The 72,089-nt window shown below is 41.0% G+C and overlaps 1 protein-coding gene across 1 annotated transcript; it reads left to right on the top strand.

The window, feature by feature from the left end:
* Positions 1-31,822: 31,822 nt before the first annotated feature.
* Positions 31,823-49,283, top strand: LOC147883129 (glutamate dehydrogenase B-like). Its single transcript, XM_087399272.1, has 9 exons — positions 31,823-32,474; positions 33,327-33,440; positions 33,960-34,181; positions 47,338-47,412; positions 47,994-48,110; positions 48,195-48,445; positions 48,588-48,663; positions 48,750-48,836; positions 48,934-49,283. Exons 1-9 carry the CDS (start codon positions 32,367-32,369, stop codon positions 49,117-49,119), a joined length of 1,236 nt encoding a protein of 411 aa, XP_087255398.1. The 5' UTR covers positions 31,823-32,366; the 3' UTR covers positions 49,120-49,283.
* Positions 49,284-72,089: the final 22,806 nt, after the last annotated feature.

Here is a 72,089-nt window from a genome sequence, read left to right as displayed (position 1 = left end):
TTCATCACCCATCAATATTCAAACATAGAATCATGAACTATGATGCTTGGAAACATCATATCTTCCCTTGCCGCACTTTTTGGTTCTAGTTGTGGGCCCTTTGCACCATCACCCCACTCTACACCTTCATCTCCCACGGCCTCACATATGTTCATAAATAGTTCACAGCTTGTCACAAAAACTACACAAATGCAAAACATGGCTAATGAGTACATTATCTACAATATAACAACTATGAGCATAGATGGAACAAATTGGCATGTACTTTACTCACTTGAAATGGGGCTTTCCATGTTGGTGGTGTTAGAAATGACCCAACAGAGGGTACGCATAGCAGAAGACTTATAGTAATGCCCAAGAGCTCACACAGTGTGCGGTGTGGGTGTAAAATCACAAACTTCTTTACTTATGTGCATCCAATAGATGTGCAGACTCATCAATAGACAATGAACCAGCTAGATAGAGAAACCACCAAAATATATATTTCCATCCAAAACTATGGACACAATACAAGAGAGATAGATCCAGAGTCCCACCAATGGTGTGGTCCTCTGATCTTACCACAAGGTCCTTCTCCTATGTGCTAGTTATCTCTAGACTCGAGTCCATGTGCTCCACCTCAAGCGTCTGTAGACTTTCCGTACAGTGTGTTCTTCTCCACCTTACTGCATGTGAATCAGCCTAGGTGGGCAGCCTCTGCCAAGCTTTGTCTGTAGCACACAGGTCCCTATTCCACTGCTCCAACCTGCTTGTGAATGGCTGCTCCAGAAGGTATGATGATCACAACACCTTGCTGCCCTAGAAGATAGCCAAGGTCCCAGCCCTTAGGGAACTTAGTCTATAGCAATCCTTCAACTCTCCTTTACCTCCAAGATGAGGCCAAAGGGAATGCCTTCAGGCTACTCTTGTCTGCTCCACTTTCTGTTGGATGTTGGATGAATAATGGGGCATGAAGACCCTCCTTTTATAGGCCTAGGGGCCTGTCAAAAACCCAACCAGTCTGTCCCAATCTGGGCCGACTGGACAGACTAGGTTGGCTAGCCCAACTGACCTAGTTGGCTCAGCCCAACCAGCCCTTTAAGGGCTCACAAAACTAAGGCCCTTTGGCCCACACTTCTAGGGCTTTTGGCCCTCTAATCAAGGCAAGGGCCTAGCCTATATAAGGCATGCCACTACCCACTGGTAGCCCCATTTGCTGCTCTACCAGGCCCCATGCAGCCCTGTACACCTCCATTCCTGACCTACCATGTCAGCACCTATTTGTCCTACTGGTTCTGCCCTCTGCCAGGCTCTTCTCTAGCGTCGTGCTCTTCTCCAGTGTCGTACAATTCCGTACACTGCTCATGTCAGTGCCATGCGGATCCATCCTAGCTCCAGGTACCTTCCACGTTCTTTGATGTGAGGTGCTACCCATGTGGCAGCCCCCTCTCTTCTTTTCCTCTTGGGCACATCCTACCCTAGGTCTCCCTCCCCCATGCTCTCCTCATTTGGGGACTTACAGATGGGGAGGTGACCATTCCAACAGGTGGGTGGTGATGCAACCATAAGGATAACGGTGGTGATGACTATCCTTGGTTGCAATGGCCATCACGTGCATGTCCGAGGAAAGGAGGCAAAGTCTACATGCACGTCGAGTATGAACTTTGCATATAACATCTTTGCAAAGTATAGTGGCATGGCCCAACTATGAGGCTTCTCTGATTTGATCATGCAATGAATATAATATGAATTCTCCCTCATAGCTTAGAGGTGATACTTTTTGATGGGCCACCGTCCATGTGAGGCATTGTTGCAATTCCAAACTGCTACTACATTATCATTTGAGACCATGGTATTGATGTGGTCATACGTCCAATCGTTCAGATCATAAAAAAGGCTTGTGTTAGCAATTGTGTGAGCCTCAAGTTTTTTTGTTGGTAGGAGGGTAGCATCATCCACATTTATTACATGTTTCATTGCTATCTTCACCCTCATCTTTTGGTCTTAGGATTCATATGCAACTTGCGTTGACCATTGCAATGGATGCAGAGTGAGTGAATATCTAATAACCATGCCAATAACGAATAAGTGACATGTTGTTGAAACATTTATTTGTAACATACTTATTCAAATTACAAGATGTGAGAATTTATAAAACTATTTTAATTGTGGATTGACCATGATCGATTAAATTGAACAAATAAAACAAGCAAACTCTTGCAAATTGTTACAATCGAGTTGAAGATACATGTTATAGGAACATTTTTAAATCTATATGTACAATTCAAGGACACTACAAATTTGGCAATTAAAATTGCATTCATATGGGTCAAGCTCAAAAAAGATACAACCTATGTTCAACAACATGTCTTCATATCCTCAATGGGTTGCATTACCACATCCTCATTTACATTGAAACTATGAAAATTTGTCAAAATTTCTTCAATGGTAGTGCACTCCTTTGGATCAATCCTAGCGAGTTCTCATTATCAACCAAGAGTTTGATTGCAATGTCTCCCTTCACTAAGTTGTCACCAAGAGCTCTTGCAACATCTATGGAAAAGTTGGCAATTTCTCTAAATAGCCAACCAACAACAAAACCATCTAACTTTGGTGCCCATGCGCCCCTGGGATTTATATGTGTATTTGTACTAGCATACAATTCTTGCGCTTACCATGGAAATGCCATTGGAGGAGCATAAGCTGGGTCTTACGGATACTTGATTTTGGTCCAATGGTAGAGTCTTCTTCCTCAATTAATAATCCCTACTCAGACAGACTCATCATCCCCTATGAAGTCCAACATATATTTGGTTGCTTTTAGATCGGTGTGCACTATCTCTATTTGTGGACTTTCTCAAACCACGGGCAATAGGAGCAGCAATGGACAAAGCATGGTGATAGAATAACCTTGCTTGCAACCTAGTGAGTGGAGAGTTTCAATCAAAGTGAGGTTCTGCTCTTGGATGTATGGTCTTAACCCATCTCACATATGATCCACAACATTGTGGGAGACACATGAGCATATTGTGCACACTTCCACCATTGAAAAATGGAGTGACAAACCAAAGCTCTTGGTGTGTGAGTACCCTAATACTTGATAAATAGCTCTATGGATGGATATCATCGCTAGCTCATTATTTAGTGCTAGATGAGTGTGGGCATCACCTCTAATACTCCTCTTGCTAGTGTACCACGATGTTGGTCTAAGACCTGGGACACCCATAACCTGTATTTGGAATATCTTTCCTTCTCCTCCCTAACCACTGGTTCATGCAAGGTTAGCACTTACAATGGAAAGTGGATTGTGTGAGAGCACATGTCGGCAAATGCTATACATAGTTCTATCTGTGCTCTCCCTTAAGCTTCGGTTGGATCAACATTTGAATCTAGCCCACCAGCCATTTTGGTCATATGGACCAGGGCACTGGCTGTTGCCTTTCCAGAAGCCCCTTTCTCCTTCATGTTTTTTCTTCTAGTAGAAATTTGCGACGCCTTCCATTCAGACATCTAGGGTGCAAGATTCTCCTCTCCATTGACAGGAGAGGCAGCATTGTTAGCCTTTGTATATATTTCCCATTGACCTATAGAATCTCGCAACACTCGAGGGAAATATTGATCAACTATTAATTTAACATCTGACCGTGACATTCAGCCATGTCTGGGCCAGCTCATGTATAGAAGATCAAATACTCAGGTTAGCATTTGATTGCATAAATATTTTGAGGTCGCATTGCCCTGGATTTCTTCATCACTCATTTCTATCAAGTGTTTGATCATTAACTCACACGAAAAAGGATCAAAACCTCAGTCTTCAACTGTTCTTGTGTTGCCATCAAGGATGGGTGTGTAGTGATCTAGTGCATGCAATAATCATTTTGTAAGCACTCACACTACTTCAAAATAAAGAACACATGGATTACACATGCAAATTTGCAATGCTAATGTAAATTAAACAACTCACAAGCGACATGCAACACAACTAATTGTTTGTTCCAAAATAACTTTCATAGAAGATTCGATCCTTAGAATAATAAACTACTGAATATGTTTTGCTTTCTAAGGCAATGGAATATTATGGTAAGTAATTTGTAGCTCACTATATAATCCACTACTATAGTAGCTCACTACATAATCCACTATTATAGAGAAAAATTTGTAAAGTCACTATCGAGTGTCAACCTGTTAGCTGGTGGAGGCTAGAACAGGAAACATATAACAACATCACATAACCAAGATATTCTAGATTAGCTTTGCCAATCACACATCTGGTTGGGAAGGGTTGTTATCGAGATGAGCTGACTAACAAAGAAGGCCATCATCTGGATAAAACTTGGCTCTACTAACACCTATGTATATAAATAATACATAAATAGATATGATATACAAGAAGATCAAAGTAGAGGGAACTGACTGGTAGATGCAAGCCATCACCTGGCTTCAATCTTTACTATGCTATTACAAACATCAATTAAGGCAAGGCAATTTTGAAGCGGGTCATCTCTTGGCCTGACTTATACACAGACATGCATCTCTCTCTCTCTCTCTCTCTCTCTCTCACACACACACACACACACACACACACACACACACACACACACACGCATGCATGCACACGCACACGCACATGCACACGCACATGCACACACACGCGCACACACACACACACACACACACACACACACACACACACACACACACACACACACACACACACCCTCTCTCCCTCTTTCTATTTTAAAAAATCATACTTTTTAAATCCGTGGATGGAATCTAACTATTACACCGTCTCTAGGAATGACCTAGACCTAAACTACATCAAAGGCACCTGCAGCATGTCATGGGAGAGTTCTTGAGGCAGTAATGAGAAGATATAGAGTACTCCTCTACAAAAAGACAAGATTTTGAGTGATCCAACAAGTTTTCCCATGAGTCGAGCCACAAGCCGCGAGCCACGAGTGTGGATGTTGACATGAAAGGTGTGCATCAAGCCCAAATGTAGGGCATGCCTTAGGGCGCAATCAAAGAAGAAGACCCACCTATGCAATGGAGGCAATGCTAGAACAAAGCAAGGAAAGAAAGAAATATGGGTGAGGTTTGGTGACAAGGTTGGCTCCTATCAGTAGAAGGTGTGTCCAAATGGTGGACATACTAGACCCTAAGCAACCACCTAGTTCTATTCAACAACCAGTGCACATGGATGTCCATGGTGATAGTTTCCGACATGGAGCAATCGAGAGAATAGAAAATCCAATCAGTATGCAAGAACCTGAGCTTGCAATCTTGACCAAGTCAAGAGGGAAAGATCCCATCCATGGAGTCTTGTGCCGGTAAACACCAAGTCAAACATTACATAGATCCTCAAGGCAAAGTTCCAAGACTTTTAGGATACTAAGGAGGAACATATTCACAACTACTTGTAGAGCTTTCTATGGGTCTACCATATTAATGGAACTATGACCAAGGAGGAGTATATGAATCACTTCCCTTATACTCTAGTGAAGACTACTAAATGATTGCTCAATTAATTTCCACTTGGTTGCTTCATAGATTGGCAGCACATGTCTGAAGCCTTCCTTAGATGGTTTAGATAGGAGATTAACAAGGAGATGTTTGCAAATTAAGTTGAGTAAAAAATAATATAAGAAAAATGGGTCCAGGATTTCATCCTGTGGATGCAAGCCCTCATCAACTAGGCAAGCACACCACTGATGACAAGTCATTACGTGCTTGGTTGGTCACTAATTGCACACAAGAGGATTTTCATTTGCCAAACATTTTGAACCAAATAAAGAACTATACAGACTTGTTGAACCAAGTAGTAGCCTATTAGGGGAGAATTGGGGTCTCCAAAAGGCCCTCAATTAGTGTTTCCTAATTTCAAGGGATTAGTGTGGGATTTGAGGTGTACCAATGGGAGTGCTCCTTTTTGCAGGTCAATGCCATGTTGAGGTTGATAAAAGCATTTAACGGTGGGGAGACCTCTAACCCAGAGTTTGGATCCATGGTCTTTACTCCTAGCCCTTGATCTAATCTCTAATCCAAGGGATACATTCAAATTTGAGGTAGAGCACTCCTAGCCATTATATCAAGGGGTAGATCTAAGGGATAGCATCTAAGGATAGGGGGACCAAATATCAACCCTTGATCAAGACCAAGATCGAATGGATGAGATCAAAAGAGAAGACAAGTCAATATAAGCCCTTGATCAAGATAGAGATCCAAGGGAGGAGATGAGTGCAAATGCGCTCCAATCCCAAACAAGTGCAATGTGGCCTAAAATGCTTCAAAACACAAATAGGCCAAAGGGCATGCTATTGGGTTTGATGCTGTGTATTATAAAATGCAATCACCTTTGCAATGCTTATGAGCCATATAGCAAGCAAGTGCATGGACAAAGAAACAATTCAAAATTGTAAATAGTGTTAAATTTATTGAAAGATCTTTTCACTTGCACAAATTGCACTTTTCCAACTTCCATTTTTGGGTGAATCTAGATACCAATACTAACAACTATCAATGCTTTAAAACCACCATGCAGTAGTACCACTAGTTTGGATTCCAAATTTTCAATCCGGTTTGCTTTTCAAGAAATCAAAAAAAATTATGGAGCATGCACTCAAATGGGTATGCGTCACTTAAGCACAACATTGGAGGCCCATTAACCCATGCCTAATGTTCTCATTTAGGTGTGTCCTTGGGTTGAGGAGAAGCTCACGTAGTGTAATTTTGAATGATTACTTGGTATCATGTATGTATAGAACAAAATTTTTATGTTTTTGAATAAATTGCTATATCTTATAGTCTTCAGGATGCATGCTTCACATGCAATATAGCACTTGTAATGCTGTAACGGGCTCATTCCAAATCCTTATTCCATAATTTTTTGCTCTCATGTTCAAGTTTGGAATGTGTACTACAACTTGAAGACAAAGTTTGCCGAATTCCATTGAGCAATGCATAAGTTATGGATCATGCAAGATACCTATATATAGAAAAATCCCTGAGCCTCACCAAAATGGCTACACCCAAGCAAACAATGACCAACAATTGCAATTTTACAGTGAAGAGAAATCAAAGTGTCAAAAAATAATTTTTCAAAAGGAATTATTTTTCCCCTTTTCTTATTATTGAACTAAGGTTAGGAAATCATTCATAAATGTTTAGACCTTAAGAGGACACAAAATTTGCATCCCCCCTACAAGTTCTTCGCTAAACCTTATCAATTCCTATAGATGAGGGAAAGCAATAGGGAAGTACAAAAGATAATAGACTCTTTGACATGAAGAGAATGCATCACAAGGGCAAGTCAAGATATATAACCTCAAACTATAATAGAGGTCATCTCTAGAACTATAAAATCATATATGTTCCTCCTTTATGTGCTCATACATAGCTTGGCTCGTGCTTCTGGCAGCTCGATTTTTTGCTTGGCTTGCTTTTGGCAGCTCGGCTTTCTAACTACCTCCCCTTGAACTAGATTTGGTGTATTATCTGCTGTGTAGATGACATTCTTTTGACCTTCTAATGGTTTCAGCTCTGTGAACCATTCCTGATGATTTGTCATGTGAGATGATGCACGCTATTGATATACCAAGGATCATGTTCTTCCTGGTTGACTTGATAGCTGAAATCCTTTTTTGGATTGCAATCAGTCTCTCTAGGTACACTTTATCAGTATTATGCATTTCCTCTTTGCCAGAAACATATTCCCATGTTCATTTGCAAAATGACTATGATTAGAATGTCCACCACGATGATTTCCTCTTCCGTGGAAATTCCCTTGATTTTTGCTGGATTGACCGCCTTGGTCGTATTGCTTCTTGCAGCAATCTCTTTCATAGTGTCCAAACTTATGACACTAGTTGCACTGGATGTTTGACATGGTGGATGCATTCCCTCATCCTCGAAATCTTCCTCGATTGGAATGATTTCCTCTTTGTTGATTTTGATGTTGCTGAGGATGATGCTGATGCTGATGCTGACTTTGTTGATAATGACCACTTCTCTGGAATGATCTACCTCTGCTTTTGTCTGAAGCTGTGAATGCCTGATCATTAGAATGACCTTTGCGTGCATGAATGGCTTGCGTCCTGAGTTCTTCACCAAGTAAGACTAACTAAAGTTCTTCCAGTGTCAGAATTTTCTATTGGATGGCAATACTCTAGACTAGATTCTCGTACCCCTCTCCTAATCCATTCAGGATGACTTGAACCATAGTCTCTCCTACTGGATTCATAGTCTTTGCTGCTACTGTGAGTTGATTGTTGTAGTCTTTGATTATGAGTACATAAGCATGACCAGTTTTGCTATTGTTGCAGAAACTCTGGTTGATTTGGTTTCTCAGTGTGAGAATCCTAGATGTATTCTTGGACTCGTAGAGAGCTGCGAACATATCCCATGCTTCTTTCGATGTCTTGACGGTGTTGAGTTGTCCTAGCATGACATCTTGCACATTCTGCTTGATCAGATGATATGCATACTTATCTTTCTTATCCCATTCTGCCTTTGCTTGTGCAATGGCAGGATCTGCTACAGGTGCGGAAACTATTTGTGTAGTTGGAGATCCCACTGTTGGTGTTCTGACAATAGGTGGAGTAGAGCTACTGCTAGCTGGATCGTCCAATGGTATAGGTGTAGATCCATCGACATCCTCCCATTTGTCATGAAGTATAAGAATGGTCTCCATTCGGTATTTCCATGTGCTTTAATTAGAGTTGTCTAGCTTAGTAGATGCCTCCAGATTGAGGTTGCTAGTCATAGACATGGTGCAAGAAATGTACTCAAAGTGTCGCGAAAATCACTATCTAAATTAACTGCAAAATAGTGACTGTGGCAAGTGAAATCTGATTTGTCGGTGAAGGTAGAACTGTAATATTTAATCTAATTAGAATTACAAGGCTTGTGGCAAATGATGCCGGGAATACCCAAGAGGCTTTACAAGGAAAAAATGATGTCCACGCTACCATGAAGTAGCCCAATAGGCTTTACAATGATGGCATGATGGTGCTATGCACACATGATCACATGATGTTGAGCGTGATCTCTCAACAAGGTGGGCATGGATGATGTGGCTACTGTGGATGAGGTTGCTGCTCCTAGTGTTGCTTTGACCTCTGCTCCTGACGTTGCTGGATCATCCCTTTGCTTTGTTTTTTTGTCTTCATGTCTGTGTCCAAGTCCTCCCTTCTTCACGCCTCTCTGGCTTTCACATTGGAAGCTTCTCAAGTTGGGATTGTTGTCCTGAGGGGGGTGAGTCATTGAAGGCTCTCTCCTGCTCTTGCCTCACTAGTGTTCCTAGCTTCTTCGCCTTCTGCTTTTTCTTGGCCATGGGGCATGGAGAGAGAGGGAGAGAGGGTGCAAGAGGAGAGACACGGATGAACACTGAGTCATAAAAATGACAACAAAATCATGCAAATGACAAGTCAACTCTATTTTTGGAAAAATGCCCAAAAAATGTGCATTTTTTCAAAATTAGAGGGACGAAATATACACTTCATGTCAAACATTTTAAAAAAGTAGTACTTTTATGAAAAAATAATGCATAAAATATTACTTACATTTTACTCCAGAACCCAAAAATGTCTAGTATTATCAATTGAAAAAAGTGTTCACTTCTTTAATTTGAAAAACATGACAAATTACAAAGAAGAAGAAACTCCTTCATTCAACTAAGAGAGTCGTTAGAGCTTTTGCTTTAAAATACCAATTGTTTTTCGTGCAAGTGCCCATGTATTTTTAACTCAAATCCATATACAAGGATTTCTACATCCTATAAATCAAGCATGTCCACACATCGATGAATTCCATTTTTATTTTTTTAATCATGTTATTTAAGCACGTCTAGATGATATGTTCCATGAAGTCCATTGGTTGAAAGAATTTCTTATGAATTGACTTCCACATAAGTAACAACATTGCCCTCATAGATAAGTATACATTTCTAGAATTCTTGTTGTACATAGAATGCAATCACAAATTGATAATTCGTAAAATGATGTTACTTTAAGATCTAATACAATTTGATGAAACACTTTTAGTGCATTGACTTAACAAGACAACTTTTCTTTTTTATACATAGTTGATCAAATGGTTGAATTTTAATATATTTTGACATTAAGATGGGTAGCTATATATGGAGTCCACGACCATAGAAGAGGTCTATTCAAAGAAAGCATGTCTCTAGATTTAAATAGAAGCCCAATGGCTCAAATGGTCAAGTTTTAAAGGGTCTTGATTAGTACAATTTATCATTTACTATGTTTCGGTCAATTGGTTCATTTGAGAGCTCTAGCCTTTGCAAAAATATAGCGTTTAGTTTTAGAAGGCTAGATTTGGAAGCATGAGTATGCTAGCAATTGAATTTTTGAAAAATTCATAAAGTTTTGGATTCTGGAATCCACTACGTTGACAAGAGTGAACATAATGATTTTTTTCTATGAAAAAAATAAAAGTTAAGTCAATAGAACATCAATTTCATATGTAAAAAGATGAATTTCGATTTATGAATGAACAAAAATGTCATTAAAAAAACTTCGTTACATAGAACTTTCGTCGACGAAAAATTTCTATCGATGGAATTTTTTTCTGTCAATGAATTTTGGGATTCTAGAATCCAGTGGGATTTTGGAATCCTTAATTCATTCTGTCGACGGAAAAAAATTTTCATCGAGAGATAATTTTTTCCTGTCGACTTTCCCCGTCGATCAAATTTGGGATTCCAGAATCCCCCTGGATCCTAGAATCCCAAAATTCATCAACGAAAAAAATTCCATTGACGAAAAAAAAATTCCACCGATGGAAATTTTTACGTGATGAAATGTTTTTTCTTCTACTAGAATGACATTTGCATTCATTCATGTTAGAAATTTTCATTTTTCCGAATGAAAAGTTTGTTTCATTGACAAAAATTTTTATTCGTTCAACTTTATCACAATAAAGTGGATTCCAGAATCTAGATTTACATCATTTTTAAATAGGACAATTGTTTTCATCTTCATGATTCATATTTAGATCAAAATAAAGTAAATTGTATTGTTTGCAATCGTCTAAAATTTGATGGTTTGGATAATTGATTTTTTTTCTACATCTATCAAAATATTTTCTTTCAACAAGCCTCTTCTTTATCAATGGACGACATATACCTACTTATCTTAACACCACATATATTCTCTAATTCAATGACAAGGGTGAACTTCAATGATTGGGATGGAGTTTTCGTAGAAGAAAAAGCAAAATTTTGTAATTCTAAGTAAATAATGTATTATAGTTTACGTACACATGCATGAATTATTAGAAGTTTTAAAGAATATTAGATTGTATCATTGATCTTATTTTTTTCAATTTGTCATTTAATGTGAAAAGTAGAAACTTTTTCATCTTTCAATTAGCAATATGTACATTTTTGAAAAGAAGTTTGAAACTTTGCTTATTTTGTAAAAGTTATGAAAATAGTTCTCATTAATGTCTCCAAAAGATTGTAAAATTGATCCATATTTAAGACTAGTGAAAAATCATAATAGCCTGTTGCAAACAACAACTCATGACTTGTTGTCATTTTTCATGACTCTCTATTGATGGGGGGGTGTTGGAGTGTGGGAGTGGAGATATCTTAAAACAATGGAATGAAAAAGACCGCAAATTCCTTTATATAGGGCCCAAAACCCTAATTTTTAAAAATACGTGTTTTTGACATAAACTCCCAAATAGAAAACTTGGTACCACCTTGAGCTAAAAACTTATAATTAATATCCAACCACTCAAAATTTTCTTTCTTTATTGCAAATTCTTTGCTTTATATATGGCTCAAAACCCTAATTTTTAAAAATACATGTTTTCAACATAAACTCCAAAAGCATAGAATTGGTGCAGCCTAGAGCTCGAAACCTATAATTAACATCGAGCAACTCAAAATTTTTTCATACCTTGATACACTAACTTTACTGCATATTACATGACTGAAATTACAAAACAATTCTAAAATTTATGAATGGGCATCCATAAATTTCTTCTTACTCCACCCATATGCGCCCTTCTCTGTGATGGGTTGCATGCTACCTTGCATCATTTTGTCTTGCATTTGATGAATTGTATATTCTTCTCCTACATTCAGTGTTGACATCTTGCACTGCATGGGACATTAACATCTTTGAATCTTTTATTTTGTAGCAAAGGTATCAAGTGCATCAAGTATGTAGTAATAAAAAATAGATCTCTTATGATAAGAGATGTCCTTCAAGTAGCCACTGCACATGTGTGCACATCCCTGTGAGTCAATGGTAGTGTTGATGAAGCGCTAGGTAGGAATGCCCCAAAATATGTGTCAGTGAAGTCCATGGAGTAGCTACATGGAGCACTCACATGTTGACTCTCAAAATGCTGAAAGGAGAGTCACCAATGTCGAAGTAGAAGCCTTAGGTACCACGACCAATCAGGAAGTCAATCAATGCAAAGTACCTCAGGCACCGATCAAATAAGCAATGTTGAAGAAGTCACTTGTTGATGTAGAGTGGTCTACATCAAGCTCGATGTAATGCACTAATTAGAGAGATCACTGTACTGGAGTGTGTCGGAGTAGTATCAGAGAACTCACATCTAGCTCGAAAAGTCTTCACTAAAGTCTGGAGTAGTCACGTGAAGGAGTCACCGCAATGTAATGTCAAGAGCTCACAACAAGTGATGGGCAAAGAAGATCGAGGTGACATGGATAGCAAGTGTAACTATGGAAAGATCACCTTGATAAGTTCTTCATGAGCTAGAGCAAGTATGGAACTTCTTTATGGCAGACATAAGTAGAAGGATAGCAGCTCCAAGAGAATTAGGGGCAGAATACGAGCACCAACTTGCAGGCAGCAGCTCCAAGAGAATGTCTAGTGGAGGATGATCACCCTTCTTCGCATGGGCCAAGATCTTGAGCCTGTGTCTGAGACCCCACTTACCAAACATTATCCATGAGACTTAGACAAGTTTTGCCATGAAGCATAGCATCTTGGATAATATCATCACTTCTACGAGGCAGTGGATTGGTTCAGGGAGGAGTCATAGCCTCTCGCTATCCTTCTTTTGGATTTTGAGAACACATATGATAGAGGGGATGGTTTTTTTTGGAGGGTACCATGTAGAGACTTGGCTTCTCAAAGAGATGGATAAGAGGGGATTCATCTCTTTATGTGGTCACCTCCAATCAGGTGATTATTGGGGGGCACATAGGAGCGGCCTTTCCTATTTTTTGCTTACTAGTGAGACAAGACTCTCTTCTAGCCGCCTACATGTTCTTTTTTTTAGCAGAGGCCCTATGCTACTTTTTGCACTCTTAGGGACTTGGCCTTATGGGGATGAGGCTTCCAATATGGCAGGTAGGATGAGGAGATCCTAGACTCGAATTTTGTAGATGATACATCTCTTTATGTGGAAGGTCAGCATCTAGTCTAGAGGGGGTTAAAGGAGGCCTATCCATTTATTGCAAGGCTTCCAAAGCTTGCATAAATTAGACCAAATATTTTGGTTTATTCACAAGTCCAGATGAGATCTAGGAGGTTCACAAGACTAGGGATCTGATTTTGGATTCTAGTGGATCTCGAGAAGGGAGACGATGAGGTACTTGAGCTACTAGGTTGGCATTGACATTTCGATAGAGAGAGTTCAGCCTAGTCCTAAAGAGTGTTTGGCGTAAGCTCTTGTATTGGAGATTCACCCAACTTTCTCTTGTAGGTAAGTGTTGGTCGTTAAATAGGTTCTTTCCACGGCTTGGTATATTGCCTCCTATTGGTGTTTTCATGGGGCTACATGGGTTTTCATCAGGGCTACATGGGGTAGCTATGCTACTTGGTGTAAAACTTTCATGTTGGTATATTGCCTCTTGTTGGTGTTTTCATCAGAGCTACATGGGGTAGCTACACTGCTTAGTGTAAAACTTTCTATTGTTAGGATTGGATGGAACATGTAACACTAGAGCCAGGGTGGCTTGGTAGACAGTGACTATGCCATAGGCACAGGGTGGATTTGGGCTTTATTAATTTGGAGATGCAAAGCAAAGCCCTATTGGTGGGAAATGGTGGTGAGAGGCCTCAACCCAAGAGAAGAATCCTGGAAGCTCCTCCTCTAGTGAGAGCTTCCTGGGAACACTCCTTGCACTAGATGCCAGTGGTGACAGCCTTGTAGGTGGATCTTCTCTGAGGCTTTATTGACACAGAAGGGCTCTTTACTGATGAGGATTCTCTACAGAGTGTGGCAAAGAGGACTCATTCAGGCCAGGTTGTCATGCAGACAGGAGTTTGAGCAACAGCTGCTCATATGGCACATGGAGGTTAGAGACTCAGAGGGATGCATGCTAGGTCAATGGACTCATATTGGATGGGCATAGTGGGATAGTGGACCATCTAGATTCGTTGGGGCTTGGCACTGGCTTCCTAGAGAGGCAAAGGCACACAAGCAGCATGCCCTCTATCATCTTTGAGGGATAGGTACCAGGATGGTGGAGATCAAGGAAGTGATCCCTAATTCATGGTGGGATGGATTATGGAGTCCCTAGACCCCACACTACTAGTCAAGATAGTTCTCATGGTGGATAGGGGTACCTCTTAGTATACGTTTCTTTTGCATCTCTCTTGGTTCTTGCCATTCTCAATTTATAGGGTTGGTACTAGAGGCTTATTACAGGTAGAGATAGAGGTGGATGATGATTCAAAGGCAGCCCTGGAGGTTCTAGAGTGGCAAAGGATCAGGATAGTGGGCCACTTGGACAGGACTTAGTACATTGATCCCACCATAGTTTTATTGACGCCATAGGGAGATGTGGCACCTGTAGATTTGGCTGAGAAAGTCCTTATGCAACATTTAGTGGGATCCAAGAGTGGTTCTAGCCAAATGGAATAGGGCAATTGGATCGGTGGAGGGATCTCCTTATTTTCCTACACAACTCACATTGGTCGCCATCTGTAGCTTGAGGCAGTAGCATCGTTCCCCTCAAGGAAAGACAATTGGCTAGATTAGGACATCTTGAGAGAGGTTATTTCCCAGTTAGCCCATGGCTAGAGCAGATGCCAGTAGATGGCATATGCATCTCCTGCACGAAACGAGCTCTATAGGTGATCCCCCACATTGCCTATATGGGGATGCTCGGGTCCCCCACATTTCCGAAAGGAGTGGCACATTGACCCTCCCAGTATTTCAATGTAGGATGCTCCTAGATGGTGCCTTAGGCTGTGGGAGGGTAGACCCCTGAGGGAGGTCCAGTGGGATTTGGGAGAGTGGTTCTAGCCCTCTAGGGGCAGCTTAGCCAAGCAAGTGGATGAGGTGCCCTTCTCCTACACCACATGGATTGGCAGGAGGCTTCAGATGGGGACTCATTGAGGTGGACCCCTCGAGGGAGAGGCATTGGGTGACCCACAGAGTGCCTCAAGAGGTTCGCTCTAGGTTTTGGACACGGTTGTGGTCCAGTTTGTAGGCGAGGAAGATCTCATACTTCTTCTGGCTGACTGCCCACGAAGGTTTTCCCATCGGACCATGGTTGGAGCAGATGCGAGTGGAGGGGCTATGCCATTGTTGCCCCGATGGTGTCTTGGAGACTATCTCGCATTGCCTCTGGAGCTATCACAATGCAGTGAGGATTTGGATGGGAGCCCTCAAGATCATGACACGTATGCAGAGTCTTCAGAGAGACTACACTTGGGGGATGGTGGAGAGGGAGGACATGCATTTCAGATAGATGAGATCTCTCTAGCCTACTAGATACAGGGTCAGAGCATCCAGAGGATACCACTCCACGAGGCAATCCCTCCTGACAGTCTAGATCCTCCTAAGGAGGACAACATTTGGGAGGTGGTAGCCAGCATCACAGCATGGAACATTTGGGTGGCTCCTTGTAGTCTTGTGATGGGCGAGCACCCGGTTCCACCACCCTTAGCTACCCTAGTTGCCATCTAGCAGGACATCATTTACATAATACGGTCCACCTGGAAGCGTGGGACTTCGGGCTCTAGGGATGCTCGATTCCCTATATGGGGATGCTCGGATCACCCACATTGCCTATATGTGCAATTACATATCTCCTTCTTTTCCTACACAATTTTTAGCAACATGGTCCCCCTCAAGGGAATAACATTGGCTAGAGTAGGGCATCTTGAGAGAGGTTATTTCCCAATTCTAGCCTTGCCTTTGGATGAGCTTCCACCCATAAAAAATATCCTATTTCTTTTGGCTAATGGATCATGGGGATTTTCCCATTGGCCCATGGCTAGAACAGATCCGAGTAGATGGAAGAGGCATCTATTGTTGTAGGGAAGAAGTTCTAGAGACGATTCCCCACATTGCCTATATGGGGATGCTCAGATATGGTTGGCATCCCTTAGGGTTGTGGCTAGTACAGAGAGGATGATGAAAGACTACTATTAGGGATGGCAGCCTAGCTCACAAAGGGAGGACACACCTTCTTAAATGATCCTATCTCACTGACATACATGATACATGGACAATAGATAACCCAGAGAGAGATCCTGACACATCTCAACCCTTTTGATCATGCCCACAGCCTCTACCAGAGTATAGCATTTGGGAGACAGTATCTAGCATTATTATTTGGAACATCTAGGTCATTCAATGTAGTTGGGTGATGGGAGGCCAGCTAGTTTCCCTGATAGCTACCCTGGTGGCCATTTGGCATGACATCATATTACTTTGCATCCCGTTTGGAGCGTGGTACTCTTGGTTCGAGAGAAACTATTGAAAGGTAGGAGTGCTTCTACCAGGCTTGACCTGCAAGAATCTTCTACACCCTTCCATGAGGGTATTAAATGGATTTATAGACCACCACTTGAGCATCAATTTTTGCATTGGCATTCAAAATTTTCTCCTTTGATGCTTGACATTCTACTTGTCACAAGGTTGGATCTAGCAAGCATGTGTACAAATGACCAATTTGTTATTAGACAAAATGCTACATTAATAGATCTCTCTCTTTAAATATTGAATACAACCAAAAGTATTCTAAAAGAATAAATTCTAAAGTTGTAACTTTCAAAATAAATGAGCAAACAAACCCCAAAAGCAAATTCAAATTTCAATTTGTGTGGGTTTAAGCCTTGTTGGTGCAATGCATGTTGAGAGAAGAGCTGGCCAAATATTGGTGTCAGTAGTTGACTGCCTGGGGTGAAAAATAGAAAACGATTTTATGTTAACAAGCTTCAACTACGTGATCATTAAATATTTCTTTGGAATTGTTTTAAATGAAGAATTTGGGAGCCTAGAGTAGGAGTTGGAAGTGCGAAGGGTGAATTTTGTGTATCGTTACTCATAGTCTCGGAGTTGCATGATGTATTGGAGGTCACTAATGAGTCATGAGTTATGGGTGGGTAGTCGGGACTCTTGAGACTTTGGGAAGAAGGATCTTCTTCAGAAAAATTAGTTTGGGTTAGGCTGGATTCTCACATCTGCCCACAACTCAGGGGATGTGAGAAGAGCGAGTGAAATGCTAAAACTATCCTTGTTTGAAGCTTTTTGCATTCACAAACATCCAGATAAGAGCTTACTTGTCAGTACTTGTGGGGGGGCAGATGAGTCGTGCCCAAGCCACCCTGACTCTCGTTCGTTTGCATTTGGGGCTAGCACTCATCTCTTTTATGAGAGTTGTGTGTTGTAGTCTCCGCTTTGATTTTAATGTTTCTTTAAAACCTAAGGCTATCACTCATCTCTCTTAAGAGAGTTGTGTATTGCAGTATCAGTTTCAATATTCATGTTTACATGTTTGCATTTGGGGCTAGAACTCGTCCCTTTTATGAGAGTTGTGTGTTGTAGTGTTCACTTTGATTATAATGTTTGTTGTTTATTTAAAGCTGGCACTCATCTCTCTTGCGAGAGTTATGTCTTGCAGTTTCAATTTTTATAGATGCTTAGTCTGGCACTCATCTCTCTTATCAGTCTTGAGAGGTGTGTGTCGCAGTCTAAATTTAGAGATGTTTTCATAGACTCTTAGTCTGGCATGTTGGGATATCTCAAGGTGTATGCCTCAGGCACACCTTATGTTTCTATGTGTGAGTGCTAGAGGCACAGTTAGGTGCCCACAAGCACAGTTAGGTGGTGGAAAAGCCACATAGGATGATTGAGTGAATCTAGGAGCAGATTGAGGAGATGATTGTGGAGCTTTGAGGTCATCAGTGATGTCAGTGACCTTGTATGAGGTGCCTACTTAAGGACCTCTTTCTTCTTCATTCTATAAGCAAGTATTCTGAATTTGTGTCAACTCTACTCTTTCCTTTCAGTATTCCAACATGGTATCAGAGCCATTTGATCCCCCTTGAGCCCATTTCTGCCACATCATCATCTTCTTCTTCATCTTCTTCTTCTCCATTTTCCTCTTTCTTCCCAAAATCTTTGAGAGCTTGGTTCTCCATCTACAAACAGCCATTGCCCAAACCCTCTGAGCTGGAAACTCCTCTAGTATGGGCGAACTTCCACCTACAAGCAATTGAAGAAAAAACGTCTGTGGTGGCTGCCATTCTCCAAACAGCGAATTTCTTCTGTTGCTCAATACTCCCTGCATACTTCGCCATTGCCTGAGCCCTCTTAGGAGTAGATGGGCGACCTCAAGACGAAGATTTTGAGCCATTTTTCAGGTCATTTGGTTCAGTAACGAGGGAGAAATCGTCAAAACTCAGTTTCAGCCTGTAGCAACTCTCCCGGGCAAAAGTGCGCACCATTTCGTCCAACCTCTGTGCTGGAACTTCTCTGGTATATGAGCTTTCTTTTGCTTCAGAAAGCCCTCTTTTCCTTGCTTTGAAGAGTGTGATATGAGCCCTCCAAGTTCAGCTCTCTAGTTTTGACAGTTTTGACATACTCTTGAAAATGATGCTACATAAAATGCTACTCTAGCATTTCTGGTCATTTGAAGTTTTCAATAACTTCACTATAAGTGTTGCTTCAGTTTTGTTTTGACTTGCTAGACCTGGTTGTGATTGGAAAGAGTTTATTTCATCCACTCTTATGAAGCATGCAAAAGTAGCATCATTGTTTGAAAACTAGTCACTACTATTTGCTACATCAAGTGCCTATACTTTGGAAGTATTTCAGTTCTTTTTCACTTGTAAGAGAGAAGACACTACCCAATACTTGGGTTAGAACCTCTCATGGCTTGCTTATGCCAAATATGTGAAAAGCCAAAACATAAAGCAATGTCTTGTTATGCTACAAAGGATGAAAATGCCAAACTGACTTCCTTATTGAAGATTGCCAAAACAATGGTTGCCAAAAAGGAAGCAACTACAGAGATCTACCCTCTCATGGCACTTTTATTTGACTCCAAGTACAAGAAAAAGATGAAGGTCAGACACCTAAGATATGCTTCTCTACACAACTATGGAGATGACAAGATAATTGTTCTCATGAAGGATATGACTTTCAGATCCACTTGTTCTATCATAGCACCATCTTATAAGGCACTAGACACTGCCCATGTGGTAAGACCTTGCCTTGACATGGATATTTTGCCTCCACAAGATGAGGCATCCCATGAAGATTATGCATTTTAAATCATCTCTATGTATGCTCCAGATCTCTCTTTTATGTCAAGGTACTCAGCCTGGATAGTCCTCCAAAATGAATGAAATAAACTATTGTGTTTTTGTGTGTTTTGTAAACACCTCTGGTCACCTTATGATGTAGGCCATGTGTATGTTTTGTTCCATGGTACCTCTTGCAGACATTGTGTGCATGTACATGCAAGGGAGATAACCATTGGAAGGTCTGTTTGTATCCCTTTCTGTTTACCTTACACCCAAGGGAACCCTTGCTAGCATGAGAACCTAGCCATAGATTTATCCTTGACCACCATGAGATGGCATGAGAAACTATGAGACTAGATGTATCCTTGACATAGCCTGAGGCATTTCCTTGAGGGGGGGTTTGTTGGGATATCTCAAGGTGTATGCCTCAGGCACACCTTATGTTTCTATGTGTGAGTGCTAGAGGCACAGTTAGGTGCCCACAAGCACAGTTAGGTGGTGGAAAAGCCACATAGGATGATTGAGTGAATCTAGGAGCAGATTGAGGAGATGATTGTGGAGCTTTGAGGTCATCAGTGATGTCAGTGACCTTGTATGAGGTGCCTACTTAAGGACCTCTTTCTTCTTCATTCTATAAGCAAGTATTCTGAATTTGTGTCAACTCTACTCTTTCCTTTCAGTATTCCAACATGGCACTCATGTCTCTCTTGAGAGTTGTCTGCTATAGTCTAAGCTTGATATGATGCAATGTGTTCATAGACACTATAGGTATGGCACTCAATTGTCCCTTGTTGAGAGTTGTGTGTTGTAGTTAAAGCCTAGTATTAGATATCCATGAACGGTTAGTCACACATTCACAAGGTCTCATAAATAGATTTGTTGTGATTTGATTGTGTTTTTACATGAGTCAAAATGCCACTACATCCCCTACATCCACTCCATCCCTTGCATCCACAGCACAATCACTGCATCCATAGCCATAACCATTGCATCTCCCACATCCACAGCCACAACCATTGCATCCCCCACATCCGCAGCCACAACCATTGCTTTCCTTTTCTACACATGGTCCCCCACCCCCTATATCACCATATATCCACACCCGAATTACATTCTGGAATTTGTTGCACATTCCTCTAAGAAGCCATGTCATGATTTCACACCTTTTGCATATCCCCTACACATCTAGATAGGTTTCCCTCTCCTTCGTACTCACCCACATCTGCACCCATAGCCCCCTCACCTTCACCAGTAGCCACACCACCAAAACAAGATGCTAAACCCATTGAAGAAAGAAAGCCATAGTGACCATCACTCACACTTCTCCAATGACCGGATGATTGATTCACACTAGTAGTAGTTGTGGGCACCGACACATTTGGCAACGTTAGCATGTGCCACATTTCCATCAGCTCATTCGATCCCCATAAAGTTTATGCATGTAAGGTGTTGAAGCGCTCGAGGACAGTAGAGGATTTGCAAACAAAAGCATTAGCGGAAGCCACATGCTTGGGGGATGTCACACACCCTAGCATCATTCAAGTTATAGGTCTAGTATCTAATACTAATCCATTATTAATAATATTATCGTTTTGGAATGGAAATAATTTGATAGATGGATGACCTATCTCGCACGATGGAAAGAGGCCCTCTCCAACCAGACACAGAGATGATGCAGAAATTCCTGTTAGAGCTCCATGTGTCATCATCATGTTTTTTATTTTCTAAGTGCACTTGTGTGCACTGTTCATTACATGCACCAACATAATGTCCTACATAATTATTTGCATGCACAAAACATTATTCTTCATTTCTCAGAGTCATATGAAGAAGTGTATCTGCACATTTGTGATTGGGGAATGATGGGCACTAACGAGAACCAAAAAGCACTATCTGGCATTGAAGAGTAATAGTCCCACAACTGTTACATCTTTTGCTCAAAGATTTTTCCATGTAGCTCCAGAGTGCCTTTCTACTAATCCCCCACCTTTTAGTACTGCACAAGATGCATACGCAATGTCCCACCATATTCTTAAGATGATAGACATTTGTGTACCACTGACTTATACTAGTCCTGTACAAGCTTTAATCGCGTGGCTGCAATGACTTACAGTCCAAGGAAAGCACACAGACCTAGATAGCCGTCCACCAACATCAGAGTTTTGTAGTGTTTTTAATATTGTAGCAAGCTATGGTCTGCAACTTAGTCCCAACCAAGGACTTAGACTAGCAAATGTTTGATACAACCTTGCACATTTTGTTACATCATGGCTCATAACATGATCATTTTTGGTATATTGTTGAGTCCTCAGTCCATGATGATTACTTAAATATTTTTTGTATAATTTGAAATTAATTAAGTTGTTTAAGTAAGTGTCATGTTGGTATGATTAAAAAAAATAAGTACATTGAAATTAATTAATGTTGTTACCATGTTGCTACGATTTTAAAAAAATCAATCATTTAAAATTAAGGAATTTGTTTAAATAAGTGTCCTGCTGCTATGATTGAATGTGATAAGTGTTATCTTGCTATTCTTTGATATGGTTTAATGCAATAAGCATTATTTTATACACATCCTCACGTTCTTGATGCATTAATTGTGTCATTTTTTATACCTCTCATCAACAGAGTGTTACCACCAAGGACTTACGAGCACGTGTCCACACCCTAGAGACACAACTCCAGCGATACAGGACCAATTTTGGGGACTTAGATGCAAAATATGACATTGATATATTCGATATTGCGAACTTGACCAATCTGGATAGCCAAGGTGCAGGACCTAGCACACATGGTACTTTTGATGCACGAACCCTAGCACATTTGTCCATTGAGATGTTTTTCACACAAACCTATTCTATGAGACATTCTATTGTGAACATGTGTATCTAGATTCTAGAATGCAATTTTTTAAAGATGATCTTGAAATATATTTACTCTTTTTCAAGTTTCGTATGCAATGCAATTTTGTAAAGATGTTATAGTCCGTAACCTTTTAACTTTTAATGTTCTATTTTTTGTGCTCCTTTTTCCTCTCTTGCTTGCACAATAGAAAGAATTGGGAAATGGGGATTATAGAAACACATTATAGTAATGCTCACAAAGTGCATAAATTACCTTCAACACACAACGTCTTTCCAAGGAGACATGATAAGAACAAAATAAGGTGACCCAAGCATTATAAGAATACAACAAAGCATACATGCATCTTAATTAAACAACCATAATTTCCCACAAAAGAGTATCAATCAAGACAACATCATCGAGATGGATATGAGAATATGTGATCTTTCATCACTTACCATATTCTCATATGCATCACGTGACATTTGTGCACAACACCCTATATCACAGTCAACACTGGTACGATGTCATTAATCTCTTTGGCTCCACCATTTGTCACTGAATAGCCCTTAAGAAATGTGATCAAGAAACCAACCAATAGGAAGGCTTGGGCATTAAAAGAATGGATGATTCTTGTTTGGCCCCTCATTGGTGGAGAGAATGTCCTTGGTTCCCACTCTCTCTCACTAGCCCCCCTCTTGTCCCCCCCCCCCCCCCCCCACTTGGGGCATTTACTCACCCATTTGACTATTGGGGGGTGCCCCTACTCTGCCCCTCCCCCTCCTTGGTAGACATGTAGATTCGTGCAACTTTCCCCTCCAAAAAAATAAAAATTTTTCAAAAGTCTCCCCACATGCCCAAAAAACTCCCAAAAGTCCTCCCAAACTATCCCCATTCACCCAAGCCCTTTGCAAATGCAAAAATGGCTCTTGTTGTGGTGTAGAATCCCCAACAATCTCTTCCTCTTCTCAACCTTCCTTCTCCCAAGCTATCCCCTCCTCTCAACCTCTTCCTTCTCCCAAGCTATCCCCTCCCCTCAAACCTTACTCCTCCCAATCTCTTCTTTCTCCCAAGCTACCCCCACAAACCCTTTCCTCTTCTCAACCTCTCCCTCTTCTCAAGCTACCCCCCACAAATCTCTTCCTTCTCTTAATTTATCACCACGAACCTCTTCCTCCTCTCAACCATTTATTCTTATTTCCTTTCTCACACTCTCCATCCACCTCTCCCCTTGCCACATGCCCACCACAAATGAGAAACTTGCAAAGCATCGCTATTCTTGCCGTATGGCAAGATCTTGAACAACGAGGTAGATTGGGCATTCCTACTAGGAGCACACCTTGTTCCAAGCTTGCATGGTGTGGACATGGACCTCGAATACGAAGAAATGACTAATGAAGAGGTTCTAATAAAGGCAATTGAAGATATGGAGGAAATGATTAAAGGGGAGGGCCACATACTGATTCGTATACTGTCCACCCGTAGCTCCCTCAACAGCCCGATCCCAAGACTAGCTACATACCTTATCTTGCCACCCTCCTTGTTCTTGTGTAACCTTATCTCCCCAGTATGAAATACACAAGCTTTCTTTGAAAAATTCTCAACATTCAAATTTTTTCCGTCTTCTTTATGGGGTGAAATTTATTTATTTTATCAAATTCATGGCAAAGTACCTATCTCATTAGTATCTATGTTAACATAGACCAAACTTGGGTTTTTCATACTATATAGATATTAGGCATAAATTTTCAACATTGGGCTATAGAGAGGGAGGGAGAGAGAGAGAGAGAGAGAGAGAGAGAGAGAGAGAGAGATGTACTAAAATTGATCATTTAGGGACATGAGATTTGGGTCCACAATGCCCTTGGCCCATGGATATGCCATTTTGTTATCATATTTTCAAAGTAATTAACTTGGGTGAGAAATTGGGGAGGGAGCTCTCACTGGTGGAGTCATATGCCAAGCACTAGTACAATATCTACAGCTAGCTAATTTATGACCACAATGGGGCATCTCTTATAATGATTTTTATTTCCTATTTAGATCAAAAAGTTATTAGAAAAACACATGGATATGATAGCAGGTTTCATTGAATGGAAACACTAAGTATCCATGTACATTGACTAAACATGATTTGATTTAATATACCAAGCCTATGTTTTCTACAACAGTGGATATCTATAGTTGTTCTGTGAAACTTAGCTTGAATCTTCTCTCGATCCACTCGAATCCCTTGAGCACTAATGATGTATCCCAAAGACTGAATTACCAGCAACCCGAACTCACTTTTCTTTGCATTGAGGTAGAGCTAGTTATCGCACAACAACTGTGGGGCACATCGCACATCCTGAATATGTTGTTCCGATCGTAGCAGAAAAGATAAGGATATCATCAAGAAAGATGAATAGACACTTCCCAATATACTCTGCATACTCGAGACATCATCTTGTTGAACGTCGGTGGTGCATCCTTAAGACCAAATGGCATGACGATGAACTCACAATGAGCTTGCTCTGAGCAAAAAGTGGTCTTTGGGATATTAGCTTCAAAAATCCAGAATGGTGGTAGCCACTCTTAAGGTCAATTTTTGAGAATGTACCACTTTAGGATAATTGTTGTATTTAGTTAGCTAGGCTAACTTTTTCTTACAATGTGAGTCATTGATGAACTGTACTAGGTTGTAGTAGTTATAAGGTACTAGGTTGTCTATGGGATCTTGTAGATGAGGTATAGATGTAGGCGTTGAAATAGAATGATGGGGCATGGATTTTCCTTTAAAAAACAATCTTAAATAGAATGGATATGGAGGTATAGATGCCCATGGTAATATTCAATGTATTGAATAGGAATTTGAATTACATTTGAAAGCAATTATTCATGGTCTCAAATTGTCATTCCCATTATTTATTTACAATGAAAGAATTTTTTTTGTGGAGACCATTAGATAATGTTTCTTTAGAAACATTTAATTTTCTATAGTACGGTAAATGAATATAATGCATGTCTATTTTACATAAAGAATTTATTACATTTGTCCAAGACCATATAAAGAGATTGGGACTCTATCTAACCTTTATTACATTCATTGTCTAACGACACTTCTTTAGCCTTCATCTCCTACCACCTTTACACATCCCTTCAATGGCCATCCCTCGTGAAGCATACCACAAAATTGTGGCAGCATCTCCTTATGCGAGTAGAGAGGAGGAGCTATATGAGATTTTTGATCGTGAGATTAACATCATCAGCACAGTGCAAAATCATACATATATTTTCAGTGATGCCATAGAGTATGTTCATAGTTACATCCTCCAATTCATTGTCTAACTTTCAATTTTTATGTGGACTATCAAATTAAAGGTTTTAATGCGGATTATCAAATTAAATATTTTTGTGCTTATGCTCAAGTGGCCAATTACTGCATAAATGTTTTGGGGCAAATGCAAATTTGTTAATCAAATACATTTTCCTAGAGGGGAAAATATCAAATAAATATAATCTGCACCAAAAATTTTAGAATTTTTGACCCTATGCCAAAATGGCCAATTTTGGGAAAATTATTTGGGGAAAGCTGGAGCAAAATTGGGCCAAATGGTGAAATTGTAACTTTAGTGAAAATAATAATAGATGTAGTTGTAAAATGTATGGGTTAGTGTTTGGATTAACTCTAGACTACATTTAATTATCTAAAATATGGCTTGTGTGGAAGATTTCTTGCATCATTTGAATATCGTGTATTTGACATTATTCAAGGTTAGTGTTAGACCACATTTCGTTATTTGAAATATGGCTTCTATGTTCAAGATTGCCTACATCATTTGAATATAACTTTTGCTCTCAGCCCAAAATATCACTTATGAAGTACCATGTCATAATTCGTCTTGCTCCTATCACAATGGCATAAGAAACATAAAGTTATGGCTGGTTTAGTGTTTGGGACACTCACAGAGGGGACACTTGGGTGGGTAGAGTGTATTTGTGCATACAAATACATAGTAATCTAAATGTAGTCTAGAGTTAATCCAAATAGTAACCCATACATTTAATAACTACATTTATTATTATTTTCACTAAAATTACAAAATCAAACCTCAACAAAATAGCTTAGACATCCTATCCATGGTGCTAATAATCCATTACCCTTTAAAAATTTTAAGAAATTGTGATTTGATCCCTAGTGCTCTGCTAAATACAGCATAGATTATGATTTTACTTAAAATTATTAGAATGGTGCTTGTCCTCTCTCAAAAGAAACATCTCTATTGATTTTGTACTAAAGAAACAGAAATCTTCTTAAATAATAATGGTGACAAGTTTTCTTTTTGGAATGAAAGAAGACCAATTGCATTAGAAAGGGCAAGTATAAAAAATCTCCATCGGGGAGCAAAAAATTGTGTCTACAAAAGGGCACACTATAATACAATCAGGGATGTTTTTATCAAAGCTGTACTTATATATTAATATACACCACACAGATTGCAGTGATTAGTAGACCATAAATATGGCTATGGCTCCTGCCCCGATCATCAACTCAACACCCTACAGCTCGCTTCCCAACAACCATGGCACAATTGCGTAGCATGTGGGAATCGTCATCCATCGTCAACTTCTTCAATTAGATAGAAAGGTCCGTGAGGCTGGCAAACAAAGCTGGAATTTTTCCCGCAAGGGAACATGAGTCAATGGAAATGTAAAAACCTAAGCTAGCATGAGATATATCAATGGAAATGTAAAAACCTAAGCTAGCATGAGATCTGTCAATGGAAATGTAAAAACCAAGATTGGCAGACAAATCGCAACGAGCGAGCGAGTGAGAGAGAGAGAGAGCCTGGGCTATGTGGAGGCTGGACCCAGGCTTTCGGTAGAAATTGAGCTACAAGCCATCGCGGGGTAGCCTGAGTGGAGGGAGTGAGAGAAGGGGGGGCGAGGAGCGATGAGGCGAAGGCTGATAGGTAGGGTGGGCTAAGGATGATGGAGCAGCAACAATTGAAGCATGAAGAGTACCAATAATGGATTGAAAGACTTGTTTATTCATGAGTAGAAGTGGCCTTATATCGGCAATTGATACAATGCATGTGCCCAAGAGAGAGCATCTCCAGATCCACTAATTTCTCCAGTGATCTCTCAATCAAGTCCATAATCTCTCAATCACACCTACTAGAACCTTCTAGCACCTAATCTAGTCAAACTAACCACCATGTGATGATACACAAACTCACACTGATCTTGTACCCCTTGGTACACCATTACATCAATTTGTCCCAACATACCCCCCCATAAATTGATGACCTCACCCCAACAGTAGTACATGGGAAGCTTCATGGCTCGTTCACACCTAGTAACAACACTCATGACCCCATTTTATGACTCACTCTGGTTATGGCTCTTGGTTTACAAAACTGGAAGAATGGACAATGACTATGCATGGGAAGTTCCAACAGGTCATACAAAAAAACACTCACACATAAGACTAACAATCATTTAAGGGGGGCATCCCAGGGCAGAGAACCCTTATTGACTCAGCATAGAAAAGTCTAAGTTGAAGATATGGGGAAATTCCCCTCCTCGATGGCAATCTTTTTCTGGCATCGTTTCCAAGCCACCATTGTATCAGACTCATAAACTTGCTTATCAATGTGAAGCAAAGTATCCAATTCTAGCCAAGGTCTTACCACATGGGCATTGTCTAATGCCTTACAAGGTTTGACAAATAGACTCAAACAAGTGGAACTTGAGAACATATTCTTCGAGAGCACAATCATCATGTCATCCTCATATAGATGCAAAGAAGTTGCATGCCTCATAAGATATGCTGTATCCACTAAGTCATCTCCATAAATGCAAAGTACAATGACACCCATAGTTCCATAAGTGAGTTCTAATGCTCAAGAAGAGTCAATATATTGAAAACTTTTAGTCAAGGTCAAAAGCCCCAATTTAGTTGGCTTGGTCAACCATCAAGACCACCAAACTGTCAAAATCTGCAACCAGAGCAGACAAAACTTGGAGGCCAAAATTTGCACTGATGGAGTCGGCTTTCAGAGGGATTTTAGCATAGAGATGAATCTCTATTACCAGGAAGCATAGACAGAATGTTGCGTAGATTCGTCCGGGGGAGAAGCTTGAAAAACAATGTTGCGTAGATTCATCTGGGGGAGAAGCTTGAAAAACAATCAAAGAAATGCCAATTTCTCCCTCAATTCTGAACCAAATGATCTCAGCTTCGGATTGTGAGCAGCTCATGTCATTGGCCAAGCATACATATAAGCAATTTTGGAAGCTCGCCGATCACAAGAGGCAAATCTCCCTTCCGCTTTTACTCAGGCAGGTTTAGATTAAAGGGTTTAACTTAGGTAGGATTAACAAACGGTTTTATCAGTGAATCTCTCAAACCAATTAAGTTTTGCATATCAAACGCAAATTCTAAATGCATAGACAATTAAACCCCAAAATTACAAACCTTCTAGAACAAATCCCATGGAAATCCGATGCTTGAATGCGCAGATCATGAATTTTTTAGTTTATTAGACCACTACAGGGCACTATGGATAGAACAAATGTATGGAGTCTAAAAGTGACAACGAAGATGTGGGGGTCTTTACCAATGACAGCTTGAATGAAGTAAGTATTTGTAGCCTAATACAATAGGCAATGGTTAAAGTTATGTTGAAGAAGAAAACACTATCCCTCTCTCCCTCTCCTCATCTAAGACTTCCCTCTATCTCTCCTTGTTCCCTTGCCACTCCCCCCCCCCCCCCCTCTCTCTCTCTCTCTCTCTCTCTCTCTCATGTAATGGATAATCCTAAGTGGAAAATTTTAATTTTGTGATTAAAAATACAAGAAAAATATGAACAAATGGGTCGAATGATTCAATGATGGATAATAAAGGAAAAAATGGTATTGCCATGCCACTTTATTTGACAAATGAGTATTTTTATTAGCAAGAACTTAACCTTTCCTATATATGCTCAAATTCCATAACAGTTTGGTTATCTCATGCTTTTCTCTCTAACTAAGTGAAAGAAAGCAAAGAAGGAAGCAAACTTGAAGGTCTGAAATAAGATGGATACTTGTGTGTTTGTTTATTTGAGTTATGAGGGACTCTTGTGTGTTCTAAATATGAGTGTTTGTTTGTATTTTTTTACCCTTGAAAGAATCTTTGTTCTGTCAATGAATACTATATGAAATAGTGTTATTTAAAAAAAAAAGAAATTCAATTCTGTGTATCGATCCTCTGATCACTAAATTTGGGTCTTGGTTGTCTTTCCATAGGTCATCAATTTAGGTGGGCTAGCTGGCTTTGTCAAGAGTTGTAGTAAGTCTTCCACTTTGTTTTGCAGCCTATCTTTGTTGATGAATACCTTTCGAAAATCTTTGAGGTCTCATTTGTGAACTTCATTTAGACCTCCTTGAGCTTAGATCTGGAGATTGCAGCTGATTGGATGCTAGGATGCTTGATATCCAATACCTCCTCTCACACCTTTGGCTCTATGCTCTCCTTGCAAATTGTATACATCTTTCCTATTGTTGTTGTTTTGGCATGATGCTTCCCTCTCTTGCTTATGTATTTGGCTTTGGATAGCTTTGCTTTTAACAAATCATTTTCTTGAATTGTAGAAGAATTTGACAAGATTATTCATGTTTGCCTCCATCTCTCTCATGATGTAGCTTTGGCCTTGCAATCAACCTCTTTCAAGGAACAATGGTCATGACGAATCATCATCTTTCTTTGGGAGCTTGAATGCCATCATGACATTTGGGCGTAATCTTTAATCGCTCCTATGCACTTATCAATTAATTAATTTATCAAGCTTGTTTTATGTTCACGCATTAACCTAAGTTTGCGCCCCTCAATTTTTGCTTAATGGTTGATTAACCTAAGTTTGCTCCGTCCCTACTCCTCCTTCGTCGACACCTCTCAACCTCACTCCCTACTCACTCCGTCCTTCCCTCTCAGCCTCTACGCCTCTCCCTCTCAGCCCTGCTCTCTCCCTCCCCCCCTTCCAGCCTCTCCCTCTCCCTCTCGCCTCACTACACTCCCACCCCACTCACGAGTTACTCCCTCCTTTCCCCTCCAACATCTCCTCCACGCCTCTCCCTATCAGCCCCGCTCTCTCCCTCCACCCCTTCCAACCTCTCCCTCTCCCCCTCGCCTCACTTCCAACCTCTCCCTCCCCCCTTTCCAGCCTATCCCTCTCCCCCTTGCCTCACTGGCTCAGCTTCCCTCCGCCCTCCCTCTGCATGCAGCCTCTCTCCTCCACTCAGTCGTCTCTCTCCCTCTGTCCCTCCCCCTCCCTCAAGTTTGCCTCCCTATCCCTCCCTCCTCCCCCTCATATATGCTTCCTTGAAGCGGCAAGCAAGAAACGTCTAGACTTTAGCGCATTTATTTTGAGCATTTCCCTTCTTGAACCTTGGCGCTAAATTATTCGCCGGAGTGCCTTATGTTAATCTGGCATTGCACCTCCCGCCTCGCACAACTAATTAATTAATAGCTTGTTTTCATCGACTAGGGGGCCCTATTTGGCTTTCATTCATTTGATTTCATTTCCTTGCTACTTTGACTCTCTTTGGCCTTATTTTGTTCCTCCCTCTTTGTTATCCATGGTGTCATATCTACTTTCAAACTGTTCATATTGCCCACTTTCTTCCCTGGGTTGGATTTCCTCGTTGTTTCAGTAACCAGCTTCTACGAGTGTGGTCATGCACATTCTTACCATCCACTCTTCTCTTCTTTGTCAATATATTATAGATTCTTATTGATGAGCTCTTGCATCCTATGCTATGCTTAACATTCATTCCATGCACTAGTTTGTACTACTTGCTTTATGTTCTTCTATAGTCTTCATCTTTAGCACATCCAGTACCAAGGCATCCACTTCATGTTTATGACCCATTGATCACCCCTTGGCAACTACATTGATGAGCGCAAAATGATGGGGAAAAGCAACACAACCTGCTTTTGTGGTCCAGCCCTTGAGCCTTCCACCCTCCTTGCCCATTCTCCGCCAAGGTTAGGAAAAGTGTTTTGTTCGAGAATTGGAATCGATTGGATTGGATGGGGGTAACGTGCCCGAGGGAAGATTCCCAATAATATGCGGTGCACGTGCGCCACGTTGGCGGCTGATCCGTCCAAATCCGCGCCGCGTCAGCACCGGAAAGCGGGGGACGCACGGCGTCGAGGCGCCGCGTGTGCCACGCTGGAAACGACGTGGAGCGCGGCGGGAGGGCCACGTGTGGGGTCGCAACGACGGGAGAAAAAAGGGCGAGCGGACGACGCACGGCGTCGAGGCGCCGCGTCTGCCAAGAGGGGGATGACGTGGAGGGCGGCAGGGAGGACACGTGTGTGGGGAATATGAGAAAACAGAAGAAGGGCACTTTTTTTGTTCATCTTCATCTTCATCAACAGTTGAACGGAAAGTGAACTATTAGAGCTCGGCTATGGCGGGTGGGCTATGGCGGCTGCTTCGTGCGTTGGGCTCTGCGTGGCTGGCTCATGGTGATTGGCTATGGCGCTCCAAATGCATTGCCTTTCGTGTTTCCACCATCCCACCTTTCCCTGCCGACGACGACGACGACTAATAAAGTTCCCTGTTTCCATGGCGCATCTTCAGCCCCCTGCCCCCTCCCCTGCCGACTCCCTCTTCCCTTCCTCTATAATAGCCTCTTCCTCTCTCCCTTTCCTTTTGTCTCCCGCCCTTCCTCCCCCTTCGCTTGCTCCCAACCGCCCAATTCTTCGTTCCTTATCTTTCCATCCCTTCATCTCTCCCTGCCCATCACCAGATTGCTCTTCCTCAGCGCCTTCCCTCCTCCATCTTTCTTCCATCCCATTACCACTCTCTGCCCATCACAAGATTGCTCTTCCTCACCACCCACTCACCTCTTTGTTTCTTCTCTTTCCATCCCAGAATCACTCCCTTCCTCAGCGCCCACTCACATCTTTGTTTCTTCTCTTACCATCCCATTATCATCACAGGATCGACGCTCTTCCTGAACGCCCCCTCACATCTTTGTTTCTTCTCTTTCTCCTTTTCTGCTCACCTCTAAGCAATGAACGCTCTTGCTGCCACTAGTCACTACTTTAAGCAGGCTGTTCGAATACTTCGCCTCGATCCCAAATTGGCGCGTAGCTTATTGATACCATTCCGGGAGATTAAGGTGTGTATATGCCGTTTCATGCCATTGCAGTTTGTGCATGTCTGGTTGAGACAAGCTGTATGCCATTAACGCTTCACACCTAGCGTTAGTTTTGACTCGATTGGAAGCCCTTTTCAATCAACTGAAAAGGGTATTGTTGGGACGAGAATGCGGATATGATTCGTTGGTAATAAAGCCTAAGCCCCTTTGCTGAGCCAAATTTGAGTACGACTTATATGATCATCTTCAGAGGCCGCTTCAAAGACCCCGTACTGTGCAAAATTTCCTTGGATCTGTATCTGACATCCCACGCTTTTAAAAGGCGCAGAAGTCAGACATGCACTTGGAACCCTATGATCCCGGATCTTAGCAGAATAAATATGGAGAATCAGAAGGCATAGACACTTACTCAGGATTCTTGGACGTTAATTTCTGTTGATCAATATGTTAGCAGATTGCACTGTCAAAATGCACCGACATGCACAGCAGATTGCAGTGTGAAAATGCACCGACATGCACACCGAGTCCATCTTTATCACATATTTATGGTCTTCTAATGGTTTAACTACCGTTCCCTTAGATTAAGATATATGTTTCAATCGTCGTGGCAGTGCACCGTTGTGTTCTCATTGACTTACTGGGCCATTAAGGTCCGTAATCTGTTCAAGGATGCCTTAGAGCAACTCTGGTAATGTTTTCGGAAGTATCACCTTGGATTCTAATTCACTATTCTGGAGCTTGTATTGTACTTCATATCCTTGGGGAGCCTGTATTTTATTTGTGATTTTCCTATTGTCTTAGTGTACATGGTTATTTTCAGATGTAAACTTCATGTCTGTGTGTGACAAATTTACAACTTGTCCGAATTTGTAGGTTGAATGTACTCTTCCAGCGGATGATGGGACGCTACTCTCCTTTGTGGGTTTCAGAGTGCAACATGACAATGCTCGAGGTCCTATGAAAGGTGGCATACGCTACCATCCTGAGGTACAGTCTATGTCTTGTCACTTTGACTGTACTTGCATTGCTGCTCAGAAAGAAGCACTGCTGGTGGTAGTGTATCAATGTATGCTTCTACGATCAGAAGACTGTTCTAGATATTTTTATTATAGTAGCTTATGATTGGGACGTTAGATCGAGATAATGCCATTTTTTATAAAAATCCATGTGTATATAGACTCTTCCTTCTGCTGCAAAAGTCAGTCATTGCAAGCATCTGCCTCTTTAAAGGCCATTAGACCATTTTTTGGGTTTCTTTAGTGTCAAAAATGTTATTGCGATTTCATCATTTTATAATATTTAGTCGTGGTATGCTTGAGCTTCGTGGAAGGCACATTGCTATCTCATTTTATGAAAGGTAGGATTTATGAAAAGGGAGCCACGTATTGAGAAGGAGGAGAATTGGTTTCATATAAAAATTTTGCATTTTTTGGAGATAACATGCCCCCAGCCTTTTTTTTTTGTGTGTGTGTTTCTAAAGTAGACAGCCCACTGTTCTGTGTACAGGTTGACCCTGATGAAGTAAATGCCTTAGCACAGCTGATGACATGGAAGACAGCTGTTGTAAACGTGCCCTATGGGGGTGCCAAAGGTGGTATAGGTTGCAATCCCAGGGATTTGAGTGTTACTGAGCTGGAGAGATTGACACGTGTCTTTACACAGAAAATTCATGATCTAATTGGCATTCACACTGATGTTCCAGCTCCTGACATGGGTACAAATGCACAGGTAATTCTAATACATGACCTTGACGACAATGTCGGTGTTTGTGTCCTAGATTGTGCTTCTTTTACAGGAAATCGGCCATTCATAACTATTTTTTATCCATCTGGAATGGCTTTCTGCATCCATTTGACTTCCTCATTATGGAGCTCCTTGCAGGATTATGTTTGCACACTCAGTTGGAGACTATGCAGGGTTTGTGGATGCCTAATGGGATGTGAAATGCCCTATTGTTGTTCCCAGATGTGAACACCTGTAGGCAGTTCTGATGGCTACTGCAATTGCCAGAGTCTCAATGCCATGCATTTGCAGTTTTTCTTATGCAACTTATGATTAGAATTTTTCGTAGCATCATGCACGTGTCATCCTTTTTCTTCAATCTCTTTATACCAGCGATGCCTATCATGTATATGGCAGCAGATAGATGCCTAGTTCATACACACAGACTACAGAGGTGATATGGGCGGCCTCCTTAACCAGGCAGCCCGCAGCGTGGCACTCACCTTTGCAAGTGTGACTCTTCAATCTCTATAAGAGAGGCCTCATTGTATAGATCACAACACACATTCATACATTATATGCAATAGATTTCCCTTATTCTCCGTTACCAGGGATGCTTTATGACTAGGGTGACATGTAGGATGATATTATTGACTGTCTATACAGTTTTCTTAGGATGCTCGCTTAGTAGCTCCACCATTTTTCCCATTGTACCAGGTTTTCTATCAATCTCATAGACCCATCGGTTTTTAGTAGACTTTCATAAACTTTCTTTCTTTCTTTCTGCTCTCTAGCTCACTTGTTGATATTAGATTTCTTACAGTGGTATCGTAGCAACATTTTCACTCCTATTTGTAAGAAACACCCCACGCCTTCTAGCCTATCCTACACGACAAGACTTCCATGTTTTGAAGAGATTGAGATATAATTTTCTTCCTTCCCTTTCATGAATGGTTAAACCCCTTCATTTTAGGGAACTGTCCCATGTGATGGGACACCTCCCCCCACACCAAGGGTCACACCCCTTTGTTAAAAGGTACACCCAAATACCAAAAGGACATACATCCACTTTTGCTGCCAGCCTCCTGCTCGTCAACAGCCTTGCCTCTCTATTGGCCAACCCTGGTGATTTGCTGCAGATTAACCGTCCCCTATTCGCAATCATTCAGGCATCCCCCTCCCTGCTGTGAATTAAAACATCAGCCCTCTTTGGGACTTGTATCAGCCTTACGTTAGGCCATGCAGATGTGTATGCAGCCCATGCTTCCTGTCTGCCCCTGCTTGTATTCAGGCTGACAAATCACCTCTGCTATCTGCTGTGCAATCGCCTGATGGAGCCGTATATCCCGCGTGATTGCCAGCCATACAGCCTTTTGTGAGTACCTTGGGATCCAAGTTTGCTCTCATGCCTGCCTCGTCTTCCCTTCTCCTTCGTCATCAGCATATGTATCCCCTTCTGGCCCTACCGAAAAAGACCCTTTACCAGTCACTTAGAGCATCTCCACACACTGTTGCTAGCAGTGCTAGGAGTTTGCTTGGCAGTTCTGAAGTAGAACATCATGGGGCAGGACTGCTAGATCGCCATGATTCCTGAAATTGACAAAGAGAGCCCCTAGGGAGGGGAGTAGATCATTGCAGTGCTATCCCAGAGATGAGGATTTCAGCCTCTCCAACCCAGCAATGCAGGGCAGGAAGGACTTGGGAGTGTTGATGGGAAGAGGCATGTTCACTGACCACAAGCTACAGGTTTCGCTAAGCCTGTGCTACTGGCACTGCTGCAGGGATCTCCTCTTACAGCAGGGTTAAAGGCATTATTTCTGGCTTTTGGACATGACATGTGCAGCACAAGGATACTTCAACAAAGTCTTTGCTTTTGAGGATATTTTTCCACTTAAAATGTGTTGTAATCAATGCAAAATCCCAGAAAATGAATAGCTCTCCATGAAGGATTGGAGCTGCATCATAATTTCTCGGGATACTTCCTACCTTACAGCTTCCACGTGTTCCAGGTGATGAAGATGTTCCAGCTTCAGGTGACTACATTCCAGAAATTGAAGTGACTATGTTCTTCTCATTTTTTAGGCTTTCTGTTGAAAGAGACGATAAGGACTTATCATTGAATCTGTCGTAGACTCCGAAGCTACTTGGCAGAGCGACGAGGAGTCAGGTCATGCAGGCAGTACCTTGACCTCTTACAGCAGTACTTACAGGATCAGATGCGAGTCACTCTACACCTATTCATCATCTCCACTAGGGTCTTTTTTGAGTGAGAGGGGATGTCACGATCTATGACTAACTCCTTTCTTCGAGTGGGAGATGCCATGATCTATAACTAATTCATCTCCTAAAGCTTAGAATTATGGATTGGTTACTTGTGGAAGGATATGATCTTTCGATGTGACGCTTTACAATTCTTCACAAGTCTACCAAGGAAGAGTTGTAACTCTTCCGAAGAGGCACACGTTCTATGAAGAGAACACTTGTACTAATTCTTTGTAATGTACTCCCTCGTAAAGGGTTATACCCTTCACAAGATAATACGTCTTCATGCATATATCCTTCAGGGCACACAGCTCTTTTCAAGTGTACTCTTCTATGGATGACAAAACATCTGTTTGTGATTGTCTGTAGCTCATCAATGATACTAGATTGCTAGGATCTCTAGCAGAATTGAGGCCCATCTACTCTCGGAGGCCCGTCCTCTCGAAAGTGCATAATCCAGCACTCTAATTGATAGATATATAACCCAAAGGCTGTGTAAGAGAGGAGGTATATTGTTTCACCTCAATGGTGGTATTGAAAGCCTTGGAGAGACACACCGGCATGTGAACTACCTGCTCATACATCATCATCGTTACTCATATGCATGTCTGAAATCTGCCAAAGAGTAGAACAAATTCTCTATGTGATGCTTTGCCCTTGCACAGGGTGAATAAGATAGAATGGTCTTATTTAAAATCTACCTGTTCTTTTCAGATCGAAGGCCAATGCATATTTCTCATGCAAAGAACTATACCAAACAACCTGACAATCATGATGAGATAGTAATCCTAATTGGTCCTGTTTTTAAGGGGTCCTAGTGGGCACATATTCTGGCAAGCAGATGCCTGATAATTGTTTTGTAGGCAAGATGGAATGGGGCTGAAGAACTTGTTGGCATGCATTAGGAACACTGCTCGCAACTCCTCGTGGTTCTCTTCTTCTTTCCTGTTTATCGATTCGATTACAGAGCAGCCTGGTGGTGAAAAATGAGGGAGATGCCGTGAGAGCTTGTAGGCCTTCATGGTCAAGAGCCTGCATAAAGAGAGCATGTGTAACCTCCTTAGAGCTGATCAGCCAACCAGAAATCATCTCTTCTTACTCCTCAACATCTGTTGTAAGCTGTCTTGGCTCCTTGAGCCACAAACGTGTTAAATAATTGTGCTTCCCATGCTTTATCCCTTCCGCCCTGATCATACATTCTCTCCCAGCCTAGATTTCCCCATTTGTAATCCCTTCCACTGGTAGCACCGACATGCCTTTCCATCCCCTATCACTGCATCTGCTGCTGTACAGGTGCAGTTTTAAGAGGCATTTTCTACCATGCTTTAGGGTACGTTTATGCAGTTGGGACAGCCACTGGTGAATTAGAGAGTGGACAAATTGTTGCAAAGGGTGTAAAAGATAAGCTCTCATGGTACACAAATGTAAGGGATACAATCACACACCAAATGGGCTACAGGGATGTGAAGATACTGGGAGAGAGGGAAGGAGTCTCACTTGCGGCTTTTTCACATACACAATGGGGGAATACACACACAGGTGGAGGCTGAAAACAGTTTTCCTCTTCTTAGTTGTGAAAGCCAAAAAAACTCTAGTACAAAGAAATAGAGGAACCCTATATGTGGGTCTCAAACCAAACTCAACTAACTAAGGTGGCATACTAACTGAGCCACAAACTAGAGTAGATAAGGATAGCTGTCATCCAGCTATTATTCGTGGACGGTGTACCAACCGCATCTGCAGCTAACAAGTCGGTGACATAAATGCACAACGGTCACCCTTGCATATCACGAGTGGAGCTCAATATCTCAACACTTCCCCTCGAGCTCAATCCCAATTCTTGCACACCAAGCAAGTCTCTGAACTTGCGCAGCTTCTCTGCGCCCAATGCCTTCGTGAATATGTCAGCTACCTGATCCTCTGTGCTGACATAAACTAGATCAATAAGACCTAGTAAAACCTTCTCCCGCACATAGTGATAATGCACCTCAATGTGCTTTGTTCTAGCATGATAGACTGGGTTATTTGCCAAGTGTATACTGCTCATGTTGTCACAATAAATGACAACTGGCCCATCTGTAGACTGATGCATATCATAAAGTAGCTTATGCAACCAAGCTACCTCACATGCAGCCATTGCTGCACCCCTGTACTCAGCCTCTGTGCTCGACAAGGCAACTGTAGGCTGTTTCTTGCTGCTCCAGGTGACTGCAGCACTTCCAAAAGAGAACATATATCCACTGGTAGATCGTCTATCAGAAATACCAGCCCAATCAGCATCAGTGTATCCATGCAACTGTATCTGAACCCCAGCCTCATAAAATAGTCCATACTGCAATGTGGACTTCACATACTTGAGTATGTGTCTAGCCGCATCCAAATGCGGTTTCCTTGGAGCCTGCATAAACTGACTTACCAATCCAATAGCATAGCTTAAATCTGGCCTGGTAATAGTCATATAAATCAAACTTCCTACTATGCGTCTGTACATAGTAGGGTCTTCTAGAAGCTCACGTGCATCTGTGCTCAGCTTCACATTCTGCTCCAAAGGAACTGAAATAGGCTTACAGCCTGTCATCCCATATTTGGACAGCATGTCCAATCCATACTGCCTCGGCAAGAGCTGTATCCCACTTGGTGATCTAATCACCTCAATGCCCAAGAAATAACGCAGCTCTCCCAAATCCTTCATCTCAAACTTCTGCTTCAATAGCATTTTCACATGAAGGATATCTTCATCACTATCACCTGTGATGATCAAATCATCAACATAAATGACAAGCAGCATAATACCTTTCTCGGTTTTTCTCACATAGAGTGAGAAATCTGCCTTGGAAATCTGAAAGCCAATAGTGACAAGATACTGTCCTATCTTGTCAGACCATGCTCTAGGTGCTTGCTTCAAGCCATACAAGGCTTTCTTCAACCTGCAAACAAACTCAGGATGAATAGCAGAACATAACCTGGTGGCTGCTCCATAAAGACCTCTTCTTGCAAATCACCATGCAAGAAGGCATTCTTTACATCCATCTGGTGTAAAGACCATCCCTTTGATGCAGCCATAGCAATGACTGCTCTTACAGTTGCCATCCTTGCAACTGGACTAAATGTTTCTTCATAATCAATGCCGTATGTCTGTGCATACCCCTTGACAACTAATCTTGCCTTGTATCCGTTCACAGAACCATCTGCATTGTGCTTGATCTTATAAACCCACTTACAGCCAATTGCATTCTTGTCTTTAGGCAAAGGCACCAATTCCCATGTAGCATTTGCTTCCAAGGCATCCATTTCTTCATCCATGGCTTTCTCCCATTTTTCATTTCCCATGGCTTGTTCTCAAAAGAAGTGGGTTATGGTTCCTGTATCACTTTGACCATATAGGCATAGTGAATGGTTGTAAATCCATCATATTTCAGCCTATCCACAGGATACCTAGCTCTGGTAGACCTGCGCAAAATAGGCTCACTTCCAAGTGCTCTCAAAACATCTCTGGTCTTCCTTACTCCAGGTGTAACAACAGAAGGAATACCCAACTCATCATCAATGCTTTGTTCTGAGCCACTGGATTTACCATCCACATAAGAGTGATCTGCATTCACATCAAACATGGGCTGATCTACCTTCTCTTTTCCTTTTCGTGATACCTGCGTACCACTATCTGCATTGCTTTGAAGAGATTCTCCTGATCTCAATCTGCCTGTCCATGGCGAAGTATGTGAACCACTGCTAGAGGACACTGTAGGTCCACTGATATTTTGTGACTGCTGCATTGAATTCTGTGCAGCATTACCATTTTGTGCATCTACATCAATCATCACATTTACTGGTTTATACCAGCTGCTCATCTCATCAAAAACAACATCTCTGCTCACTGTAAACTTACGAGTAGAAGGGTTATAGCATCTTTACCCTTTCTGCTGCAAAGAATAACCAATAAAGACGCACTTCTCAGTTTTTGGATCCAACTTGGACCTCAACTCATCTGGCACATGAACATAGGCAATGCAACAAAAAAATTTTAAATGAGAAATGTCTGGTTTCCTACCAGTATACATCTCCTCTGGCGTCATGCCATGTATTGCTGCAGTGGGAGTCCTGTTCATTATGTAAATTGCTGTAGCAACTGCTTCAGCCCAATAATAATATGGTAGATCTTTCTCATTTAGCATGGCCCTAGATACCTCTCCAATATGCCTGTTTTTCCTTTCTGCAAGTCCATTTTGCTGTGGGGTATGACTGCATGAATATTGCTGCTTTATGTCATGCTCCTGTAGGAACCTTGCAAACTCATTTGAGAGATACTCTCCCCCTCCATTTGACCTTAGGCATTTTATTTGCAGGCCTGTTTCTTTTTCAACCATGGCTTTAAAAGCTTTGAAGTGCCCAAACACTTCACTTTTCTTTTTCATAAAATACACCCAAACTTTTCTGCTGAAGTCATCAATAAAAGTGACAAAATAGTGACAGCCTCCAATAGATGCAGCTTTAGTAGTCCACACATCAGAGTGGATTAATTCCAATGGCTTTTTACTCTCTTGAACATGCCTAGGAAATGGTTTCCTTGCCTGTTTTTCAAATTGACAGGCTTCACAAATCTTATGCATTTCTGCAACCTTGAATTTAGGCAATCCTGCAATAATATTTTGGGCTTGCATTGATTTAAGTCGCTGTATATTAACATGACCAATGCGTTTATGCCAGATATCAATATCTGCAACTACACCGGTCCCATGTGCAAACATTGCTGCACTCAATTCAGGCATGTCCGCATCCAACGTAAACATCCTGCCCTTCTTCTTTCCTTTTGCTATCAAGCGACTGTTATTTTTCATATCCTCAACAAAGCATCCATGAGCATTAAATCTGACCTACAAGCCCTGCTCAACCATTTGACCAACAGAAACCAGGTTCTTGGTGATGTTCGGGACATGAAATACATCAGACAGGTATTTCCTTTTCCCATCCTGCATAGACAAAGGAATTTTACCAATCTGCACAATAGGATGTACAGTATCATCACCAGTCTCCACAAATCCTGGTTTTTTCATTTTCCTTGCATATCCTGCATCCACTCTGCATGACCTGTCATGTGGTTTGACGCACCTGAGTCAACATACCACACATCATTTCGTTCTTCTGCACTTGTCACAGAATTGGTCATGTGCTGCACCATAAATAGATGCTCATTTCTGTCATCGCCCTGTCTACTGGAAGATGCATAATTGCCTTGCTGTAATTTTCCATTCATAATGTCATTCTGCTTTTTGTAGCAGTCCTTAGCCATATGACCCATTTTACCACAGTAGTAGCATTCAACATTGTTGTTTGCATTTTGGCCTCTCTGCCATCCAGCACGGCCTCTTTGGCTCCCCCTGTCTCTAGAGTTACCACGTCCTTCTCCATAGGACTGGTTTTCTTGAGTTTGCTGCATATTCTGATTTCTACCACGGCCTGCAGATTGGCCTCCTCTACCTCTACCTCTGCCTCTACCTCTTCCAGCATTTGAGTAGAAAACAGTTTCTTTTGAAGTTCCTCCTGAAGAAGATGCACCCCCATTTCTCTGCTCTTCAGAAATTAGAAGAGCAAACAACTCTTCAAAATCAGGAAATTTTTCACGGACAGCAATGGATGTCTGGAACTGTGCATAATCCTTTCCTAGACCATTCAAGGTCACAGAAACTAGATCATCATCTTCCACTGGCGACCCAATGGAAGCAAGTGGCTTGCGTATTTGTGTTGTGCATTTTTGCCAAAGTATCCCATGCCTCCTTTGGCGTACTTGCATCCTGAATATGCACAATCATAGAATCCGAAATACTGATAGATAGCCAGTACATAACTTTTCTGGCTCTCTCATGCCATCCTTTAAATGCCTGCATTTCCTGTTGATTGGGAATATTAGGAAGAACTGGTTCTTCTTCATTTCCTGTAATGAACTCCCAATAGCCTTTTCCCATAAGGAAATTCGTCATTCTAAACTTCCATGCCTAGAAGTTGTTCTTGTCAAGCTTTTCAGTGACAATCTGTGAAAGAGAATCAGACGCCATTACAGAACACTGCAAAATATTCTATCACTGTAGAAAAACACAGCTTTTGCCTCACACGGGCAGATCTGCAAAACTGACGAAAGTGGTATTTGACCACACAGTCACTTCCTAGTGACGATTTTGCATCAACAGGCAACAAGCATGATTCTGCAACTCCCAATATCTCTGCACACAGGCATACGATGCAATTTCTGCGGCAACTTTTCACCGACCAGCCGAGCAGTGGTCGCACAGCAAAAACAGGGCCTTTTTTTGAGTGCCTGCGAAGAAGTTCCACCTTCACAACGGGCCCCGAAATGGCCTCGAATCAGAAAAATAAAGTCACCGAGGGCTTGGCCCCCACCCGCAGCATAAACTGCCCTCTCGCCACACCGCGAAGGGCGTCTCAATCTGAGACAGTGCACTCTTGCACTTCTGCCTGTGCTACCTGTAGAGATTTGCTCCCAAACTCGAAAAAGGAAAGCAACACTGGTCCTCTTACCAGGACACCGCGAACTTGGTTTGCTTTCTTGAGCTCCTTACCACGAACAAGGCTCTGATACCATGTGAAGATACTGGGAGAGAGGGAAGGAGTCTCACTTGCGGCTTTCTCACATACACAATGGGGGAATACACACACAGGTGGAGGCTGAAAACAGTTTTCCTCTTCTTAGTTGTGAAAGCCAAAAAAACTCTAGTACAAAGAAATAGAGAAACCCTATATGTGGGTCTCAAACCAAACTCAACTAACTAAGGTGGCATACTAACTGAGCCACAAACTAGAGTAAAGGATAGCTGTCATCCAGCTATTATTCGTGGGCGGTGTACCAACTGCATATGCAGCTAACAAGTCGGTGACATAAATGCACAACGGTCACCCTGGCATATCACGAGTGGAGCTTGATATCTCAAAAAGGGAGTGGAGCACGAAGCTGAGAGATTATTTTTTGCTTCTATTGCAAATAGGATTAGGACCACATCATCTCCGCTGGTATGTATAGGCAGGACCATGCTCATACTTGGTGGCACTACATGCGAGACTTCCCGCATAGACCCACCAGATGGCAGCAAATGGAAGGATTGATGATCACCACCTTTGTGTCCGCACAGAAATATTCCCTCTAACTTTTATGCATTGTCATAGACTGGTTCACCCTAGGAGTATTTGCAGCAGTCCCAGAGGCATTTCTTCTTTGTGCATGACATATTAGAGAAGGGAAAACTGCTGTGTTTCATTCAAGGATTGCAGCCCTTGGCATCATGAGGGACCATGATCCCTGCTCAACAAATGTTTCTCTAGAAGTCCGAGCGTGGGCATGCTCTCGAGCAATGCCGTGTGGTACCACCAGGGTCAAAAGAAAACTCAAAGCCATCTCTAACTTTAGCTTTTGGAGTTTTCCCTGCATCATTTGCTCCGGAAATGGGGCTGCAGCAGCCTTTTTGTCATGCCACTCGATTTTCCTCAGCCTCCAATGCCTTCCCCTCTATGCTGCCCACAGTCTGCTCGCACCTATTAGCCTACTTTGACTTGAATACCTCCGCAAGCTTGGCAGCTCCTTGATTATCTACCATATTGTGACACCATTCCATGCATAGAATCATACCAATGGAAATGCCTCTATAAATGATGAGGAGTAGCATTGGGATGCCCAGAAAGCTATTTCCCTCATTATGTGGTATGTTTTGATGTGATGCTCCTTAAATAGTCTACAACTTGCTCCTAGTTCCTACTTCCACCTGCTCTCTCTCTCTCTCTATATATATATATATGTATGTATATATATGTATATATACATATATATATGTATGTGTATATATGTATATAGATATATACATATGTATACATATGTATACATATCTATACACATACATATATATATATATATATATATACATATGTATACATATCTATATATATATGTATATGTATAAATATGTATAGATATGTATATAGATATGTATACATAGGTATATAGATATATACATATATATATACATATGTATATATATATGTATACATATGTATACATATGTATATATCTATATAAGATATGTATACATATATATATACATATGTATACATAGGTATATAGATATATACATATGTATACATATGTATATAGATATATGTATATATATATACATATATCTATATACATATGTATACATATGTATACATATATATGTATATATGTATTCACATGTGTACATATGTATATAGATATATGTATGTATATATATACATATATCTATATACATATATCTATATATATATATCTATATACATATGTATATGTATATATATAGATATATGTATATATATATATATACATATGTATATATATACATATATGTATATATATACATATACATATATATATACATATGTATATGTATATATACATATGTATACATATATATATACATATGTATATATATAGATCTATGTATATATATGTATACGTATGTATATATATAGATATATGTATATATATGTATACGTATGTATATATATAGATATATGTATATATATATATGTATACATATGTATATATATAGATATATGTATATACATATATGTATACATATATATATATATACATATGTATATATATAGATATATGTATATATATGTATACATATGTATATATATAGATATATGTATATATATATGTATATACATATATCTATATACATATGTATACATATGTATATATATAGATATATGTATATATATGTATATACATATATCTATATACATATGTATACATATGTATATAGATATATGTATATACATATATATACATATATCTATATATATACATATACGTATATCTATCTATATATACATATGTATACATATGTATATAGATATATGTATATATATATATATATATATATGTATATATATGTATATACATATATCTATATACAGATGTATACATATGTATATATATAGATGTATGTATATATATATATACATATATCTATATACATATGTATACATATGTATATATATAGATATATGTATATACATATATATATATATACATATATCTATATATATACATATACGTATATCTATCTATATACATATGTATACATATGTATACATGTGTATATAGATATATGTATATATATATATATATATATATATATATATATACATATATCTATATACATACATACATACATACATATATACATATGTATATATGTATGTATATATGTATGTATGTATGTATGTATATAGATATATGTATATATTCATTTAGAAGTGATAGTCAAAGTTTGACTATGTGTTGACTGAAACTCAGCCAAACTAAACTTTGACTGTCAGTATTGAAAAGTTCAAGGTGAGGAGGATTCCACCTAAGAGATTATGGAGATAAAATGGTTAGATGGTTTGATACTTCATCTGCTTATCATTGCAATAATGATAGCTTCAAAAGGATATGCTTGGAACAAAGGCTTCAACTACAACTATTATGTTGCTTACTTGATTGAGGATGCCATAGTTATATAGTTTCAACATCTTTCATGATGTATGAGATGAACTTGTATTTGATTGAATATACTTTGCCATACAATATATATATATACATATATCTATATACATACATACATACATACATACATACATACATATATATAATATATATACATACATACATACATACATACATACATACATATATATATATATATATATATAATATATATATATATACATACATACATACATACATATCTATATACGTATGTATACATATGTATATAGATATATACACATATATCTATATACATATGTATACATATGTATGTATGTATGTATGTATGTATATATATATACATATACACACATGTAGATATATGTATATATGTATATTCTCCCTTGCTTCCCCTACTCATCCCTGTCTTCTGCTATCTTCACCTTTCCTCTCATTCCTTTCCGCTATTTTTTCCTGTCCGGTCACCTTCACTGCATCCGCATTCAGCCCTTTTTTATGACTGGTTAGATAGACATTCCATTGTATATAAGTAGGCCAACCACTGACCCAAACGGTAGGAGATAGCCTGTAAAAGGAGACCCTCCCTCTCTGAGGAGACACGTGCACGTTCTGGATCTTGCATGACCGTCAAAATTTCTGAAGAACTTAGAGAGTGTGAAACTATCTGCCTCTCTGCTCTCCATGTTACTATCTGATTTGGCTTGGGGAAAGTTTTTGTGAGATTGCTGGTAGGTAGGCAATCCATTCCTTTATCTCGATAACTTTTACTTATTCCCCCTGTGATTAATTAGAGTCTTCTTGAATGCGTTGTTGGCTATATATACAACCTGTTTTGCATGCTCCATCCCCAGCTTCCAGAAAGTTGTTTGCATTGCCATTTTTTTAGACATGCACCTTTGGTGTGGAGGTTTGGATCTCAAATTCAAATAATTTTCACTTTCCCAGCATAGCTCAAGGGGCAGGGAATGTTGCAGAAATATAAGGTAGAAAAGACACATGAATTAAAATTAAGCATGGTGAGGCTGTGCTTGTGTTTCAATGTAAAACATGTGTAGTCACAAGTGTCCATTCACAAAGCATTAAACCAAAAAATTAAGTATTGACTGAAGAATACCCTTCTTACCTCATCAACACCCAGATTAGCCATGGATCACATGAAAGAGGTATGTTCACTTTGGTATTGAGGCGATTTACACATATCATATGGGGGTCTCACACGATTTTCTTTTTAGAAGTCATCATTATGGTCCATGTAAGCACCATTTATTGACACTTTGTAAGACATGTTGAGCCTGTATATTTAAACAAATCTCGAAAATCTCTTAAATGATGCATAATGTTTTGTATGATATGATGCAGACTATGGCCTGGATTTTGGACGAGTACTCTAAATTTCATGGTCACTCTCCAGCTGTTGTTACTGGAAAACCCTTGGTACAATCTCTTTCTTTTCTGATAGAATTGTGGTGCTGTCAATATAAAATATTTATATAAATTCTTCATTCCAGGACCTGTTTCACTCGGTGTAGCATTGTATAAAAGTTTCAAAAATACCAGCTCTTTACTCATGCCAGTTTCCAAAATTTTATAGGCCTGTGTGAATAAAGGCTCAGATAGTCCCATGACATCCCAAAATTTACATCATTTCAGAGAAAAAACTTGTTCTGAAGAAATTTTCTATAAAATTTCATGCAAGCTGTACTTTCCTGCATCATTATTAGTTTTTTAAAGACTTCTAAATTTTGTTCTAAGCTTGCCTGTTGGGAACTTTAGACATGACTTTGAGTCGTTGCAACCAGCAAAGACAGAATTGTTTGCGTATGATTTTAATCCATTCTTTAAAAAGTCCTGTAATTCTGTAGCACCTTTGTTTTTATTTGATGTCATAGTTTCTCTCCACTGTCTTTTGTAATTGGTTTTGTTGTACTTTCCTTTTAAAAATGATAATTTCAGTTGTCAGTTTGGAACACTTGTTCTGACAAGGATCTTATGTAAGAAAACTCTGAATCGTCCAGGATCTTGGTGGCTCTCTTGGTAGAGAGGCTGCCACTGGCAGAGGGGTAGTGTATGCAACTGAGGCCTTGCTTACAGATTATGGGAAAAACATTTCAAACCAGACGTTTGTTATCCAGGTAAATGATTCCTGGTTTTGAGGAGTGATTGTGTCTACATGGCATGTAGGTAAGCCTATTTAACATTTTCTTGAGAATTTCCAGGGTTTTGGGAATGTTGGCTCATGGACAGCAAAACTACTTTTTGAACAAGGCGGCAAAATAACAGCAATAAGCGATGTCACAGGAGCCATTAAAAATAGTGCTGGGCTTCATATTCCCAGCTTGATCAAGCATGTCCAGAATACAGGTGGTGTGAAAGGATTCGATGGCGGTGATGATATAGATCCAAGCACCATCTTGATTGAACATTGTGATGTGCTTATTCCAGCAGCCCTTGGTGGAGTATTGAACAGGTATCTTTCCGAGAAGCAGAAAAATAAATGTTTGAAAAGGGGAGACTGCTGTTTTTAGCTAAGGAATGCATGAATACTGTAGTGGACAATATATCTTTCCTCAGAAATTGGAACTTATTGACACCGAAATCTCCATGCTTAGAGAGAATGCCCAGGACGTGAAAGCAAAGTTTGTTGTTGAGGCTGCAAACCACCCAACAGATCCACATGCTGATGAGGTGATTATAAAGGGGTCTTGGGGCAACTTGGGAAAGGAGGGCCTTCTAATGTTCAATTCTTCTTATTGATGACATGAACATTGCAGGTGCTTGCTAAGAGGAATATAATTGTGCTACCTGATATCTATGCGAATGCTGGAGGTGTGACAGCAAGTTATTTCGAATGGGTGCAGGTATGGAGTGATAATTGATAATGGTTTATGAAAGCACATGGGAGGAATATACTGTGATTTAGGCTTATTGTTTCACTGATGTGGGTTCTGAGGGTAGAACATCCAAGGCTTCATGTGGGATGAAAAGAAAGTGAATGAAGAGTTGAAGAAGTACATGACAAGGGCTTACCTGGACCTCAAGGACATAAGCAAGAGAGAGAATTGCAGCTATCGTATGGGAGCCTTCTGCTTGGGGATTAGTCGGGTGGCTCGGGCAACTATGTTGAGGGGCTGGGAAGCATGAGTCAACAATCAACAAATGGGACCAGTATTTTTCCCACCAGATTCTTATCATTCCTTGTATTATTTCCTGTATTTGTGAAGCATAGCCTTCAAATTAAGCAAACAATGATTGGCAAGTGTCACCAGCATTAAATTTGGAACTGGGACATGATCTGCGATCAAACATTTGGGACTACAATAATACAAACAATATTATTTTTCCTTAGGCTTTTCCTAAATCTATAGATGAATTTTTTAGCTCATGGTATCTTGCCTAAACTATGACATAAGTATATTAAAGGCGAGAAGATCAATATGCACCCTGTGCACTTGGTTGCCAAAGGATCCACGAAGTATACAGAAGCCATTTAGTTTCACCTTCCATGTGAAAAAATACATGTTGCAGCACAACGTCACAAATTTCGGCAACGAGGCGAATTGAAAGGTAACCGATTGCAATTGCTTGATTGTGTACAACATTCTGTTGCATGCATGTAAAAGGCATTTGCGTTTCAATGAGGGTATTTTCTAGTGATGAACAATTTCAACTAAAGCATGGTGGATGTTGTAATGACTCCTACATCTTCCAAAAAGTCGACTCATTGACAACTAGTCTTAGAAGTACAAAAAGTCTCAGAAAAAATGATACAACTAAAATAAACATCTATAATGTACATTACAAAATGCTTTATTTAAAGCATAACGTTCCTTCATTTATCAAAGATTCTTGCTAAGTTGATTAACCTATGAAATTAAGTAAAAAAAGCGAATAACCATAGATAATTGAATGATTCACATTGAGAAAAACCACATGAAATGTGACTATAGAGGTTGTTGTGACTTGCTTTAAGTATCGTGAGCTAGTTCATCTTGTAATTAAGCATCAAAGCATGGGGACATTGGTAAAAGCTCACATACATCTAAAGTAAGGGCCAATTTCAGAGAGCCACAAGGAAGATAGCATATGAATTGTCCAACATGGAAGATAGCAAGATGATGTTAGAATCTTCTAATCACTGTGAATTTCAAGGCTTAAGGGCATTTAGAAGGACCAAAATGATAATTGAATGATCCACATTGAGAAAAACCACATGAAATGTGACTATAGAGGTTGTTGTGACTTGCTTTAAGTATCGTGAGCTAGTGCATCTTGCAATTAAGCATCAAAGCATGGGGAGATTGGTAAAAGCTCACATACATCTAAAGTAAGGGCCAATTTCAGAGAGCCACAAGGAAGATAGCATATGAATTGTCCAACATGGAAGATAGCAAGATGATGTTAGGATCTTCTAATCACTGTGAATTTCAAGGCTTAAGGGCATTTGGAAGGACGAAAATGAGTACAAAAATAGAGCATGAGTTTTGTGATAGCAGAGACTCAGCATGAGGGATTGGAGATGGAGAGCCAATTTCCTTGCACACCATGGGTGGTGGTCTTGGGTGGTGAGGAAACCAAGGTGTTAACTCCTTTGTGGTGGAGACCAACATGGATGTGCTCACAATGTGGTGGATGTTCTTAGGGTGCCCAAGGATAGTATCAATCTAGAGACCATTACACAAACTCTTTAATCCTAAATTAAGACAATGCTATGAAAGCGAAACATAAAACATAAAAGCAGGAGGTGCTAGGGAGGATGAGAAGTGGTTGAAAGGGGCCAAGAGGAATAAAGCGAGGGCCATTGCTAAGGAACACAAGCCAAATAGGGGCAAGAGTAGGAAGGCCAAAACTATTGGAGAGGCAAGAGATGAGTTCTAGGATTAGGATATGGGCAATTCTATGGGAGGCAGCCACCATCGATCAAAGCATTCTACAACCATTGCACAAGCCCTCCATACAATGTTGTTGCAAGGAAAAGTTAATGAAGATGCAAGAACCTTGGAGGATCTCTTCTGTTGTGCAAATCCACAATCTAGATCCCTATGTGTGGCACCTATGTAATTTCGTTTGTTGACTTAACAATAGTGTGGTTTTATTGTGTCAAATGCCTTTTTCCCTACTTTGTATAGCCTATGCCCATAATCCTCTCTCAATATCCCATATCTCTCATGTGTGTGTGTGTGTGTGTGTGTGTGTGTGTGGAAGTAGCCCCAACTATAATGCTGACAAGCCCCCAACTTTGAGAAGATGTCTATGAGTGTGGATTCCTACAGGTAAACCCCTTTATATTGAAGCCTTTTGCATTTCTTTGTGGTTGCCCACTTTATGCATATACCCAAAAACCTTACAATCTACCTTTGCACAACACGGGTGCATAGTTGGATGGAGATGAGATGTTTGACATACTTCAATCCTTACAAATGGAAAACCCTTTTGGTTTGAGCCATGGCAAACTTGCAATCAAACATGGTAGCCTATAACCCTATGCAACAACCCACACCAAGCATGCAAAATGAGGAACAATTTGTAAGCAACTTGAGAGACATGACCTATGTAAATACACACATGCATGCGTGTATCTATATACGTTTGTATGTATGTACACACGTATGTAAATATGTATGTATGTATGTACGTACGTACGTATCAATATATGTATGTGCGTTCATATGTATGCACATATGTATGTATGTGCATGCACCATGTGTGTGTCTATGTGCACGTGTGTGTGCTCGTGTGCATGCATGCTTGTGTGTGAGCACTATATTTGCAAGTATTATTGCACAAGAAACAATGCATGAAGGAAATTTCACAAGAGCAATGACTCAAAACACTACATGGCTAGAGAAAAACGTGTGATTTGCAAATGACATAATGCAGAACAAGAATAGTGGAACTTGGTTTCTTAATACCAAGAAATATCTATTTACAAGTGAAAAAAAGTTTTGAATTGTGAGATATATTAAATAATTACTGCATTTCTAAATTATGAACCATGGTATTATGGTTTTACAAGCTTCATCAAGAAATCTTTAACCTATTCTATGTAAAATGCAAGCTAGCTGTTGTAAATTACACTGAAGTTCCATGTATATCACATAGAATTGATGGAGAATAAAACAAAGCAAGCTCTACTTGGAGAGATGGAGAAGAGAGAATCGCTAGACAATTCATCAATTGCAAGATAAAATCATGCAAGGTGGCATGCAACCCATCATACAGAAGGGCACATATGGGTGGAGTAAGACGAAATTTATGGATTGCCATTCATAAATTTGAGAATTGTTTTGTAATTTCAGTTATGCGATATGCAATAAAGGTAGTGTATCAAGGCTATGAAAAAAATTTGAGTTGCCCGATGTTAATTATAGGTTTCGAGCTCTAGGTTGCACCAATTCTATGCTTTTGGAGTTTATGTTGAAAACAAGTATTTTTAAAAATTAGGGTTTTGGGCCCTATATAAAGCAAAGGATTTGCAACAAAGAAAGGAAATTTTGAGTGGTTGGATATTAATTATAAGTTTTCATCTCAAGGTTACACCAAGTTTTTTGTTTGGAAGTTATGTCAAAAACACGTATTTTAAAAAATTAGGGTTTGGACCCTATATAAAGGAATTTGCGATCATTTGAATTTGTGATCATTTTCATTTCATTGTTTTAAGATATCTCCACTCCCACACTCCAACACCCCCTCTTAGTTGCTGGTGATCCCCCATCCCCCTCTCTCCTCTTGCACCCTCTCTCCCTCTCTCTCCATGCCCCATGGCCAAGAAAAAGCAGAAGGCGAAGAAGCTAGGAACACTAGTGAGGCAAAAGCAGGAGAGCTCCTTCAATGAGTCACCCCCCTTGCCACCCCCCTCAGGACAACAATCCCAACTTGAGAAAATTCCAATGCGAAAGCCAGAGAGGCACAAAGAAGGGAAGGACTTGGACACGGACATGGAGATGAAAGAACAAAGCAAAGGGATGATCCAGCAACATCAAGAGTAGAGGTCATAGCAACACTAGGAGCAGCAACCTCGTCCACAGCACCTATATCATCCACACCCACCTCTGTAGCCACAACGTCCATGCACACCCCCAGGGAGAGCACAGTAGCCACCTCCACATCCAGGCCAAAGAGGTCCGTATAGGTTCAGACTTGGCATTGTGGCACTTTGGGAGATCCGTAGGTATCAAACGTCTATCAAGCCCCCCATCCCAAAGGCGAGCTTTTCTAGAGTTGTACATAAGGACATGCAAGATATCAACCATAGGGCTCTATGAGTAGGTGGTTTTAGAGAGGGGTGTTGGCACAGGTGGGGGAGGTCCCTTAGCATATTTCAGCAAATGCCCTTCTTGCCCTTGCAGCACGTAGCTGAGGCCTACTTAATAGAGCTCATGGATGATGTCTAGCTAGCTACCATCCACAGGAGCAGGGCATTAGGAAAAAAGGGAGCTCATTTTGGGGCCCTATAAGAAATTCTCTATTTTCTCTTTTATCTCTCTTCTAAAATGTGGAAAAAGCAATAAAATACGGATATTTGTTAGTTTAGTACCATAGGTGTGTCAATCCAAGGAGGAATAAAAAGGTCCTTTCAAATCATTGAGAAGACATTGCATTAAACTCTCCATATAGATTCTGCATCTGTTTCGACGGTGACCTCTCATACAGAACCCATCACGCCATCACTAATCCATTTTTTTTCAAATATTTAAATGGTTACCGCGAAAGATTTGATGAGTTTTATAAAAAGTAGACAAGATGAAGAACCAACCCTTATGAAATGGTTGCGTGCAACCATGCTATTGAAGAAGAACCTTAAAAAAAAGTGACTACACCATTTGCACATTGATTTAGAAGAAAAATATGCGCCGCTACAGAAAAGAGGAAAGGTTCCGCTTGTGAATGCTGAGCAAAAGGAAAACATGAGAAGAGTAGACCCCAACATATCGACTTATGGTGCGATGGGCAAATTTACCCAAAATGTCCATTGAGAAATTCGAGCCCTTCATTTTCTAATCCAACAACGCTATTAAGGTTTGTGGGTGACGGGAACAATGGAATGTATGGATACATTTTGACTCAACATTCAACTGCGAAAATGTACAAGACATTGTATGTTTGAGAAAGAATGGAGAAGGACCAAGAAATCTTGAAAAATTCAGACTCGAAACAGTAGTTGCAAAGGGAAATCGAAGAGCATTCAAAGACAAAGAATGAGCTAAGGAGAGCAAGAATGAAGAGAACCATTCTTGGAGAGAGACAATGAAGCAAGAGAATTCAAAACATTGCGGAGTTGAAAGCTGGCACTGGAGGATGTAAGTGCAGAGTACAGAAAGCAAGGTAAGAGTTCATATTGTTTAGCCATTGTATTTGTATATGTGTGTCTGTCTTGCAAGAAAATCTATAATATTGCAAAGTGTACTTGTTGTAGGTAAATTTTAGGACCTGAGAAAGAAAACGTTGATCCTAATTTAATTCCTATCAAACAAATGAAGGGTTTAGTCTCCACTATTGTTGCAAAGACCATGATGGAGGAAAAGAAGTTTAAGAAGGTAAAATGTGAAGTGCTTGAAGACTTTGTATCAGAAAGTAAAGCTGATGTCATGAAAATTCAAGAGGCTCTTAATGTGAGCAGAGTGAGCAGAAAGGGGTATGCTTCAATATTTAGAGTTGTGTTATTAAGATTAAAAGATCAACGGATAGAACGTGTGTTGTTACCAACACCAGCACAAGTGTGGAAGGAACGAGGTCATCTCAACCAAGAAATTGATAAGTTTATTGGATAGTACTTTCATATCAAAAGTGTATATGAAAGTGAAAAGGGAAGCACTACATATAATGCTTGGAATAATATTTTTGTAGATCTTGAACAATTGCAGAGACTTATGGTTGAGTTCTACAATATCACATTTGAAGAATGTAAAGGAGTTTTGAAGTTTGTCGTGAAACTCGATGAGTGTGAAATCGTCAAGGAAAAAAAGATAGAGAGAGTTTCTGTCACTTTGATAAATCAAGCACTTGATCAATCGATCACAAAGTCCAACTCAAAGTACTTCAATGTCCAATCGGAAAAGCACGTATGGTGGTTGGGGACGTTGAGGTATGTAAACTATCGCCTTCCAAATTAGTCTTTGCTCGAAATGTAATAAATTTTATATCATATATCTTGCAAACCTATGGTTTTAAATTATAGGTGAAGACTGAGGACCATGCAGTACTTTATTGCATATTTCATCAAACAGATATACCATCAATTATCAAGAGTCAAGTCCAAGGACGCCATCTTCATGTTCCAGGGAAGGGTGATTTTCAAATTGAATGGCATATGACAAGTGACTTGAAGACACTGAAGTGTATGTTCAATATAAGCAAAGGGGGTAACTTAAAATCTCCTTGCTTGTATTGCAATGAACCAACACATGTCCTAGATTCTAAATGGTAGTAAATAAAAATTTCAAAGCAATTCTTGAGATTCCATTATGCAATGTTCACATTTGTACATTGCATGCATTATGTAGGATCATTGAGAAACTTGTTTTCCTATATATTGGATTTGCATGGAAACTTTACCGTGAGAGTAGAAGAAAAGAGGCACTACAATCATTAGAAGCAGTGCTATCAGAAATTGGTCTCCATGGAGGAGATGTACATATTACAAAGGATCTTTAAAAATCTACAAATGGAAAAGATGTTCCTATCAAGCCATCTATTGGTAGAGTAAAGGCTAGAAGATTTCTGTCTCATCCAGAGAAAAAATAAATAAATGGCAGTAAAACAACATACATATCAAGGATAAAGTATAACTTGTGGAGAAAAGTACACAATGCTATAAAAGATCATCAAGCAGATGGATTGGCAAGAGATGTCAAGACAGAAGTATATGCTTAGATAAACTTTTTGTTTTTTGTGACCAAGCCACCTTTAGCAAAAATGATCACCAAGCATCTGAAGAAGTGGTAAAGAGTTTTGGAAAGGCAATGAAAGAGGCTTAGACAACATGTAATATCACTCACTACATGGTAAGAACAATATCCTATTTTTGTGCATGTTTTTTTTAAAAGCAAACAATCTTAGTTTTATATATTCTAATGCCCACTTGCCTATGTATCAAAACAACATATAATCTACAATCACCTTCCTTTCTTTGTAAAAAAATACGGATGCCCTACAATCTGGTCCACACAGGGAATGGAGAAATCACACTACATGGCATGAAATGCATTCTTTAGACATACACAACATTTTGGAGGAAAACAAAAAGCCAATAGTTTAAAAGAAGTGTTCCAGTGGTTCTATCAAGGAATACTACAAAGACTTCAAGCCAAGAAGAAAGTTAACACATCACAGGTTAAGCTAGCTTTCAGGTTGGCTCAAAAGGAAAGAAGGAGGCAGATTTCAGAGAACTCAAATGCAGCATAAAGACATGCTCAGTGGAGACACTTAAAGATATTTGTAAACCACAAATGGGGTATGTAGATAGAAGCTAAGTGCTAAACCTTGTTCATCAATTGGTGTCATCAAATGTAACAATTTTTTTTTTTGTAATGACCAAGAGTTGGATCTTTCATTCATAAGAAGTCATTGTATGGAACCATTGAAATATTTGAAATGTACTACATATATTTCTATTTCAAAATGTACATTGTTTTTGTCACAAATACACATAAACATAACTAAGGCATTCTAAAATGACGGTGTTCTCACAATTCAACCTTACTTCTATCTTGTAAAATATACAATGCCATACAGGCTATCCTTCCAATGGTTTGCCAACTTTGCTTGGAATCTTTCTTTTGACTTTGATTGTAGACCTTTTTTTCTTGAGCTAAGGAGCAATTGAACTCTTCTCATCTTGTGCAAGAGTTGTTGTGGTTGCAGTTTGCTCTCCAACTAATTTGTCGGAAGGGCCACCAAAGAAGGCTCTTGATTCCTAATGAACTTATGCTTTCCATAAGCTTCCAAGGAGAGGGAATCCTTTACACCACAAGCAAGTGCCTAGGCAGTATATGTCAAAAAGTAGCCAGCTCTTGAGCCTTGCTTTCTAGCATAACACCCAAAAATAACTAAAGCAGACCGCAATTTATCAGTATGATCTTATCTATTTGCCATGATATAGGATGACCACCCAAAACTTTTGACAAACACTTGGAAAAATAAGTAAGAGCAACCCCATCATTGCTAAGCAATTTGCTAAAAATTAGTGTCTTTGCAGCAGATAGGTCTTTAATATAATGAGAAAGGCTTGATAATTTACCAAGCCAGGAATTCTACTTCCAGTCACCCTCAGGAGGAATGTGTCATCTTCAACGAACAACTTGTAAGAAAATAATACAACGTCTATGCTCAACAGATAACATGATCTCGTATGCAAGAGAGAAAACAAGATAGTATGGAGAATCAAAATTTTGATTACTGTAGAAGTGATACAATAGATGGCGCTGCCTCCCAACCGTGCACTCCTATGAAAGAAGCTTCGATGGCATGCTAGAAACAGTAGAAGACAGAGGCTGGATGCTAAAGAATCAGGGTTGTTGTAGCCAGTGATGAAATGGGCTTCACGAGCTTGCTCTTATATAGCCACCAGTCATAGTCGGTTAGGCTCAATTAGATGACCGACCCAGTCTGCCCAAAACGGTCGATTGGGGGGTCGGTCCCAAAATAGGCCACCGACCAACTATAGAACCGGTGCGCAAAACAGAGCAACTAACATACGGTGTCCATTCGGCCCAGAGCCATCCGAGATCATCTGAGGCTCCAAACGGGCCCCGCAACCTGAGAATGGGCTGCCCCGAGAAATGCTCTGTCTACCCTTAGTGCGGTCAGTCAAGGGATGCCTTCCTGCACTTGCATGTAGCCTAGTTGGCAGTGTGCCAACTCTATCTGAAGCCGTCCGGCCATCAGGCCACACATGGCCCCCGTCTGGTGTCCAAACCAGGACCTACCGGATAACCGAGCTACTCAAATGCCTTCTCCTCATATGGGGGGCTTACAAGTAGAGTTAGCTGGCTCCTGCGTAGTTATATGAGAGTGGAGCATTAATATCTAACACCCCCCCTCAATGTTCACCCGCAAGTGAACTTACTTTTTCGGCCCAATGCCAAGTTGATGAAGATGCCTCTCCAGCAAGTCTCTTCCAAGAGCCTTCGTGAAGATGTCCATAGCATTCTCTATAGTCGAACAGTACACCAAGTCGACCTCTCCATCCATGATGAGCTCGTGTGAGGCTCGCGTACAAAGTGATATTGAATCTCAATGTGTTTTGTGCGAGCGTGGAACACCGGGTTCTTTGCAATCACCATGCAACTCTAATTGTCACATGATAACTGCGTAGGCTTGTTCTGCATTGCACCCATGTCTCCCAAAATCCTCCTCGACCACACTGCCTCGCAAGAAGCAAAGCATGCAGATTTGTACTCGGCCTCGGTAGAAGAAAGAGCAATTGTGGGTTGCTTCTTGCTGACCCATGACACAACTCCAGATCCAAGTGAGAAATAGTACCCTATCACTGATCTCCTGCTGTCCATGTCTCCTGCCCAATCCGAGTCATAGAATCCGGTCAAGATGTTGCCCTTGGTATAGGTGATGCCATAATCAAGTGTGCCTTTGATGTATTTTAGCACCCACATCCCTGCCCTCCAATGGTTCTCCCGGGGCTTATTGGAAAACCTGCTTAGTACACCAGTCGCAAAACTGATGTCCGGCCGTGTGTTGCATAGGTAAATCAAGCTACCCACAAGCCTTCTATACTTCGCTTCATCCACCAGTGGTGATGAATCCTTGTTTGAGAGCTTCACGTCAACCTCCATAGGGGTACCAACTGTCTTGCACTCAGCCATGCCAAATGCCTTCAGTATCTCACCAGAATACTTCAGCTGTGAAATGAAGATATGTTTTGGCTCCTGCCAAACTTCAATCCCCAAACAGAAATACATCAATCTCTGGTCTATCATTTCAAACTCTCTTCCTAGCAAATGCTTCGTCTGCGAGATCTTCTCTTCATGGTTCCCTGTTATGACAAGGTCGTCCACATAAAGGACCACGATCATATACTTGCCTCCTTCTCTGAAGATATACAAATTTGCATCAGATGGGCTCCTCCTGAACCCCTTTTGCAGAAAGTAGGCATTAATTTGATAGTACCACGCTCGTGGGACCTGTTTCAGCCCGTAAAGTGCCTTCTTCAATTTGCAGACTTTACCTTCTGAACTGAGGATCTCAAAACCTGGTGGTTGTTCCACGTATACCTCCTCCTCGAGATCTCCATTCAAAAAGGCGGATTTCACATCCATCTGAAACATGGGCCAACTTCCCTAGGCAGCTAAAGCCAAAACACTGCGAATTGTGGTTAGTCGAGCTGTGGAAGCAAAAGTATCTTGATAATCAAAACCATGTACCTATGCAAATCCTTTTGCCACGAGCCGAGCCTTGCACTTATCCAATGTGCCGTTGGACTTGTACTTGGTCTTGTACACCCACTTGGTTCTGATTACCTTGCGTTTTGGTGGTCGATCCACAAGGTCCCAAGTGTTGTTCTTCATTATGGAGCCATACTCCGACTGCATAGCCTCCATCCACCTATCATTGCCCTGTGCCTCTTCAAGACACTTGGGTTCATCAGCACGGATCACTTTTGTCATCAAAGCATAGTTGACCAAGTGTTCCTGTGCCCTTCTTTGCTTTTCTAATCTCTTGGACCGGCGGTGTTCGGATGGTTCCTCCTCAATGGCTGGAGGTTCTCTCCCGTCCAAAAGCTGCTTTACCCACTTTGGGAATGGCCGTTGCTGTTGTGGATCTACAGGCTCTTCTTCATCTTCTTTGTCGTGAATCCTCCTAAGCACCGTTGGGGGAGTTCGATCTACTATTGGTGGCGGTACTGGATGGATATCCTGGTGGTTGTCTGGGAAGGAAGCATCCTCCTCCAATTGGTGTGGCTGTTCTGAGAAGACCACATCGCAACTTACAATTACCTTCTTGGTAACAGGGTTATAGAGACAGTAACCCTTTGTCTCTTCACTGTAGCCCAAGAAAATACACTTTCGGCTCTTTGGTTCCCATTTGCTCCTGGTAGCATCAGGGACATGCACAAAACAGTCACATCCAAAAACTTTGAAATGTGCAACTGAAGGTATCTTACCAGAAAAGGCTTGTAGCGGAGTCATCCCGTTCACAGTCTTCATGTAGCTATGATTCAGGATGTAAACTGCAGTGTTACATGCTTCAGCCCAGAAAGTCTTTGGCAAATCTTTCCCTTTCATCATACTCCGGCCCATTTCACAGATGACACGCATCTTGCGTTCTGCTACTCCATTTTGCTGTGATGTATGTGGCAGGGGTTTCTGCCTCTTGATTCCGTGACTTTTGCAGTAACTTTCGAATTCAGTTGATGTCTCCACCTCTATCTGATCTCAACTTCTTCACCTTCCTCCCCATTTCTTTCTCGACCATTACATGCCATTCCTTGAACCTACTAAAAGCCTCGTCTTTAGTCTTCAGGAAGTATATCCATATCCTTCTACTGTAGTCGTCGATTAGCGTCATGAAGTAGTAGGAACCACCCAAAGCTTCCGTCTCCATCTTTCCACAGAGGTCCGTGTGAACGAGCTCTAGAGGAGCCTTTGCCCTATTGGCCTCTTTAGGAAAGGGATGCCAATGCTACTTTCCCATCATGCAAGCTTCACATACATCGGGAAGATCTGAAATTTCTAGTAGGTCTACAATCATTCCACTTTTATGCATCTCCTTCAAAGAACTAAGGTTTAGATGACCAAACCTCTCATGCCATAGCTTAGTGTTCTCTTCACATCCGCTCGAGCACTTAAAGCTGAGAGTTCGTAAATGTTGTTGCGCCGTGTACCTATACCAACAACCTTCCCTTGAAGATCCAGAATCTGTGCACCATTCTTATCGAATTGAACTTTGAGGTCCCGATCCGTGATCGCGGAAATGGACAACAAGTTCCTCTTGATATCTGGCACATAAATAACATCAGACAACTGTTTTACAACTCCATCTGACTCGAGAGCAATCCTACCTTTTCCTTTTCCTGGACATTTTGCATCATTGCCGATTGCTACCAGGATGTCATTCCCTACTGGCTGTCGAGAGGTATACCAATCCTTCCGACTGGTCATGTGGCACGATGCACCACTGTCAATGATCCACGGTTCATCTGCAGGTACATGAACTGCCTCCATGCAAATCCCCTCAATTGTGATGAACAGCTCTACTGGTACTGCCTGCGTGCTGTTGCTAGACTCTTTCTTTACTCCGTTCTTCTCACCTGCAATCTTCTTTCGGCACTCATTCTACTTGTGCCCTGCCTTGTTGCAATAGAAGCACTTGATCTTCTTCTTTCTCTTTTTATCATCAGAAGAAGATGGGTTACCAGAGTCCTTACCCTTACCTTTCTTTGATCCAGCCCAGAAAGTTGAATCTTCTCTAGTCCTCATCTTTTGATGCATCTCCTCCTCTAGAATCATCGCACTAAAATCCTCAAAGTTGAGGGGTAGATTTCTGTTCTATGTATTCAGCGCCGTAACAAGACCGTCGTACTTTCTGGGAGAATCTGTATGCACCTTCATGCTAGATTCTCGCTGGCGATGGTGATGCCAATCGCAGTCATCTGATCGCGCAGATTCTTTACCCTGGTGATGAACTTCCCTGCCGCTTCAGACTCAGACAACTTCTCATTTGTGAGTTGAGTCTCCAGATTCTGAATCTACGTCTGATTCATGGTCTCATACTGATTTTTCAGGACCATCCATGCCTCCTCCGCTGTGGTGACATGTTGAATTAACGCCATGATGGAATCACTAACACTGCAGATAATAGAACACAGCGTATCTACATTTCTTCTTGTCCATGCGAGAATCTCATCCACAGTTGGTACTATATGTTGTCCTACATTGGCTGGATCCGGTCTCACAACCGGCCTCACGTCCACCCCAGTAGCAGTGTCCCAAAGCTCGTATGCGCTTAGGATGGTCTTCATCTTGAACTTCTAGAGTGGATAGTTAGAGCTGTCCAACTTTTCGCTTTTGCCGAATGGTGGGATTCGCAATCTTGCGGGCTGGGCCATCTCTCACAATCTGCTCGCAAATAGAAATACACTACCAAATCTTCTTGCTAGAGTTCAGACTCTGATACCATGTAAGAAAATAATACGTCTGTGCTCAACAGATAACAGGATCTCGTACGCAAGAGAGAAAAAAAGATAGTATGGAGAATAAAAAATTTGATTATTGTAAAACTAATACAATAGATGGCGCTGCCTCCCAACCGTGCGCTCCTGTGAAAGAAGCTTTGATGGCATGCTGGAAACAATAGAAGATGGAGGCTGGATGCTAAAGAACCAGGGCTGCTATAGCCAAAGATGAAATGGGCTTCACGGGCTTGCTCTTATATAGCCACTAGTCGTAGTCGGTTGGGCTCAATTGGGTGACCGACCCAGTCCGCCCAAAATGGTCCACTAGGGGTTGGTCTCGAAATAGGCCACCGACCATATGATAGAACCAGTGCACAAAACAGAGCAACTGACCTACCGTTGCCGTTCAGCCCAAAGCCATCCGGGATCATTTGAGGCTCCAAACGGGCCCCGCAACTCGAGAGTGGGCTGCCTCGGAAAATGCTCCGTCTACCCTCAGTGCGATCAATCAAGGGATGCCTTCCCGCACTTGCATGTAGCCTAGTTGGCAATTTGCCAACTCTATCTGAAGCCGTCCAGCCATCAAGCCACACATGGCCCCCATCTGGTGTCCAAACTAGGACCTACCAGATAACCGAGCTACTCAAATGCCTTCTCCTCATATGGGGGGCTTACAAGTAGAGTTAGCTGGTTCCCGCGTAGTTACACGAGAGTGGAGCATTGATATCTGACACAACCGCCATACACAAAATACACAAAACACACTTAGATTTAGAACAAACCATCAAATTGCATATCTAAACTCCAAATGCAAGAAAGGTAGCCTCCTTACCTCAATATTTTCATCTTTCTCTAGTATATCATCATTAAACAAGGAGATACCCATCTCCTCCTTCCGCTCGGAGCTGTCATTTGATATCCAAGCTTGTTGTGAGGTTCATTCGTGCTTGGGTTTCCTGGAAAATTGTCTCATCCACCTCCTCATACATTTGGCTTTCTCAAAACAGATGGATAATGCTTCTAAAGCATCAAATTTGTCCTCCAGCTCTAACAAAGGATCACGTCCTCAATCCTTACTTCCTTGTCAACTGTACAAGATTGTGTAATAAGGGCAATTGCATAATCTTCTCTCAAATTAAATAGGCACTGTACATCATACAACATGACATACTCTTTTCCCTCAATATTGAATGAGGGAAGAATGGGCACAGTGAGGTCAGAGCTCTTAGCCTCAATGTCATCCACTATGACAGCATCTCTTATGGTCTCATTTTTTAAGGCCACTAGGTTTAATGTTGCAACTGCAAGCTCTTCCTCTGTCAGGCTGATCTTCTCTTCCAGTTCTGGTAGATCTGACTTTTCCTCTATTTCTTCTTCCTCATCGCTATCCTTTGGGTCCTCAACTGGTCCATCAGCATAGTGTACATACATGGCAAATGCAAGTGCCTCTTCAAGTATCCTGCAATTGGCCTTGTGTACAGTGCATATTCCCTTGTGGCAGTCTTCAAAGCTATCAAACACCTTGTGTATTTGATACCTCATCCTGTCATTTGCAGCAATGTCCTTGACATGTACAAAAGTCTTGTTGTTGACAACTTTTGATCCTTCAACTGTAAGCTTGTGGAAGGATTCATACATCTCTCCAAGAAAATCCTTGTGCTGTGTTAGAAGAGACTACAAATCCAACTCCTTATTGAATACATCATGGTATTTGTAATAGTACATTTGGCATTCTGACTTCTACAGGAATTCAAAGAGCTGTAGTTGGGGTGACTTCTTTTCCTCCTTCTCCTTTCCCTTAGCAACTGATTGTCCACCTTTGTCTGAACCCTCGTCATTGGGCTTTCTTCTCTTGACTACATCATACAAAATCAAAAGATGAGTCTTGCACATATAGTTAAAAAGAAATAGAAGCACTCATATAGAAATTCTTACCAGGAGATTCTTCCTCATTTCCTACATAAGCTAAGAGGTCAATGGTCTTCTTGACAGGTCTTGGTGCATCACCTGCATCACCTAGATGGTTAGCTCCTCCTCTTTGAAAGTTTGCAAAAAAACGCAAATGACTATCTTTATAATTAAATAGACTAAAATCGCGTTTTTTAGCAAAAAGTCCTATTGATGCAAAAACATCATGTCCAGAGAAAATTCAGGTGAATCTGCAAGACTTAATCATTCCCTTTGTCATCTCCATCTCTAGTTTCATCTTCTTCCCTATAGGCTTGTGATAGACAACCTCGACAGCTCTATTACCCTGACCCAATACAGCTCTAGCTCCTTCCCCCAGACCCAATACAGCTCTATCTCAACGCATCAAGCTAACACCCATCAAACTGTTATCCACAACCTCACCAGCTCTATCACACTGACCCACTATAGTTCAAGATACATCAAGCTGACAACCATCAAGCTCTTCTCAAGCTGATACATACTAATAAGGTTAGTACCTTTTGCTAAAAAATGTGATATTCATGTTTCTTTAAGAAAATTGCTCCAAATTGCATTTTTAATCAAATTCTTGCACACCTAGCATATTTTACTAATAAACGCGATATAGGGTGTTTTTATGGAAAAGAGCCTCAAATCGTGTTTTCTAGAAAAAAAAATTATTCTCTATGTGTTGTGTCACTGGCACCTGAGGAAAGGTGAGGTCTACATAATCACAGATCAAGAAAACACTGCTATCCACAAATATAGCAGATTCCTAAGTGGTATTTCTAAGTACCTAGATTTGTTCTGTCCATGGCTGGCTCTAGTGACTTGTCTGTGGCTCTTGCATAGGTGCACTAAAGGGGGGGGGGGGTTGGGGGGATGATGGGAGTAAAGGGGGGGGATGATGGTAGTGATGTAGATAAGGATGTGGTGTAGGGATGGAGGAAAGTGTAGATCAAAACTACTAGAGGGACAGAGAAAAGTGTAGATAAGGGGAAAGGGCACATAGTTTTCAATGCATGACACATCTATCTTGTCAACCACACGTGTGGAAAATGGTCTTCTAGGTACCTGTGCATTTATTTCCTCATGATTTCTTGCACGAATTTTGAGACAAAACCGCCCCTAAGTAGAGTTACCCTTCATTTCATCCCTCTCTCTAGTTTCAATTACCTCCAACCTCACTACCTCACCAGCTCCAACAACTCCAACCACCTCCAGCTCCACCCTCACTACCTCACCACCTCCAACTCCAACCTCACCACCTCCAGCTCCAACCTCACCATCTCCAGCTCCAAACCTCACTACCTCACCACCTCCAGCTCCAACCTCACTACCTCACCACCTCCATCACAAAGTCCCACTACAGCTCCAACTCCAGCCTCACCAGCTCCACCACCCACAACAGCTCTAGCCACAACCTCCCCAGCTCCATCTCACACCTCTCCAGCTCTAGCTCTAGCTCTACACACAAGCCCAAGTAAGCAATCTGTCACCTGTCATTGGTTTATCCTGCTGTTAAGGTGAAATGAACATTCCATAGCTTTCTCTCAAAGACACTCTCTGAAATGTTTTTTTGAGTACATCTCATCTGTATTCTAGGGTTTAGGAGGATGGTGGAGTACAATTGATTGATTAGATTGGGCTTCAGCAAAATTTGCTCAAAAACACGATTTGAGCTCTTTCTTTGTTTTTCTCTTCCATATCGCGTTTTCTAGCAAAAATTCCTTTCTCTTGATGCAAAAACATCATGTCCAAACAAGTTCATGTAAATGCCAAATACCTGCTACTGATGCAATAGAATTAGATAGATCAGGAAGACACTTGGAATCTAGATCAAGACTATGGCTTTTGCACAAGTATAGGTAGGTGGGGATACTGATGGGAGAAAACACATGCCAAAACTGGTCTTCAAGGTATTATATTTAGAGTATCTAGTGATTGCATGCACCTATTTTTAGATTAGGTTTCCATACGTTATCATTCCCTTTGTCCTCCCTACAAGCTTGTGCACACCTGTTTTGCTAATGAATGCGATATAGGATGTTTTTATGGAAAAGAGCCTCAAATCGCATTTTCTAGAAAAAAATGTTATCCTCTATGGACCAAGTACTGGCACCTAAGGAAAGATGAGGTCTACACAATCACAGATCAAGAAAACACTATTGCAAACAAATATAGGAGATTCCTAAGTGGTATAATGAGTACCTGGATTTTTTATGTCCATGACTGGCCTTGGTGACTTGTCTGTGGCTCTTGCACAGGTGTAGTAAGGGAGGGGGGGGATGATGATTGGGGGGAGGGGGGATGATGATGGCAGTGATGCAGATCAGGATGTGGTGTAGGGATGGAGGAAAGTGTAGAGCAGAACTGCTAGAGGGATGGAGAAAGTGTAGATAAGAGGAAAGGGCACAGTTTCCAATGCATGTCACATCTGTCTTGTCAGCCACATGTGTGGAAAGCGATCTTCTAGGTTCCTGTGCATTTATTTCCTCAGCATTGTTTACACAGATTTTGAGATAAAACCCCATGTCTAGTTTAAGTTGCCTCCAACCTCACCACCTCCATCTCCAACATCACTACCTCACCAGCTCTAGCTCCAACCTCACTACCCGACCACCTCCATCAGAGAGTCCCACTGCAGCTCCAACTCCAACCTCACCAGCTCCACCACCCACTATAGCTCCAGCCACAACCTCCCTAGGTCTCACACCTCCCCAGCTCCAACTCCAACTATACACACAAGCCTAGGTAAGCAATCTCTCACAAGTCATTGGTTTTTCCTGTTTTAAAGGTGAAATGACCATTCCATAGCTTTCTCTCAAAGGCGCTCGATGAGTTGTTTTTCTGAGCACATCTCATCTGCATTGTAGGGTTTAGGAGGATGGTAGGGTCCAAACTGATTGATTAGAGTAAGGCTTCAATACATTTGCTTAAAAACGTGATTTGAGCTTGTTCTTTGTTTTTCTCCTCCATATCGTGTTTTCTAGAAAACTTTTAGCATGCTAGGTGTTCCTAAGGTATATCAAAAAACATTTGCTGAAAAACTTGATTTCAGCCTTTTCTCTATCTTTTTGCACCATATCACGTTTTCAAGCAAACTCTTGGGTTGCTGATTTCCTTGTTATGTTTGGGTTTTTTTCTAGGAGAAGAGCACAATAAACTATGGCAAGATTCAAAGCAATGGCCAAAAGGAAAGGAAAAGGACCTGACATTGTAAGGGCTGCCATAGCTTCATCCAGGTCTAAATCTTCAAAGAAAGGGAAGCCTGTGCACATGCTAGCAAGGAACAGGAAGAAAAGATTGAGCCAAAGAAGATCTATCCTGATGGAGATCAGGAAGGCTAAGAAAGCCATAGGATATGCAGTACCCATGGCACTAGTCCAAAAGCTTGTCAGGGCAATATGCATGAACTAGCATGTGGACTTTAGATGGAAAAGGACTGCACTACTTGCTTTCCAAGAAGCTGCTGAAGAGTGGCTCATAGAGTTTTCTCATGGACACCATGATGGTAGTAGCACCACATGCACACAGGGTTACCATCATGAAGAAACACATACAAACCCTTGTCAACGTCAAATATAGATATGACAAGATCCTTGTAAAGAATGAGGGAGAGAGATAGGAGACTCAAGTTCAGCTTTCTTCACAACACACAAAAGAGAGAGGACACAAGGTTGGAGGGTGAAGCCTTTCTTCACTTTTGCACACAACAACCATACAATAGAAGAGGGAAATACCCTATATGTCAAACCCTAGAATACGTGGTTCATATGTGAACCCAAATAAAAAACATACGTGGTAGTCTAACTACACCACAAGTACAACTAACATAGGCGGTGACATAAATGATAGTCATCCAGGAGATATATCGGGGGTAGAGCTTGATATCTCAACACTCCCCCTCAAGCTCAAATCCATCTCACGTACACCAATCAAGCTCCTAAATCTGCGAAGCTTCTCTGTACCCAATGCCTTCATAAAAATATCAGCCAGCTGCTCCTCAGTGCTGACATAGATAAGATCAATCTCACCAGCTAGAACCTTCTCTCTCACAAAGTGATAATGCACCTCAATGTGCTTCGTTCTAGCATGATAAACTGGGTTATTAGCAAGCATGATGCTGCTAATGTTGTCATAATGAATGACAACTGCTGCATGAATTGACTGTCCCATATCTGCAAGTAGCTTCCGTAACCAAGCTACCTCACATGCAGCCATTGCTGCACCCCTGTACTCAGCCTCTGTGCTCGACAAGGCAACTGTTGGCTGCTTCTTGCTGCTCCAACTGATGGCACCACTCCCAAGGGAAAACATAAAGCCACTAGTAGATCTCCTGTCTGAGACACTACCAGCCCAGTCAGCATCTGTGTATCCATGTACCTGTAATGCACACCCAGCTTCATAAAACAGTCCATAATGCAATGTGGACTTCACATACCGTAGTATGCGCCTAGCTGCATCCAAATGTGGCTTCCTCGGTGCCTGCATAAACTGACTCACCAGCCCCACAGTATAGCTCAAATCTGGTCTGGTTATAGTCATGTAAATCAAGCTGCCTACTATGCGCCTGTACATAGTAATATCTTCAAGAAGCTCACCTGTCTCTGCATTGAGCTTCACATTCTGCTCCAATGGAACAGAAATAGGCTTACAGCCTGTCATCCCATATTTGGACAGCATGTCCAAACCGTATTGCCTTTGCAACAGCCATATCCCACTCGGGGATCTAATAACCTCAATGCCCAAGAAGTAACGCAGCTCTCCCAAATCCTTCATCTCAAATTTCTGCTTCAATAGCAGCTTCACTTCATTAATGTCTGCATCACTATCACCTGTAATAATCAAGTCATCAACATAGATGACTATAAGCACAATCCCTCTGTTTGTCCTTTTCACATAAAGTGAAAAATCTGAATTGGAAATCTGAAATCCAATAGTGACAAGATATTGCCCTATCTTGTCTGACCATGCCCTCGGCGCCTGTTTTAAGCCATACAAGGCTTTGCGCAACCTGCATACAAAATCGGGGTGTGAATTATCCTCATAACCTTCTGGCTGCATCATATAAACCTCTTCCTGCAAATCACCATGCAAGAAGGCATTTTTCACATCCATCTGATGCAAAGACCATCCCTTTGCAGCAGCCATAGCAATTACTGCTCTCACGGTTGCCATCCTTGCAACTGGGCTGAAAGTTTCCTCATAGTCAATGCCATATGTCTGCGCAAAACCTTTGGCAACCAATCTTGCCTTGTACCTACTAACAGACCCATCAGCATTGTGCTTTACTTTGTAAACCCACTTGCAGCCAATAGCCTTCTTATCATGAGGCAAAGGCATCAAATCCCAAGTGTGGTTTGCATCCAAGGCAGCCATCTCTTCATCCATAGCTGCTTCCCAATTTTTATGCCCTGCTGCATCCTCAAAACATGTGGGCTCTGGCTCCTCTAGAACCTTGACCATATAAGCATAGTGATGTGCTGTATACCCATCATATCTCAGCCTATCAACTGGATACTTAATACGAGTGGACCTCCGTACAACTGGATCAGTTGCAGGAGTCTTTAAATCATGCCTGCTTTTCCTTGCACCAGGTGTAACAACAGAAGGAATCCCAAGTTCCTCATCAAGGCTCATTTCAGAGCCACTTGACTCTCCATCAACATGAGAGCTACCAGCAGACACATCAAACACTGGAGCATGGTCCACTTTTTCTTTTCCCTTATGTGATACCTGCACAACACTATCAGGGCTGCCATGTGACGATTCACTAGATCTCAATCTCCCTGTCCATGCATTAGATCCACTAGTAGAGGACTCTCTGGGTCCACTCAAGGCTTGAGATTGCTGCTCTGCATTTATTGCAGCATTCCCATTTCCTGCATCTGCATCTCCTACCATAACAGTTGGTGCATACCAGCTGCTCATTTCATCAAAAACAACATCTCTGCTCACTTGCATTTTGCGGGTGGAAGGGTTATAACAGCGATACCCTTTCTGGTGCAGAGCATATCCAATAAAGATGCATTTTTCTGCCTTTGGATCCAGCTTTGTTCTCTTCTCATCAGGAACATGAACATAAGCTATGCAACCAAATACCTTCAAGTGAGAAATATCTGGTTTTTGGCCTGTATACATTTCTTCAGGCGTCATGCCATGGACAGCTGCAGTGGGGGTTCTGTTCATAATATAAACAGCAGTTGCTACTGCTTCAGCCCAAAAATAATTAGGCATGTTTTTCTCATTTAGGATCGCCCGTCCTACTTCTGCAATATGCCTGTTCTTCCTTTCTGCAACCCCATTCTGCTGAGGGGTAGACCTGCATGAGTACTTCCTTTGAATTCCCTGTTCTTTCAGATATTCACAAAATTCTTCTGAAAAGTACTCTCCCCCTCCATCAGATCTTAGCACTTTAATATGCACACCTTTCTCTTTTTCAACCATGGCCTTAAAAGCCTTGAAATGGCTGAACACTTCACTTTTGTGCTTCATAAAATAAATCCACACCTTCCTAGTGTAGTCATCAATAAATGTCACATAATAATGGCATCCACCAATAGAAGCAGCTTTGGTTGTCCAAACATCTGAATGGATCACTTCCAAAGGTCTTCTGCTCACCTTAGCATTTTTGGGAAATGCATGTCTGGCCTGCTTACCCATTTGGCATGCTTCACATACCTTTTGCATTCCCTCAACTCTGAATTTAGGCAAACCTGCAACAATGTTTTTCGTTTGCATAGATTTCAGCTTTTGTATATTCACGTGCCCAATGCGCTTGTGCCATATCTCAATATCTGCAATGACACCTCTCCCATGCGCAACATAGCAGCTTTCACCTCAGGCATATCAACATCCAAGGTGAACATTCTCCCATTTTTGTTGCCTTTCGCAACCAAGCGGCACTTATTTTTCAAGTCCTCAACAAAGCATCCATCAGGGTTAAATCTAACCTGCAGACCTTCAACCATCTGGCCAACTGAAACCAGGTTCTTAGTGATTTTTGGAACATGAAGTACATCTGCCAAGTACTTCATTTTGCCATCCTGCATAGACAATGGCACTTTACCAACCTGCGTAATTGGGTGCGCAGTATCATCACCTGTTTCAACATAACCTGGCTTATCCAAATTTCTAACATCATGAAACCACTCACCATGACTGGTCATGTGGTTAGAGGCACCTGAATCAACATACCAAACATCATTGCAAGCTGCACCATCTCCTGACATGGAGTTAACCATATGCTGCATCACAAAAAGGTGCTCATTTTTGTCGTCACCATGCCCACTTGATGATGCATAGTTGCTTTGCTGCAACTTCCCACTTTTGATGTCATTCTGCTTTTTATAGCATGTATTCTCCTTGTCTCCAGGCTTTCCACAATAATAGCATTCTGTGCTGCTATTTACTTGCTGGTTCCTTTGCCATGAACCACGGCCTCTTTGGCTCCCCCTGCCTCTAGAACTACCACGTCCTCCTCCATAGGACTGGTTTTCCTGTTGTTGCTGTTGGTTCTGATTTCCTGCACGGCCACCAAAACGGCCTCTTCCTCTACCCCTGCCTCTGCCTGTATTCGAGTAGAAAAGCAGTCTCTTGAGATGTTGAGGTGGCTGAACCACCATTCCTTTGCTCTTCACTCAGCAAGAGAGCAATAAGTTCCTGAAAATCAGGAAATGTTTCACGGACTCCAATGGATGTCCGAAACTGTGCATAATCTTTCCCAAGACCGTCCAAGGTCACGGACACTAAGTCCTCATCATCAACAGGTGCTCCAATTGAGGCAAGAGAATCTGCAAGGCCTTTCACCTTCAAGGAATACTCATTTATATTCATATTTTTCCTTTGCACATTGTGCAACTCCTGCTTTAGCTGCATCTTTCGTGCTTTGGTATTTGTGCTATACAGCTTCACCAATGTATCCCATGCCTCCTTAGGTGTCTCTACATCCTGTATATGCACAATCATAGAATTTGAAATGCTAACAGACAGCCAATACAAGCATTTTCTGGCTTTTTCATGCCATTCTTTAAAGGCCTTCAATTCAGCAGGA

This window comes from Dipteris shenzhenensis, chromosome 28, assembly GCF_047967505.1.
Source record: "Dipteris shenzhenensis isolate YYH24624 ecotype China chromosome 28, Dip_SZ_1.0, whole genome shotgun sequence".
Lineage (NCBI taxonomy): Eukaryota > Viridiplantae > Streptophyta > Polypodiopsida > Gleicheniales > Dipteridaceae > Dipteris > Dipteris shenzhenensis.
This window is presented reverse-complemented; position numbering and strand designations above follow the sequence as displayed.

Bases quoted from the DNA above. Each gene is read 5' to 3' on its own strand.
- LOC147883129 (XM_087399272.1), top strand. From the start codon at position 32,367: ATGAACGCTCTTGCTGCCACTAGTCACTACTTTAAGCAGGCTGTTCGA. The intron at 34,182-47,337 runs GTAATTCTAATA...GATATGATGCAG, and splicing joins ACATGGGTACAAATGCACAG to ACTATGGCCTGGATTTTGGA. The intron at 48,664-48,749 runs GTGATTATAAAG...TGAACATTGCAG, and splicing joins CAGATCCACATGCTGATGAG to GTGCTTGCTAAGAGGAATAT.